The 72,089-nt window shown below is 37.7% G+C and overlaps 2 protein-coding genes across 2 annotated transcripts; both read right to left on the reverse strand.

Moving 5' to 3' along the window:
* Window positions 1-5,491: 5,491 nt before the first annotated feature.
* On the reverse strand, window positions 5,492-38,150 carry LOC142350983 (uncharacterized). Its single transcript, XM_075403015.1, has 2 exons — window positions 37,979-38,150; window positions 5,492-5,918 (listed from the first exon to the last, which is right to left on the reverse strand). The coding sequence occupies exons 1-2, from the start codon at window positions 38,132-38,134 to the stop codon at window positions 5,727-5,729; spliced, it is 348 nt and encodes a 115-aa protein (XP_075259130.1). The 5' UTR covers window positions 38,135-38,150; the 3' UTR covers window positions 5,492-5,726.
* Window positions 38,151-40,207: 2,057 nt separating this feature from the next.
* LOC142350391 (uncharacterized) lies at window positions 40,208-70,515 on the reverse strand. The gene is made up of 4 exons (XM_075402239.1): window positions 70,458-70,515; window positions 55,328-55,485; window positions 54,908-55,033; window positions 40,208-41,386 (listed from the first exon to the last, which is right to left on the reverse strand). The coding sequence occupies exons 1-4, from the start codon at window positions 70,471-70,473 to the stop codon at window positions 40,208-40,210; spliced, it is 1,479 nt and encodes a 492-aa protein (XP_075258354.1). The 5' UTR covers window positions 70,474-70,515.
* Between the last annotated feature and the right edge of the window lie 1,574 nt (window positions 70,516-72,089).

Genomic DNA, 72,089 nt, shown 5'->3' on the forward strand with positions numbered 1-72,089 from the left:
TAGAGCGGAAGTAATCAAGACGAATCATTCTGGCCTGTTTTTTATCTCTTTTTGGCTTCCTTCTTTTTCAAAAAAAGAGAAGTCATTCTTTTTCAAAAAAAGATGATTCAATCTTGAAATTTCTTAAAGTGAACCATTGTGCAGTCCCAAGTAACAACAATTTTTAGACTGCAAATCCTCATGATTGATCACTCTAACTTTACCAGAAAAAAAGCTGATACAGTTTTTGGCTTTTGTTCGCTTTCCCTCTTTTTTATTAAAAAAAACTAGATTGAAGTAGAGAAATTTGATAGGGTCAAGAAAATGTACAAAAAGAATTACAGTGCAATCCGAGACTAGCAATGAAAATAGACTCTAAATCATCACGAATCATCACTGTAGTTTTACAATAAAACTTGGTGCAACTGTTTTTGATCTCTTTTCAGATTATTTTACTGTAAAAGGTAGATGATGAAATTGGTTTAATCAAAAAATGTTTGAGATGAACACAATTTTGATTCAAAATTCCCAATAAAAATTAAAGTGCTTTTGATCAAGATTGATAGCTTCAGTTTTGTTAAAAAAAATGATACAACACATGTTTTTAATCTCTTTGTCGCTTATTTTGTTTTGACAAATAACCATAGTTGGCATTTCAAGAAAAAGTTTACTGTGAATAATATTGTAATCCCACTCAACTAAATTTTTATTAACTTCAAATATTCATGAAAGCTTTATTAGAAAAAAATTGCATATATTTTGTTTTTGATCTCTTTTTTGTTTACTTTCTTTTGAAAATAGGTGTTTTTGATCAAATCAAGAAAACGCTCCAATTAAACCATATTGTAGTCTCAAAGTACACGAATTAATTATGGTTCTATTTTTTGCAAAATGATCATTCTAGAAAAACTTATCACATCTGATCTTGATCTCTTCTCCACTTATTTTGTTTAATAAAAGAAGATTGATGGAATCAAGAATAAATTCTAAAGTGAACCATATTGTAAATCTCAGACTAACAAAACTGCTTAGACTGCGAATTCTCAAGAATCGTTTCTATAGCTCTACTAGAAAAATAGTGGTCCATTTTGTTATCTCTTTCTCTGATTTTTTTTCTAAAAACAGAAATTTGATCGGGTCTAGAAATTGTTCAAGCTGACCACTATAGTAATCTCAATAATAGTTGGATTGATTGATCACTCAGGCCGTGCCACGAAAAAGTTGCTATATCTCCTCTTCTTGATCAATTTTTATTAGTATAATTTTCAGTTCTGAAAAAGAGCATTTTCTTTGGGTCAATGAGCTGTTCAAAGTGAACCACATTGTAGGAGCACACTAAAAAAATATAGGCACTAAATCATAAAGAATTAACACTCCGGTTTCTCCCGAACAAAACATTGGTATATCTGTTTTTGATCTTTTTTGCCGGTTATTCTGGAGTCAAAGACTTTCAAAGAGTCAAATCTTAAAGTTTTTTGAGTCAAAGAAGATTTTTAAGTTCCATCATTTTGTCAGCCCAGACTGGAACAAATTTTCAAGAAAGTTATACCGTAATCACAGAGTAATAATAGCATTTAGACTTCAAATCATCAAGGTTGATCACTTTTGCATTCTGGAAAACAAATTGGTACACCTCCTGTTTTTGATCACTTTTTGCGCTTCTTTCATTTTAAAAAAATGATTTTGGTTGGGTCAAGAAAATAGTCAATGTGAGCCATATTGTAATCTTAATCTACCAATTAAATTTAAACTGTAAATAACCAAGCATGATCATCTGAGTCTTTTCAAAAGTAAAACTGGAACAGCTACTGTTTTTTCAACTACTTTCTGATTATACTATTTTGAAGAAAAGGTAAATTTCATCAGGTCAAAGAATTGCTCTAAACGAATTAAATTTTCAACCCATACTACCAGAAAAACGACGTTCAACTGCAAATCAACGAGAATGATCATTTTAGCGTTACTATAGAAAATCGGTACACCACCAGTTTTGATGTCCTTTCCACCTACTTCAAAAAAATTTTTGTCGGGTTAAGGAAGCTTTCAAAGAGAACTATATTGTAGCCTCCGACTAACAATAATATTTATACTACAAATTTGTAAGTTTTATCACTCTAGATTCAATAGAAAAAAGTACATATCCTATTTTTTATTACTTCTCAGCTTGTTTTATTTGCAGTAAAGATGAATTTGATTGCGTCAAGGAGACTCCCAAAGTGAATTTTGTGGAAATTCAGAATTCCATTAAATCCTAGACTGCGAAAAGCCAGTAATGGTAACTTTGGCGCTACTAGAAATACTTTGGTATTTCTTCTGTTTTCGATCTCATTTCCATCATCTTATTTTGGAAAAAAAAAAACAAATTTGATCGGTTCAAGAAAATATTCAGAGTGAACCGCGACTAAAAAAAATTTTACACTGCAAATCTTCAAGACAAATCACTCTTGATTCGGTGAAAAAAACGACACATATGATATCAAATTTCTCAATTTCTTCCGCGCAATTTTTTGATATAGAAAAGTTTGATTGCTTCAAGTAAATGCTCAAAGTAAATTTCTCCGGAAGTCCAAACTTCCGTTTACTTTATTTTGAAAACGGATAGTTTTGAATAGGCCACGAAAACGCTCAATATGGACTATATTGTAATGCCAGACTACCGATAAAAGTTATCAAGACATCAAGAAAGATCACTTTAGTTTTACAAGAAAGCCATTGGCACATCACCTGTTTTGATATTTTTCCGCTTATTTTATTCTGAAAAACAAAGGAATTTAATTGAGTCAAGAAAATGCTCAAGGAAAACCATAAGGAAATCCCACAGACTAACAATAATATACACTGCAAATCGTCAAAATTGACCACTCTAGCTTTACTAAAAACCAAAATTATTTTTTACTTGCACCATATTGTAATCCTAGACTACCTAAAAAAGTTAGACAGCAAACCATCAAGAATGAGCACTTAAGCTTCACAAAAAATGGTAATCTTTCTGAAAATGTAGTAAAACATAGAGCAGATTATGAATAATATAGAATGTAAATCACGACAAATGATCACGCTGGTTCTTATATCTGTTTTGATCTCTTTTCAGTTTTTTTGTTAAAACAGTAAACTTTGATTGAGTCAAAGATTTGTTTAAAGTCCATCATAGTGTAAGCTGGACTACCATTAAAATCCAAACTTTATTTCCTCATGAAGGGCCACTCTAGTTTTACTACAAAAAAACTGGTACGTCTCCTGTATTTTTCTCTCTTCGTTTTTGCTTATTGTAATTTATAATCTTATAATTCTGAGTCCTAATTTTCAGCTGGTCGAAAAATTGATGAAAGTGAACCATTTCGTAAGCTCACACTACCAATAAAAATAGACTGTATATGATGAAGAATCATAACCAAAGCTCTACTAAAACTCACGTTTTCGATCTCTGCGCTTATTATTGTTCAAAATTAAAAAAAAATTTTGCTGATTATAATTTATGATTCTGAAAAGAAAGATTTCTCATCGGGCCAGTGAGTTTTAAAAGTAAACTGCAATGTGAGCACATATGACTATAAATGTATAGACTGCAAGAAGCCAAGTGTGATTACTCTAGCCTTACTAGAGAAAAATTTGGTACATCTTTTGCATTTTTAAAAACTTCTTTCGCTTAATCTTTTTTGAAACATGGAGAGACTTGATTCAGCCAAGAACAGGCTCAAAATGAAGCGTACTCTTCTAATCCTAGAGTAAAAAAATGTTTAGAGTGCAAATCAACGAAAATTGGTAGTCTAGCTGTCTGTCTCTTACAATTATTTCATTTTGAAAAGTAGAGAATTTTGATCCAGTCAAGAAACGTTTAAAGCGAGCCAGATTGTAATCCCACTTTATCAATTATAATTAGACTTCAAAAAATCGTGAATCATCACACTTGCTTTACTGGAAAAAAAATGGCCCATCTCTATTTTTTTATCTCTTTTTCGCAGATTTTATTGTAAAAAGCAGAAAATGTTTAAGACTAACCCTATTGTAATCCCAGGCTAACAACAAAGTTTAGACTGGAATTTGTCAAGAATGATTACTCTAACTTACTGCAAAATAGTTGGTACATCTTCACTTTTTGATCGCTTTACCTCTTATTTTAGTTCGAAAAAAGTTTAAAAAGTTTTATCGAGTTTTTTGAAGTCCAGAACATTGTAACAGCAGACTACAAATAACAACTAAATTATAATTGCAAACTGCCAAGAATGATCAATCTAGCTCTACTAAAAATGGCACATAATTTGAAAAAACTTATCTGGTCAGGGAGTCGAAACACTTTTTGAAACCAGGCTACTAAAAATATGTGGACTAATAATTATTGCTCTATCTTTACTAAAAAAGTTTGTATGTCTCCTCTTTTTGATCCCTATTCCCCCTCATTTTGTTTCCAGATCAGAGTTGTTCAATGTGAACCATATGAAACAGAAGACAGCTAGTAAAATGAAGACAAAAATGAATTACTAATTAAATGTTTTTTTTTGTTTATTTTTGTCAAAAACCGTGTTCTTACCGTGTTCAAGCGTAATCCTAATATCTTCAAAAAATCTAAATTCGCCACTGCCTGTGCTAGTCCTCCCAAATAGGAGCTTCTTAATTCAACTACAGGAAATTTTCCAGTACTCTTTTAAGCAACTATGTGTATGTTTCCTGACTTTTCTTTGTTGTGGAAAGAACTCACTGTGCCGACTTTTGCTGTGCTTGAGCCCAAAATATTCAGCTACAAAAAAAAATTTTGGAGCTAATTTATGTAAATTTGCTATATTCGGAGAAATCTTACAGAGCCAGTTTTTATTGAGCTCGTTCCCACTTCATCTAAAGTCATTGTGTAATTTTTCCACTGCCAGTCGCAACCCCTGAATGAAACAGGAGGAGGTTAAGAATAATAGATTATGCGGGAAAATTCTCAATAATTGGTTCTCAAAAATGAACTAGACCTTATTTGCCTACAATAATTTAACTAGTTATACGTATCCTTGTTACATTTGATTCTTAGTATAGTGCTACTGTATCGAAAAAAAAGCAAACCAGAGAAAAGAATAGAAGATGTTTTTAGAAAAGTTAGAGTGACCATCGTTACGAACTAACAGTCTAGATATTGATGGTAGTCTGGGACTACAGTATAGTTCAACTCAAGAAATTTCTTGAATCGTCGTTTTTGAAAATAAAGAGGTATAGTTTTTCAATTGCTTTCAGTCTCGAGCGTCCAGTTATCAGTTGTGATTAGACAATGGAACGTTTGGAACATACTCTGGTCAGGTAATTTTGCGTTCGTCACTTCTTCTGATCAGCCTAAATTGTACTCAAAAGCCACCACTTAATAGCCTAGTGTGCGCTCGAATCTGCCTCCTCTGATCAAACTAGTTTGCGCTCGAATCCGGATCTAGGAAATGTAAGAAAAAAATGGGGAAAATCGAGGCAATTGCCAAGAAATTCGGGAAAGATACCGGGAATTGAAGCTGTCAGAAACTTCAATTGTTCTATTAATTTACATTAATTTACATTACAAATTAATTCAATCAATCAATCTTCGTCAACAACGTTTTAATGAGGACGAAGGTTAGTGCCTTGAGTTTGCAATCAAATATGAGTTCAATGATCTCGCAAGGAATCATACAGTCACTATGAAATTAGATTGTTTGATGTTGACTAAGTTGAAAACATCTTGAAACATTAAATACAATAAACTCCACACTTTTCCAATAAAACGCATTTATGCTGTCACTTGATCCTCATGAAACTATGCGAATGAACAATGAGCAGAGTATTTGAAATAACCCAATCGTCCATTTGTTGGCTTTTAGATAACAGACTACCTTGTTCACAGAATTGCGCGATCCGTCTTCATATGGTATCTCCATGTAGTCGGATCCTTCGTTCGGCCAATAATCTATGCTTCCATAGTCATATTGGCCGAACTCATCCTGAAACAATTGCATCTTTTATTCAGTAAACAGTTTTCAACAGGCAGTTTAAAGGGCGACATTTATTATTTCCAAACTCCAAAATCAGTTTGCAATGAAAAACAATCAGATCGCGTGATAATGAAACCTAATCCAGAAGACCGGACAAAACCGATATACCGAATATATTTCTTGTTCGCTTTCAAAATCGAACAAAAAATATTGTCCGTATGCTTGCAAAAGTTAAAATTGTCGGCACGTTCTGTGCGGAACGCCATAAACTATGTTCGGTTTTTAAGTAAGCAATGTAAGGAATGTCAGCATTGGTGAATTTCAGTCGTAGGAAGTCGTCTGTTTGCTTGATTTTTATCGGAACTTTGTTTACAATGTAGCCAAATATCATAATTTTATGTTCTCGTCGCAAGTGTTTCAAACATACCGCCTTCAAACAAACTCATTGATAGATATAAAACTTTTTGATTCACATTTCCTCGTTAGGTTGTTGTTGACCTTAAATGTACAAAAATAAATCTTCTGTTTTTTGCTTTTAAAAAGGTGACAGCCCAAATGAATTTTGATGGAGATTCAATTGAACCAATCGGATTTACCGATTTTTGATATGAATGGAAGACAACCAGTACTAAACCGTTTTGTCATTATTTCTATTTCAAAGGTGTGGATTCGAACATACCGAGTAAATATCATCAAAAACGTTTATAGAGGTTTATAAAAAAACCTTCAATCTTTCACAAGAAAGATCAAACAAATGGACACCAAGTATGCATCCTGCTTCAAAAAAGGGGTTTCAAAGAAACTTTTTTGCCTGTTCGTCCCTTTTTCAAGTAATGTGAATTTTTTTGATAACGTTTTTGGAACACAATTGAAAAAAGCTCTCTGTGTACCAAAACTAAAGAAAGTTTAAAATATTATTTTGAAAAAATCTGTTTTCGCGAAAGTGTTTTTGTTTACCAAATTTTAAAAAGAATGAGGGGGCAAAACAACAAGTTTTGGTCATTTTCTGAGAACCGTCTTCAAAGTGGTCGAAAGTTCTTGTCATTATTTTACCAATTGTAATTAGTTCAAAACTGATTTGAGAAATACAGGGAAATGTGTGCAGTATTTACTGCGTACAGTCTTCCAGCCCAGAAAAATTGATCGAAATACTGGTAGCAGACTTACCAGTGACCGAACCGTAGAACCGATTGACTTGCAATAGACAAGGTAAAGTGCCACGCTACCAGACTCGTAACTACATTTTTCTATCTAGGAAGTAGGATATCATTCATTTGGTTATAGTGATTCAAAAGTACAAGTCAAGTCAATCACTGAATCCCCATTTAAATGTAGTAATGTTTTCAGTGTGAGCCATCCAATAGTTTAAGCATTAGTAGGATGTAGAGCAAGGCCCGATAAAAGAAATATAACATATTCGGCTGCGTTGTGCAAACGATATTTATGCACCTTCTAGTAAGGTGGGGGAAAGGAAAAAGATCCCAATGTAGATACACCCTCTCTGGTTCATCGTGACCAGATAGCCTCAGCAGAAGACAAATGGAGAATATATGTGAAGATCGAAATCAATTATACGGATAAAAGAAGAATTACATGTAGAATGGTAACCTAACAGAAAAAGTTAGCCCAAATTGCGCTCCAATTTTTGTGACCTTTTCATACGTCATCAAGTTTGTTTATAAGAAAAACCGTCTTTATCAGTCACGGTTTAATTGCGGCAGCACGAATTGTTCTAAGATAACCAAACTCAATATGAAACATCTCTGTGCGAAGAAAAACTGAAGAGCTGCGCGCAACGAAATTGTGCGGAACGAAACTGAAGCGAAACAAAACTCTGCAAAAAGAAACTGAAGCGAAACGAAACTGTGTGGAACGAAACTGAAGCGAAACAAACTTTGCGAAAAGAAACTGCAGCGAAACAAAACTGAGCGAAACAAAACTGTGCGAAACGAAACTGTGAGGAGAGAAACTGAAGCGAAAAAAAAAATTCCGTGGAGCGAAACTGAAGCGAAACGAAACCGTGTGAAACAAAACTGAAGCCAAACGAAACTGTGCGGAAAAAAACTGAAGCAAAACGAAACTGTCTGTAGCGAACCTGAAGCGAAACGAAACTGTGCTAAACAAAACTGAAGCAAAACGAAACTGTGTGGAACGAAATTGAAGCGAAACGAAACTGTGTGGAAAGAAACTGAAGAAAAACGAAACTGTGTGGAGCAAAACTGAAGCAAAACGGAACTGTGGAGAAAAAACCTGAAGCGAAACGAAACTGCGTAATAAAACTGAAGCGAAACAAAACTGTGCAAAACAATACTGTGCGAAACGAAACTGTGTGATGTGAAATTGACGCGAAACGAAACTGTGCGGAAAGAAACTGAAGCAAAACGAAACTGTCTGGAGCAAACCTGAAGCGAAACGAAACTATGCGAAACAAAACTGAAGCAAAACGAAACTGTGTGGACGAAATTGAAGCGAAAAGAAACTGTGTGGAAAGAAACTGAAAAGAAACGAAACTATGTGGAACGAAACTGAAAGGAAAAGAAATTGTGCGGAAAGAAATTGAAGCGAATCGAAACTGTGTGGAGCAAAAATGAAGCGAAACGGAACTGTGGGGAAAAACCTGAAGCGAAACGAAACTGCGTAAAGAAACTGAAGCGAAACAAAACTGCACAAAACAATACTGTGTAAACGAAAATGTGTGAAGTGAAATTGGCTAGAAACAAAACTGTTAGGAACGAAAATGAATCGAATAGAATCTGTGTGGAACGAAACTGAAGCGAAACGAAACTCTGCAAAAAGAAACTGAAGCGAAACGAAACTGAAGCGAAACGAAACTGTGTGGAACGAAACTGAAGCGAAACAAACTTTGCGAAAAGAAACTGAAGCGAAACAAAACTGTGCGAAACGAAACTGTGCGAAACGAAACTGTGCGGAGAGAAACTGAAGCAAAAAAAACTCGTGTAGCTAACTGAAGCGAAGCGAAACCGTGTGGAACGAAACTGAAGCCAAACGAAACTGTGCGGAGGAAAGTGAAGCGAAACGGAACTGTCTGGAGCGAACCTGTAGCGAAACGAAACTTTGCGAAACAAAACTGAAGCAAAACGAAACTGTGTGGAAAGAAACTGAAGCGAAACAAAACTGTGTGGAGCAGCACTGAAGGGAAAGGGAACTGTGGGGAATAAACCTGAAGCAAAACGAAACTGCGTAAAGAAACTGAAAAGAAACAAAACTGTGGAAAACAATACTGTGCGAAACGAAACTGTGTGAAGTGAAATTGACGCGAAACGAAACTGTGTGGAAAGAAACTGAATCAAAACGAAACTGTCTGGAGCGAACCTGAAGCGAAACGAGACTGTGCGAAACAAAACTGAAGCAAAACGAAACTGTGTGGAAAGAAGTTGAAGCGAAACGAAACTGTGTGGAAAGGAACAGAAGCGAAACGAAACGGTGTGGAACGAAACTGAAAGGAAAAGAAACTGTGCGGAAAGAAATTGAAGCGAATCGAAACTGTGCGGAAAGACACTGAAGCGAAACCAAACTGTGTGAAGCAAAACTGAAGCGAAAAGGAACTGTGGGGAAAAACGTGAAGCGAAACAAAACTGCGTAAAGCAACTGAAGCCGAAAAAAACTGTGCGAAACAAAACTGTGCGAAACGAAACTGTGCGAAGCGAAATTGAAGCGAAACGAAACTATGGGGAACAAAAATTCAGCGAAACAAATTTTTGTGGAACGAAACTGAAGCGGATAAAAATTGTCTGGAACAGAACTGAAGCAAAACGAAACTGAAGCGAAGAGAAACTATGTGGAACGAAACTGAAGCGAAAGGTAACTTTGCGGAGAGATGCTGAAGCAAAACAGAACTGTGTGGAACGAAAATGAAGCGAAACGAAACTGTGCGGAAAGAAAATGAAGCAAAATTAAACTGTGCAGAAAAAAACTGAAGCGAATTGAAACTGTGCGGAAAGAAACTGAAGCGAACCTAAACGTTGTGGAACGAAACCGAAGCGAAAAGAAACTGCGAAACAAAATTGATGCAAAACTAAACTGTGTAGAACGAAACTGAAGCGAAACAAAACTATGTAGAACAAAACTGAAGCAAAACGAAACTTTGTGGAACGAAACTGAGGCGAAACGAAACTGTGCGGAAAGAAACTGAAGCGCAAAGAAACTGCATGGAACGAAACTGAAGCGAAACAAAACTGTGCGAAGCGAAGTTTAAGCGAAACGAAATTATAAAGAACAAACACTGTTTGGAACGAAACTGATGCGGTACGAAACCGTGCGAAACGAAACTGAAGCGAAACGATAATGCGTGAAACGAAACTGAAGCGAAACGAAACTGTGAGGAACAAAAATGAATCGAAACGAAACTGTGTGGAACGAAACTGAAGCGAAACAAAACCTTGAGAAAAAAACTGAAACGAAAAAAACTGTGCGAAACAAAACTGTGCGAAACGAAACTGTGCGAAGCGAAATTGAAGCGAAACGAAACTATGGAGAACAAAAATTCAGCGAAGCAAATTTTTGTGGAACGAAACTGAAGCGGAAAAAAATTGTGTGGAACAGAACTGAAGCAAAACGAAACTGAAGCGAAGAGAAACTATGTGGAACGAAACTGAAGCGAAAGGAAACTTTGCGGAGAGATGCTGAAGCAAAAAAAAACTGTGTGGAACGAAAATGAAGCAAAACGAAACTGTGCGGAAAGAAAATGAAGCGAAATGAAACCGTGCAGAAAAAAACTGAAGCGAATCGAAACTGTGCGGAAAGAAACTGAAGCGAACCTAAACTGTGTGGAACGAAACCGAAGCGAAAAGAAACTGTGCGAAACAAAATTGATGCGAAACTAAACTGTGTAGAACGAAACTGAAGCGAAACGAAACTATGTGGAACAAAACTGAAGCAAAACGACACTTTGTGGAACGAAACTGATGCGAAACGAAACTGTGCGGAAAGAAACTGAAGCGCAAAGGAACTGCTTGGAACGAAACTGAAGCGAAACAAAACTGTGCGAAGCGAAGTTTAAGCGAAACGAAATTATAAAGAACAAAAACTGTTTGGAGCGAAACTGAAGCGGTACGAAACCGTGCGAAACGAAACTGAAGCGAAACGATAATGCGTGAAACGAAACTGAAGCGAAACGAAACCGTGTGGAACGAAACTGAAGCCAAACAAAACTGTGCGGAAAGAAAATGAAGCAAAACGAAACTGTGTGGAACAAAACTGAAACGAAACGAAACTTTGTGGATCGAAACTGAAGCGAAAGGAAACTGTGGAACGAAACTGAAGCGAAACGATACTTTGTGGAACGAAACTGAAGCGAAACGGAACTGTGCGGAAAGAAATTGAACCGAAACGATAATGAGTTGAACGAAACTGAAGCGAAACGAAACTGTGTGGAACGCAAATTAAGCGAAACGAAACATTGCGCAAAGAAACTGAAGCGAAACGAAACTGTGCGAATGCGAAACGGAACTGTGCGAAACGAAACTTAAGCGAAATGAAATTGTGTGGAACGATACTGAATTGAAACGAAAGTGTGCGGAAAAAAACTGAAGCTAATCGAAATCATATAGAACGAAACTGAAGCGGAACGAAATTGTGTGGAAAAAAACAGAAACGAAACCAAACGGTGCGAAACGAAACTAAAGCGAAACAAAATTGTGCGAAGCGAAATTTAAGCGAAACGAATTTATGAAGAACGAAAACTGTGTGGAACAAAACTGAAGCGGAAAGAAACCGTGCGAAACGAAACTGAAGCGAAACGATGATGAGTGGAACGAAACTGAAGCGACACGAAACTGTGTGGAACGAAACTGAAGCAAAACAAAACCTTGAGAAAAAACTGAAACGAAAAAAACTGTGCGAAACAAAACTGTGCGAAACGAAACTGTGCGAAGCGAAATTGAAGCGAAACGAAATTATGGAGATCAAAAATTCAGCGACGCAAATTTTTGTGGAACGAAACTGAAGCGGAAAAAAATTGTTTGGAACAGAACTGAAGCAAAACGAAACTGAAGCGAAGAGAAACTATGTGGAACGAAACTGAAGCGAAAGGAAACTTTGCGGAGAGATGCTGAAGCAAAACAAAACTGTGTGGAACGAAAATGAAGCAAAACGAAACTGTGCTGAAAGAAAATGAAGCGAAATGAAACTGTGCAGAAAAAAACTGAAGCGAATCGAAACTGTGCGGAAAGAAACTGAAGCGAACCTAAACTGTGTGGAACGAAACCGAAGCGAAAAGAAACTGTGTTAAACAAAATTGATGCGAAACTAAACTGTGTAGAACGAAACTGAAGCGAAACGAAACTATGTGGAACAAAACTGAAGCAAAACGACACTTTGTGGAACGAAACTGAAGCGAAACGAAACTGTGCGGAAAGAAACTGAAGCGCAAAGGAACTGCTTGGAACGAAACTGAAGCGAAATAAAACTGTGCGAAGCGAAGTTTAAGCGAAACAAAATTATAAAGAACAAAAACTGTTTGGAACGAAACTGAAGCGAAACGAAACCGTGTGGAACGAAACTGAAGCCAAACAAAACTGTGCGGAAAGAAAATGAAGCAAAACGAAACTGTGTGGAACAAAACTGAAACGAAACGAAACTTTGTGGATCGAAACTGAAGCGAAAGGAAACTGTGGAACAAAACTGAAGCGAAACGATACTTTGTGGAACGAAACTGAAGCGAAACGGAACTGTGCGGAAAGAAATTGAACCGAAACGATAATGAGTTGAACGAAACTGAAGCGAAACGAAACTGTGCGAATGCGAAACGGAACTGTGCGAAACGAAACTTAAGCGAAATGAAATTGTGTGGAACGAAACTGAATTGAAACGAAAGTGTGCGGAAAAAAACTGAAGCTAATCGAAATCATATAGAACGAAACTGAAGCGGAACGAAATTGTGTGGAAAAAAAACTGAAACGAAACCAAACGGTGCGAAACGAAACTAAAGCGAAACAAAATTGTGCGAAGCGAAATTTAAGCGAAACGAAATTATGAAGAACGAAAACTGTGTGGAACAAAACTGAAGCGGAAAGAAACCGTGCGAAACGAAACTGAAGCGAAACGATGATGCGTAGAACGAAACTGAAGCGACACGAAACTGTGTGGAACGAAACTTAAGCAAAACGAAACATTGCGCAAAGAAACTGAAGCGAAACGAAACTGTGCAAAACGAAACTGTGCAAAACGAAACTGAGGGGAACGAAACTGAAATGAAACGAAAGTGTGCGGAAAAAAACTGAAGCTAATTGAAATTGTTTAGAACGAAACTGAAGCGGAACAAAATTGTGTGGAAAAAAACAAACGAAACCAAACGGTGTGGAACGAAACTAAAGCGAAACAAAACTGTGCGAAGCGAAGCTTAAGCGAAAGGAAATTATGAAGAACGAAAACTCTGTGGAACGAAATTGAAGCGAAACGAAACTGTGCAGAAACTGAAGTGGAACAAAACTGTGCAAAACGAAACTTTGGGAACGAAACTGAAGCAAAACGAAATTGTGCAGAAAGAAACTGAAGCGAAAGGAAACTGTGTGGAACGAAATTGAAGCGAATTGGAATTGTGTGAAAAAGAACTAAAACGAAACGGAACTCTGCGAAACAAAACTGAAGCGAAAAGAAACTGTGTAGAACGAAACTGAAATGAAACGAAAGTGTGCGGAAAAAAACTGAGGCTAACCGAAATGGTATGGAACGAAACTGAAGCGGAACGAAATTGTGTGGAAAAAAACTGAAACGAAACCAAACGGTGTGGAACGACACTAAAGCGAAACAAAACTGTGCGAAAAGAAACTGAAGCAAAACGAAACTGTGCGAAACGGAACTGTGCGAAACGAAACTAAAGCAAAACGAATTTGTCTAGAACGAAACTGAAGCGAAACGAAACTGTGCGAAACGAAACTAAACCAAAACGAATTTGTCTAGAACGAAACTGAAGCGAAACGAAACTGTGTGGAACGAAACTGTGCGAAACGGAACTGTGCGAAACGAAACTAAAGCAAAACGAATTTTTCTAGAACGAAACTGAAGCGAAACGAAACTGGGTGGAACGAAACTGAGGCGAAACGAAACTGTGTGGAACGAAACTGAAGCGAAACGAAACTGCGAAAGAAAACTGAAGCAAAACGAAAATGTCTAGAACGAAACTGAAGCGAAACGAAACTGTGTGGAACGAAACTGAAGCGAAACGAAACTCTTTGGAACAAAACTTAAGCAAAACGAAACTGTGCGGAAAGAAACTGAAGCGCAAAGAAACTGTGTGGATCGAAACTGAAGCGAAACAAAACTGTGCGAAGCAAAGTTTAAGCGAAACGAAACTATGAAGAATGAAAACTGTGTGGATTGAAACTGAATCAAATCAAAACTGTGCGGAAACAAATTGAAGCTTAACGAAACTGTGTGAAGCGAAACTGAAGCGAAACGAAACTGCGTGGAAAGAAATTGAAGCAAAAGGAAACTGTGCGAAACGAAACTGATGCGAAACTAAACTGTCTGGAAAGAAACTGAAACGAAACGAAACTGTGCGGAAAGAAACTGAAGCGGAAAGAAATTGTGTGGCACGAAACTGAAGCGGAACGAAACTGTGTGGAACGAAACTGAAACGAAACCAAACGGTGTGGAACGAAACTAAAGTGAAACAAAACTGTACGAAAAGAAACAGGAGGGAAACGAAACTGTGCGAAACGAAACTGTGCGAAACGAAACTAAAGTGCAACGAAACTGTGTGGAATGAAATTGAGGCAAAACCAAACTGTACGGCAAGAAAAAGAAGCGAAACAAAACGGCGTAGAACGAAACTGAAGCGAAAGGAAACTGTGCGGAAAAAACTGAAGCTAAACGAAACTGTGCGGAAAGAAACTGAATCGAAACGAAACTGCGCGGAAAGAAACTGAAGCGAAACGAAACTCTGCGGAACTAAACTGTGCGAAAAAAACTGAAGCGAAACGAAACTGTGTGGAACGAAACTGAAGCGAAACGAATCTGTCCGCAACCAAACTGTGTGAAACGAAAGTGTGAGGAAGGAAAAGGAAGCGAAACAAAAGTTTGTGCAACGAAACTGAAGCGAAACGGATCTGTCCTAACCGAAACGAAACTGTGAAACGAAACTGTGCAGACAAAAACTGAAGCCAAGCGAAACTGTGTGGAACGAAATTGAAGCGAAATGAAACTGTGCGGAAAGAAATTGAAGCGGAAAAAAACTGTGCAAAACGAAACTGAAGCGAAACAAAAGTGTGGGGAACAAAACTGAAGCAAAACGAATCTGTCCGAAACGAAACTGTGTGATACCAAAGTGTGAGGAAGGAAACTGAAGCGAAACGAAACTGTGTGGAACGAAACTGAAGCGAAACGAATCTGTCCGAAACGAAACTGTGTGAAACAAACTCTGCTGCGGAAACAACTGAAGCGAAACGAAACTGTGCGAAACAATACGGTGCGAAAAAAACTGAAGCGAAGCAAAACTGTGTGGAACGAAATTGAAGCGAAGCGGAACTGTGCGAAGCAAAGTTTAAGCGAAACGAAACTATGAAGAATGAAAACTGTGTGGATTGAAACTGAATCAAATCAAAACTGTGCGGAAACAAATTGAAGCTTAACGAAACTGTGTGAAGCGAAACTGAAGCGAAACGAAACTGCGTGGAAAGAAATTGAAGCAAAAGGAAACTGTGCGAAACGAAACTGATGCGAAACTAAACTGTCTGGAAAGAAACTGAAACGAAACGAAACTGTGCGGAAAGAAACTGAAGCGGAAAGAAATTGTGTGGCACGAAACTGAAGCGGAACGAAACTGTGTGGAACGAAACTGAAACGAAACCAAACGGTGTGGAACGAAACTAAAGTGAAACAAAACTGTACGAAAAGAAACAGGAGGGAAACGAAACTGTGCGAAACGAAACTGTGCGAAACGAAACTAAAGTGCAACGAAACTGTGTGGAATGAAATTGAGGCAAAACCAAACTGTACGGCAAGAAAAAGAAGCGAAACAAAACGGCGTAGAACGAAACTGAAGCGAAAGGAAACTGTGCGGAAAAAACTGAAGCTAAACGAAACTGTGCGGAAAGAAACTGAATCGAAACGAAACTGCGCGGAAAGAAACTGAAGCGAAACGAAACTCTGCGGAACTAAACTGTGCGAAAAAAACTGAAGCGAAACGAAACTGTGTGGAACGAAACTGAAGCGAAACGAATCTGTCCGCAACCAAACTGTGTGAAACGAAAGTGTGAGGAAGGAAAAGGAAGCGAAACAAAAGTTTGTGCAACGAAACTGAAGCGAAACGGATCTGTCCTAACCGAAACGAAACTGTGAAACGAAACTGTGCAGACAAAAACTGAAGCCAAGCGAAACTGTGTGGAACGAAATTGAAGCGAAATGAAACTGTGCGGAAAGAAATTGAAGCGGAAAAAAACTGTGCAAAACGAAACTGAAGCGAAACAAAAGTGTGGGGAACAAAACTGAAGCAAAACGAATCTGTCCGAAACGAAACTGTGTGATACCAAAGTGTGAGGAAGGAAACTGAAGCGAAACGAAACTGTGTGGAACGAAACTGAAGCGAAACGAATCTGTCCGAAACGAAACTGTGTGAAACAAACTCTGCTGCGGAAACAACTGAAGCGAAACGAAACTGTGCGAAACAATACGGTGCGAAAAAAACTGAAGCGAAGCAAAACTGTGTGGAACGAAATTGAAGCGAAGCGGAACTGTACGGAAAGAAACTGAAGCGCAACGAAACTGTGTGGAACGAAATTGAAGCGAAACGAAACTGTGCGGAAAGAAATTGAAGCGGAACAAAACTGTGCAAAACGAAACTGTGGGGAACGAAACTGAAGCGAAACGAATCTGTCCCAAACGAAAATGTGCGAAACGAAACTGTGAGGAACGAAACTGAAGTGAAACGAAACTGTGCGGAAAGAAACTGAAGCGCAACGAAACTGTGTGGAACGAAATTGAAGCGAAACGAAACGGAGTTTTCAATGAATACAGGGCGTGTACAGTAGAAATGAGCTATAGCAAATGAAAACTGCTGTTCGTCTACATTTGTACTTCATTCATAGGAACTGTTAATGCTTTGCCAATCCCCCTGAAGAACACAGCAACAAATGCAACGTGCATTTCAAAATTGGCACCAGCCACAATTTCCAGAAGTGCTATACGGGCCTTATCAACAACAATTGGAAGCTGTGTTCGCGAAGCATCGGACGGAAAAATTAATAGACCAATTAGACGATTGATCGCACTAAATGGTTTATGGAAAGTAACATCAATCATCTGCAGTTCAACTTGAGGTAAAAGTTCATTAAGATTAATTATTTATAATTTTTAACAACCAATTAACCAAGTGCGGTGGTTCACAGTCCAATACTGTTTGGCAGCATCGTTGCTATCGCAGCATCCCAGTACTGTCTATAAACACTCAATAGTTGCAATAAAAAGTTCTACGAGAAGCATTGGACCGATTGAATACGACTGAGAGCCCCCTGTCCATCATATCTTTTTTTTTCTCTGTATAAAGTTCTATTTGCTTAGTTTCACAGGTTTAATTTCTCTCTATAAATAAATTCAAGCAAAGCATTCTACAATTCCGATTACAATCGACTTCTCATTCTCTTACAATTTTGGGTTATAAAGTCATAAGAATCAATCTAACAATTGCGGTCAAATCAGCGAAGTTAATGTGAGGCATTAACATGTCGGGGGCTCACAGAACCTAAACCTAACCTGCTAAGGGATTTGGGGTAAACATGCATAAGTTTTACTGCTGTTCTATTTAATTTGCCTACAGCGGTCTTAACCTCTAATGACCTAGCTATGTTGTCGGGGCTGGTGAAAGTCCCTGTGACTCGTCCCAGCGGCCAGATTGCTCTTGGTGTAAACTCTCAAGAAGCCAAAAAACATCATCCACTTCCGAAGCTGCTTCACGAGAGGTCCAATTCAGTCGTTTCTTCAGCGAAGGAACATACTCGGTCAGCAGCCTCTTCCAAATCTGCTGAAGTCTTTGCTTCACCTGTGTCCATGCCGAATTCTTCAAGATAGGAGTCTCGTTGAAAACGGCTCCAGGAACATTGCAGAAGTGCCTTAAAAGCAAAAAGTGGTTTTGGGTAAGTGGTTTGTCGTCCTGGTGGTTGCTTCCCACGTGGGTGAGTTGACTCGAGTTGACAAGACACTCGGCTTCACTGACGATATCTGAGGTGAGTTTTGCCGAACCGTGGTTCAAGAGAAGAGCTTGTTTGACACACTGAACGAGTCTCTCCCACACCCCACCGAAGTCAGGAGCAGAAGGAGGTTTGAGCTTCCATTCGACAGACTGGTTCAGTAGCTGAACTTTGGTGCAGTCGTGGTCCAACAGCAGCGTTCTTCTTCTGATCTGCCTTCTTGCTCCAAGGAAGTTGGATCCTTTGTCTGACAGGAACACGCGCGGTGGGCAGCGTTGAGAGATGGAGCGTCGGATTGCTGTCAAACACCTGTCTGTGATGAGGTCCTCTGCAACTTCCAGGTGAATTGCTCTTGTAACCAAGCTAGTGAATAAGCACAAGTAGGTCTTCACTTCTGCATCTCGATTAACTACGGCAAACGGTCCTAGGTAGTCAACGCTGACATTGATGACTGGTGACTGCGTTTCCTGCAAACGTATGTCTGGCAGGTCGGCCATTGGTGGCTGTCGTTCCTGTGCTCCGAGGCGGCAACAGTTGAAACATTTGATGGCCAAACTTCTCTGGAAGGCTCTGATTCCAAGAATGTGGCATCTCTGTTGTATGTAGTTGCGGATGAGTTCAACTCCAAAGTGCATACAAATTTCGTGGAATTTCTGTATGTGGAGTTGAATAATGTGCTCTTTAGAGTCCAGGATGATGGGGTGCTGGGCGTCAAAGGGTAGCGAGCTTAGTTTTGTTCTGCCACCAACGCGAAGAAGTCCACCTTCAAAGAAAGGAGACAAACAGAGCAGACGATCTTTCTGTGACAAATGCCGGTGTTGTTTGACGTCTTTGATGGCGTCGTTGAAGGAATTCTCTTGCGATTTTCTGAAGAAATAATTTCTTGTTTCGTTAATGTCGTCGAATTCTAGTTTGCCTCTTTGTTTCGATCTGAGATTCTTAATGAACCTTATGGCAAACGCCATAGAGGGCATTAGTTTTGTCCACTTTGAGAAACTGCTGACGTCAATAAGACAATCATCTTTCCATTGTGACGTTCGTCTCCTCCTTATTACTCAGGGAGTTCTTCCAATGGCTTCGGGATCACTTAGGAAAGTTGTTGGTGTTAGCCAGATCACTTTGAGGTCACAAAATGGTATTTCACGGGAGACCTGGTCTGCGGGGATGAGTTCTCCGCTGCTATTCTGCCACTTAGTGATATCTGTGTTGTTGCGGATTTCTTGCACTCTATTTGCAATTGAGGTTTACAAGTTGTCTTTGCTTTTGATTCTGGCAAAGACAGCTTTACTGTCGCTCCAAAAGTATTCCGAAAGAACTGGTATGGTTAGCTGCTTGGAAACAAATTGCATTAGTCTGCATCCTAGAACTGCTGCTTTCGAATCACGTTTCGGCATGCTGATTTGTTTTAGTGGCGCAACTTTAGCTCTAGCTATAACAAACCCAGTTGTGGTGTTAGCTGACAGAGATATGATGTATATGACTGCTCCATAAGCCAACTCTAAGGCATTACAAAAGCAATGTAATTGGTTTATCGGAGATGGTTCCTTCGGAGAAACAAAACATCTTGGCATTGCAATTGCTGGCATACTTAGATATTGCTCTATCCAAGTTTTACTGCTGTTCTATTTAATTTGCCTACAGCGGTCTTAACCTCTAATGACCTAGCTATGTTGTCGGGGCTGGTGAAAGTCCCGATGACTCGTCCCAGCGGCCAGATTGCTCTTGGTGTAAACTCTCAAGAAGCCAAAAAACATCATCCTCTTCCAAAGCTGTTTCACGAGAGGTCCACGTCTGTCATTTCTTCAGCGAAGGAACATACTCGGTTAGCAGCCTCTTCCAAATCGGCTGAAGTCTTTGCTTCACCTGTGTCCATGCCGAATTCTTCAAGGTAAGAGTCTCGTTGAAAACGGCTCCAGGAAAATTGCAGAAGTGCCTTAAAAGCAAAAAGTGGTTTTGGGTAAGTGGTTTGTCGTCCTGGTGGTTGCTTCCCACGTGGGTGAGTTGACTCGAGTTGACAAGACACTCGGCTTCACTGACGATCTTGGTAAAGATATCTGAGGTGAGTTTTGCCGAACCGTGGTTCAAGAGCAGAGCTTGTTTGACACACTGAACGAGTCTCTCCCACGCCCCACCGAAGTGAAGAGCAGAAGGAGGTTTGAGCTTCCATTCGACAGACTGGTTCAGTAGCTGAACTTTGGTGCAGTCGTGGTCCAACAGCAGCGTTCTTCTTCTGATCTGCCTTCTTGCTCCAAGGAAGTTGGATCCGTTGTCTGACAAGAACACGCGCGGTGGGCAGCGTTGAGAGATGGAGCGTCGGATTGCTGTCAAACACCTGTCTGTGATGAGGTCCTCTGCAACTTCCAGGTGAATTGCTCTTGTAACCAAGCTAGTGAATAAGCACATGTAGGTCTTCACTTCTGCATCTCGATTAACTACGGCAAACTGTCCTAGGTAGTCAACGCTGACATTGATGACTGGTGACTGCGTTTCCTGCAAACGTATGTCTGGCAGGTCGGCCATTGGTGGCTGTCGTTCCTGTGCTCCGTGGCGGCAACAGTTGAAACATTTGAAGGCCAAACTTCTCTGGAAGGCTCTGATTCCAAGAATGTGGCATCTCTGTTGTATGTAGTTGCGGATGAGTTCAACTCCAAAGTGCATACAAATTTTGTGGAATTTCTGTATGTGGAGTTGAATAATGTGCTCTTTAGAGTCCAGGATGATGGGGTGCTGGGCGTCAAAGGGTAGCGAGCTTCGTTTTGTTCTGCCACCAACGCGAAGAAGTCCACCTTCAAAGAAAGGAGACAAACAGAGCAGACGATCTTTCTGTGACAAATGCCAGTGTTTTTTGATGTCTTTGATGGCGTCGTTGAAGGAATTCTCTTGCGATTTTCTGAAGAAATAATTTCTTGTTTCGTTAATGTCGTCGAGTTCTAGTTTGCCTCTTTGTTTCGATCTGAGATTCTTAATGAACCTTATGGCAAACGCCATAGAGGGCATTAGTTTTGTCCACTTTAAGAAACTGCTGACGTCAATAAGACATTCATCTTTCCATTGTGACGTTCGTCTCCTCCTTATTACTCAGGGAGTTCTTCCAATGGCTTCGGGATTACTTAGGAAAGCTGTTGGTGTTAGCCAGATCACTTTGAGGTCACAAAATGGTATTTCACGGGAGACCTGGTCTGCGGGGTTGAGTTCTCCGCTGCTATTCTGCCACTTAGTGATATCTGTGTTGTTGCGGATTTCTTGCACTCCATTTGCAATTGAGGTTTACAAGTTGTCTTTGCTTTTGATTCTGGCAAAGACAGCTTTACTGTCGCTCCAAAAGTATTCCGAAAGAGCTGGTATGGTTAGCTGCTTGGAAACAAATTGCATTAGTCTGCATCCTAGAACTGCTGCTTTCGAATCACGTTTCGGCATGCTGATTTGTTTTAGTGGCGCAACTTTAGCTCTAGCTATAACAAACCCAGTTGTGGTGTTAGCTGACAGAGATCTGATGTATATGACTGCTCCATAAGCCAACTGTAAGGCATTACAAAAGCAATGTAATTGGTTTATCGGAGATGGTTCCTTCGGAGAAACAAAACATCTTGGCATTGCAATTGCTGGCATACTTAGATATTGCTCTATCCAAGTTTTACTGCTGTTCTATTTAATTTGCCTACAGCGGTCTTAACCTCTAATGACCTAGCTATGTTGTCGGGGCTGGTGAAAGTCCCGATGACTCGTCCCAGCGGCCAGATTGCTCTTGGTGTAAACTCTCAAGAAGCCAAAAAACATCATCCACTTCCAACGATTGTACAAAGTCCTCCATGTAAAAACTGTTAAGTATTAAAACTTTGGTTGTAGCAGTGTTTTCAAAGTCTTCTGTTGTTTGTTGGAGCACTAATTTTGCTGTAGTTGGTGAACATCTGGCTCCAAAGGTGTACCGGAACTGCTGTATAGAGTTCTTTGGCGGCCAAAGAAAACGGAGACAAGGCTGATCTTCTGTTCGTGTGCAATCCGGCATAAACCTAGCCTCTATATCTGCCATTACTGCAAAAGGATCCTGGCGAAAGCGGAGTAGTAAGCTTTTTCTTTAGCGATTGCTTCTTGCAAAACAGATGCGGCGTTTGCAACACGCCTGACTTTCTCGAGTTTGTTGGGGTTGGTGACGGGGTGATGGGGAAGGTGCCAAATCTTCTAGTGTGCTGGATTTGAGACAGTTAAGGAGTTGACATAACTTTTCTCCAAATCTGTAATAAAAATTGTCTCATACATCTGTTTCAACTCAATATCTTTTTGAGTCGGCGCTGAAAGCTGTCAAGCAGTGCTTTGGCAACCGGATATTTGTTTTCTAATTTACTGTCCTGTTTCCAAAGTAAAACAATTGCATATCTGTCTCCGTTATGATGGATTGTATATTGTAATTTTTGAACTGCTCTTTTACTGTCTGTTGAAGTATCTTCAATTTCTGGAAATTTGGTTCCTCTATTCTCTATTTTCCAGAAACTGGTCACACACCCACTGAGATGGAAATGTCTTTCAGTATCAATATTTAAGTTTAGTGCATGGTCAAAGGCTCCATAACTATGGGACACGATGTGTGTTTCTTTTCGAATAGGCCCACGTTTTCGCTTAATTGGTCCTTTTATTGTCCATTCAAGAAGATTGCGTAAAGCATTGGGGCTTCATGAGGGTGTTTGCAGGAATTCGCTTTCGAAGATGTATTGGGTAGCGTCAACAAGATGAGGGTAGGACGAACACGCTTCGTTCAAATCGTTCATAGGTTCACCGTTGAAAGACCAATTACACACTGCATGAACATAGTTTAAACGGAAGAGTGGTTGATCGCAATTGTACTTTCCAATGTCCAATTGAAAAAGATTTGCGTGCATGACGGATTCGTCGAATCCGTGCGACGCACTCAGATCAAATTCTGAAGTTTTTGGAGCCCCTACCTTGTCAGGAGCAACGTTGAGGACGTATAAAATGGTGCTATCATTGTCCAGAATGGCATAACATTTATGGTTCTTGTTATCAATTCAAACAGAGTGACAGGTATCACCTGTAGCTGATTTCTCCTTCGTGATAGGAAACCAGGATGGTAAACCTGAGTTGGAATGTTACTGTTTTTGTCTGGTTGGTCCTGTGGTTCAAACATTGGCAGATCAATTTCTCTCAAGTCAGTAGATCGGGGCGTTTTTGTCTGTCTGTTGGGAGAAGGCTATGGTATATGCCATTGCAATGTCAGCAGACTTTTGACGTGAAGTTTTTGCCCGTGTGACTGGCACTTAGGCAAATGAAGCACAACGACTTCTTCTTTACTTCGCTATGGCGTCTGCTGGCATCCAGACTGAGAAATCGCGGATAGTTGCCAATATAGTTATCTTGATGATCAAGCGTACATTTTATCTTGCTCCTGCTTAACGTTGCATTTCTCAGAGTCTGCTTTGGAACAGAGAAAGAAAAGCATCCTTTTGTGTTGTCGCTACTGTTATCCATCCACTGCTGAGTTTTTGCATTACCAATGTTTCTATTTGCTGTACTATTAATTTCAGAGCGTTTATTGCAGGGGTTAGAGCTTTTACTTCCTGGGAAATTCGTACGATTTTGGTTTTTCTTCCGATTGTTGAAGGAACTTGAACCCTGTTGTTGGTTCTGATCCATCCAATCGAAAAGCTCAGCGAAACTTTGATTTGTCCAGTCGTTTTCAACAATATGTTCGGTTCATACAGCTTGAGTGGGTTTGGTAGCTTATCTTGGGCTATCCTTAGCAAGTACGTAGAATTTAGGTCGGCACTGAAGCCATGTGAGGCAAATTTCCGAACTACTCTTCTTAACAGCGAAGCGAAAGCTATCAAAGCTGCGTGGTGATTCATAGTTGGTCTTTGGAAAGCTTCTAGTTCTTTTGTTAAAGCACCGAAATCATTTGCGGGTTTCCAAAGCATCTGTTGAGCTCTTGAAGAGCAGAAGAGTTATTGTTTGGGTTGCAAAGAAAACCTGATATGCAATTTTTTGCCTGCCCAATGATTAAACTTTGCAAAAAGCTCGTTCCTTCAGTGTCAGTGATGTCTTGGTTGTTGTGGATGGTCGAAGAAAACAAGCTGCTCCATTCGTTCCACTGAGCGGTGGATGTTCCGTTGTTGATATGGGATGGCGTTCTGATTACCAAAGCTTTGGTTGCTCGGGTAAACAGGTCAACGAGGGGTAACCTTTGAGGGCTCAAAACTACCATTGGCAAAGTTTGACTAATGGTTTGGGCAATATCGCTGAAATGGGCCGGAATCGCTTGACGTTGGGAAATGATTGGCAAAAGAATCTGGAACAGATGTTCTATGATCATGTATATTTACAAAGAGGCCAGTGTTATTAATGGGCCTGGGAGGAGCGAAGGGGTTTCCAGCCGGAGGAAGTGTTCCACTAAAAACTGGCAGACAAAAATTTGAAGCTGATGGCAATTGAGGGAAAACACAAGTTGCACCAAAGAGCTCTGCGAAACAATTGTTGGATTCACAAATGGTTCTATTGGTTGAAGGGGCTGATGTTGATTTCTTGCTACGTTTTCAGAATCTGTTTTTTCCTGTGCTGATGGCTGCAAACTTTTCTGTACACCAGTACTATTGACTCTATTAGAGTTTTTTGCAAAACTCCCATGGAGGAGTGCACTTGACTGTGGATAGTAATCGGGTTGGATGTTGACTGCTGTTCTGCCAAATCATTGATTTGTTGTTGTTGTCAGTATCTCGCATACTTTGAACAACACCCGGAGACTCCCAGTGCAGAGAGAACAACACCCGGTGCAGAGGGACCAGGTTTTCGATTGCTGCGTGATGAAGCGGCGCTGCTTGGACGCGTTGAAGTGTTTCGGAAAGAAAGTTCATGCTTCTTTACAGTTTGTGCTACTCCAACTTTTATTTTTGTCAAGCCTGCTGCATCGTTGAGAGAGTCTTCAACGACCACGTTTTCCGACTGTGTAAGCTGGTCGAAAAGCTCATCTAGTTTTGATATTGTTTTCTTGAATTCATCCTGTGTTACGGACACAACTTCCGGTTCCAGACCTGAGTGTATTTGAAATTCTAGCTCCCGTTTGAGCTCATGCTTAGTTTTCGGTGAAACAATCTAAATTTTCCAACTATTGATGGCTTTAGACCTACAATTTTCTTTGTTCGCCTGACTTTCTGAACTTTAGAGGAAGTTGAAAGGTCATTTGAAGTCAATATAGGCCCCTTGAAGTTCACAACGAGTGAATTTTTGACATTTTACAGGTAACTTAGAGGTAACGTGAGATGACTTTTGACACTTTAGAGGTCACTGAGAGGTCAAGTGGTTTGACCTATTAGAGTTCAAGTGATTTTACCTATTAGAGGTCAAGTGGTTTGACCTATAAGTGGTCAAGCATTTTGACCTATTAGAGGTCAAATGGTTGGACCTATTAGCGGTCGAGTGGTTTGACATATTAGAGGTCACGTGGTTTGACCTATAAGAGGTCATGTAATTTGACCTATTAAAGGTTAAGTGAATTGACCTATTAGGTGTCAAGTGGGTTGACCCATTAGAAGTCAAGTGGTTTGACCTCTTAGGGGTCAAGTGTTGTCAACTTTGGGCCTTTTTGAGGTCATTTAGGTGTCAAGTGGGGTGACTGTTTGAACTTTAGAGTTCACTTAGAGGTCAAGTGGGTTGACTGTTTGACTTTAGAGGTCACTTAGAGGTCGAGTTGGGTGACTGTTTAGCATTTTAGGGTTCAAATGGGGTGACTATTTGACCTTTTAGGAGGTCAAGTTTGGTTACCGTTTGACCTTTTAGAGGTCACTTAGAGGTCAAGTGGGGCGACCATTTGATATTTTGGAGGTCAATTAGGGGGTCCCTGGAGGACATTTAGTGATCTTTGGAAGTCACTTTGAGGGTCCCTGGAGGTCAATTGGTGACTTTCGTAGGTCACTTAGAGGGTCACTGGAAACCAATTTGTAATTTTTGGAAGTCACCTGTGGGGTCCCTGGAGGACAGAGGGTGACTTTTGTAGGTCACTTGGGTGGTCCCTGGAGGACAGAAATTGAACTTTGTAGGTCATTTGGGGTGTCCCTGGAGGACAATTAGTGATTTTTGGAAGTCACTTAGGGGTCTCTGAGGGATAGTGGGTGTCTTTTGTAGGTCACTTGGTGGGTCCCTGTAGGACAATTAGTGATTTTTGGAAGTCACTTAGGGGTCTCTGGGGGATAGCGGGTGACTTTTGTAGGTCACTTGGGGGGTCCTTGGGGGACAATTAGTGATTTTTGGAAGTCACTTAGGGGTCTCTGGGGGATAGCGGGTGACTTTTGTAGGTCAATTGGGGGGTCAATGGGGGACAGCGGGTGATTCTGGATGACAATTAGTGATTTTTTGAAGTCACGTGTAAGTCACTTGTGGGTCCCTGGGGGACAATTAGTGATAAGCAGTAAAAGGGTCTCTGCTGCAATTTGGTTCTAATGGCAGAACACTGGAGGCTGTTGGGTGCAGCTGCTGATGACTCAGGTTGGCCTGAGTAGGCTGGCTGGCTGTTAGAGGGCAGTAGTGGGGCTCTACTGCCAGCTCGTTCTGCTGGCAGAACACTGGAGGGTGTTGGTTGTAGCTGCTGATGACTCAAGCTGCCCTGAGTGGGCTTGCTGGCTCTTCGAGGGCAGTAGTGGGGGTCTACTGCAAGCTGGTTCTGCTGGCAGAACACTGGAGGCTGTTGGGTGCAGCTGCCGATGACTCTGGTTGGCCCGAGTGGACTGGCTGGCTCCTCTTCATCTTGCTTGTCGATAAAATCTTTGTAAAATTTTTCACCGCATCGGAGATTTCGATTCAAGCTACTAATATTTTCATTATTTTTTTTAAAAAATGAATTAAATCTAGTACATTTATTTTACTGATTACAATTTTGATGCAATTAATGAAAGCGTTTTTAATGTGAAGGCTTTGATTGGTGAAGTCCACCTCGCTCGGTTTATAGAAACCTTATGACTGGTAATTCGAAAGTGGGAGGGGTTGTTAAAATGCTGGTCTCAGAGAATTCAATATGAAGAGGACTGTTTTTATAAAAGTGAAATCGCTTTTGTAGCGTCCTAAGACTTGCCACGAGATGTAGTTTTCATCAACTGAATATATCGTACACACTGGAAGTGTATCGTTAAATAGGTTACCTTACATATCTCTCGTTTGACTCTTCCATACTTGTTTGCGGTCGGTTAAAAATTTTGCAATACTTTCTTCTCTAGATCTCCATTTGCTGACATCTAATACCTTACACGTTCTCTCTTGGCTTTGAACTCTGTGTGTTGAGATCATTGTGTTGAAATGAAGCTGTCCCTTCTTGTACTGCTATATTAATTTCACCTACAATGTCAGCCGGCTCCTTGACTTCTGAGAGTTTATCGTCCAGGTTGTTGGGTACCATGATTCAACTCTGGATCGGCCTTTGAACTGGTTGGTAAGTTTTGGTTTGATAAGTTCAGCAGCTGCATCAATTTTGCAAACTTAGTAAGCTCAAAATCACAAAACAGGTAGGTAGAATGTATCAATACCTCAGATCTATCGCAATTTCTCTCTGGCAATTATACCGAACCTAAGTGAATGTGCATGCAGAGGTTTTCAAAACTAGCTACTGAGGTGCCGGGGTTCTGGTCAAGCGGTCCCTTGCAGTGCAATTTTTGATTAAGTAGGTGAAGCCCTGGAAGAAAAAATTTTACATGTGTTCTGATAGGGTAAAACATTTGCTGCTGCAAAAGGCACACTAATCTGGCTGTTCACGCAGTTGATTACTGACCGGCAAGAATTTTCTTGTCTTCGGGAATAGGTCAAAAAAGTTGCGCTGGAGAAATTCCGGGTCCGTTATCAAAAAGTTACGGGACGAGCCATTAAATTTGCCAGCACTGTTTAGTACCCAACAAGGATTTCCCATTTTTGTTGCTGTTGGTAGGTGATACTGCGATGGAAAACACTCCCCTTAACGCACTGATTCCAGCAACGGATACTTGAAGAACATAACGCTTCTGCGACAACAACCTAAGTAAGTTGGCTTTTGCAGGCTGTTTTAAGGACTTCAGTTCTACAAATGATGAAACGTGATATTTGAGTAGTTACATTTTGTCTTCAACCTAAAATGATGATAATTTTTCCTCGGTAGTAGACATGAATCGGACATGTTAATGAGGCGCCTGAGTCACAATAATGTAAAAATAACTCATCGGAGTTTCTTCACAAACACAATAAAAAACAAAAATTATACCTACAACCAACAACAACAACACTCCTCCCTAAACACAAATAGAGTAAGTGAGATGCAAAAGCAATTAGTTCTACACCGCAAGCAGGTTTTCTAACGGGGCTGGTATGGTACACATCCTTTCCAAATACTTTCACCGTTTTGAAGCTATATAAAGTCTGATCTCAAATCATTGCGTGGAGGTTTCAAGTGGCTTCAGTACTGAATATAAAGTGCTTCTCTGGTTGTTTTTAGTATTTCAGCTTGATGTGTTAAAGTTCTTTTCTTCATTTCAATGATTTAGGGTCTTTTCTCCGTTTGGCCATATGCTTTGGAGTCTTTTCCCAATCAAACCTGAGACGTTGGAGACATTTCTTCAAATCATGACAATTTACCACCTGTGCCTGCCAAATGCCGACTGCTCAGTTAATAGTTTGCTTTGTTTAAATTTTAAAAATTTGCTCTAAAGAATTGTGCTACTGTGAATTTGAAGCGAATTAAATTTGAAACGATATTTTTTTTGTTACTGAGTTACAACTATATCTCTTTCTGGCTTGGTTGTAGTATTTTGCAAATTTGATTGAGTCATGCACTGTGGTTTTCTGATTGGAACTCTAATAGTGTTGGGTTATTAAAACCCTTCTGTTTTTGTTACAGGGTTTTAGATACTTTCACATTGGACGAAAAGTTTAGCACAGCCTTTTTTAAGATATCTTGGATTTAGATGAAAGGTTTGAAACATTAAGACGCGTTAGGTCTAAATGGAAAAAATCACGACAATTTAGCAACAAAAATTTGCTTAGTGTATTTAAGTGGACAAAACTCTATATCTAGATCTGGCCAACTATCAGATCAATGCCCTGAGGCTGTCTTTACTGTGCACTGCAACTGTCAAGTTGCAACTGTCTTCAATTATATCAATTTTACATAATTCGTTTAGAACTAAAATTTGGCCTGTGGGAATTTTATAATAACACAAAAAAGATTAAGACGCACAAAAACTATCAAAATATGAACAGGTTTCACCTTCAATTTGAACATTTTTGATTGAGTTTTTTCTTGAGGGAATACTCTGCACTGGTTTGTTTATCCAACCGATCTGTCTCGTGTTCTTTTGGATCTGTGAACTGCTGCCACATTTCATCCAGTCTGCTTATTTGCCATCACATGTTTATGTTTAGGCTTACTAGAAGTGCTTGACTATAAAAAATGTTGAGTTTGATTTGACAGCAGCTTGTTAATACTCCTAGTTTCGAGCAATCTGTTTCCGACAAAGTCAAAATAATGTCTTTGAGATCGTCTTTCCAACTGGACTAACGATATCTCCAGTATGACAACAATCTCTCTGATGACCGTTTGTTCATCTTACCAACTTGGGCCTTCTCCATTAACATGATCAATCCGTCAATCGTATCCCCTCATGTGTTTACTTCTTGGCAACCATATCAACTCCAGCAATTCGATATTTTCTGTTTTAGAAAAAGTTCCGCAATGTCAAAAAGATTACTCAGATCTGCCTCGTGCTTTGATTTTACAAATAAGAGAAGTTCAATTTTGTCTTACTTGGCTATAGACATGAATCGGACAAGTTAATGAGGCGCTTGAGCCACAGTATAGTGAAACTATCACAAAAGAGCATGTTCACAAAGACAATACAAAACGAAAAACATACCTACACAGCAGAATTCTTGAGCACAAAAGGAACACAACACAAATAGAGTACGTGAGCTGCGAAAGCAATTAGTTCCACGCCGCAAGCAAGTTTTCTAACGGGGCTGGTATGGTACACATCCTGACCAAATACTCTCACTGTTTTATCGCTGCATAATATCTCATCTGAAATCATTGAGTGGAGATATTTATGTTCCAATACCACAACAGTGAAGTGACTTTAGGTACTAATCAAAGATAGTTCTCTTATTGGTGCATGTTTGCGTATGGCCAGGCCGATGTCTTTAGTATTTCAGATTGATGTGTTGAAGTTTTTTTTGCTTTATTTCAATGACTTACAGTCTTTTCTCCGTTTGGCCCGATGGTTTGGAGTCTTTTCCCATTCAAATTTGACAAGTTAGAGACCTTTTTCTAAATCATGACAATTTGCCACCTGTGCCTGCCCTGCGACGACAGCTCAGTTGTTAAGTGCTTTGTTTAAAATTAAAATTTTTGCTCTGAAGTATTCTGCTGCTGTGAATCTTAAGCAAAAATTTTTTGAAACGATTTTGTTTTTTGTTACTGAGATACATGTTTATCTATTTCTGGCTTGATTGTAGCATCTTGAAATTTTGGTTGAGGCATGCATTTTGGCCTATAAGTTGGCACTCTCCCAGAAACCCAATAAAGTTGACTTGCTCAAATCCTTTTGTATTGTGTACGTGGTCTTAGATACCTTAATATTGGACGAAAAAACTAGCTCAGCGTTTTTAAGGTGACAAAAGCTTTTGAAATCAGATTCAAAGTTGAAAGATTTGAAACACCAAGACGCGTTAGGTCTTAATGAATTAAATCATTAAAATTTTGTAACAAAAATTTTTTACAAACGGCAAACAGCTTAGAGTATTTAAGTGGAGAAAAATCAATGTCCAGGTCTGTCCAACTATTTGATCAATACCTCGAGAGGGTCGTCATACAGTGCACTACAAAAACTATGAGAACGTAGCTTACTTCTTTCCAAGTGGCAGCTGCCTTCAATTAAGTCATTTTACAATTTTCGTTTAAGACTGTGATTAAATTCTACTCTTCAATTGACCACACCGTTCATATCACTGTAGACTGTAGAGGTTGTTTTTGTCGGGCGACAGGTTCCACTCGTAAGGTATTAGTTCTGGTTTTTGCTTCAGGTGAAAAGCAAAACAAGCTCTATGTTATCTGTAGGAGTTAGATAACACTCAGTAGAATATTCAGCATCTTACAATAGTAAGTGCTGATATTTAATCTGGGAAGACTAATGGCTAGGCAGATGGGTTGCCTGATGGTTTGCGCGGCAAGTTGTGTTGTTGTGTATTTGAACTTGGAAAAATGAGGCTCATTTTAGATTCATATTTCAGCTTGCTTTATAGGTTTCGTGATGCTTCGCATCAGTCCAATAAATATCGTTGTTTAAAACAAGGGACAGTTGTGAAAAAGTTAACTGCATCGTAGTACTGTCCAATTTCAGTAATGTCGCTGTGTGTCTTTGATAGATAAGAAAACTTTTTTCTTGAGGACAGAAACTTTTTTTCTTTTCACATTTATGGGAGCTATTATAAAGCTCCACGCTTTTTTTAAACAAACTATCATTTTCTGCACCGTATTATGTGGTGGCTGTGATTTTCTCTTTGGATGTAACCGAAGACTTCATCTCATTAAATTAATTATTTCATTCAAAGATGTATAAAGTAAAAAAAAATAAATGGCTTAAAGACTATGAAGGTCAGTAAATTTCCTTAAAAAAGCTACTTTTTATTTTTACTCCCTTAACTTTTCCACAGTTTCAGTTTTCTATTGCAAGGTCAACACCAGGCGCACTAATTAAGGCGTGTTAAGTAGGTTGGCCATTGAAGAAATTAGTTATCTAAAAATTTTGGCTGTGGGATATTTATAATGATAGTCTTGATTGAGAAGCAAAAATACAACTTGCCTTCAAGTTAAACTTTTTTGATTGAGTTTTTTTCTGAGCGAATTATGCGCGCTGGTTGGTTTTCCCAGAGTTCTGTCTCATATACTTTTGGATCACTAACTGATTTCATCCATTCTGCTTATTTGCCATCAGATGGTTAAGATTAAGCTTTCCAGAAGTGCTTGACTGAGCTAAGAACATTGAGTTCGGTTTGCAGCTGCTTGTTTTTATTCCCAGTTTGGCTAAATTTGTTTTCGACAAATTCAAAATAATGCCAAATTGCAATAATTGCAAAATAATGCAAAATAAGTGATATCTTCAGTGTGACAGCAATCTCTAACGCAAACTCGTTCATCTTACAAATTTGGGCCTTCTCCGTTAACTTGATCAATCCATCAGTCGCCATTTTTTGCTTCTTGGTAACTCTGTCAACCTAAGCGTGCAGATCTTTTTTTAATTTTGAAAACTTTACCCACTGTCATAAAGAATACTCAGTTCTGCCTCGTACTTTGATTTTAAAGATGAATTATTTTCAATTGTGTCTTCCTCGTTAGTAAACAAGAATCTGACAAGTCAATAATGCACTGGATTCATAGTATAGTAATTTTGACACATCTGTCTCCCAAAAAATGCAAAAAATGGAGATAAAATCACCAAAATTTACTGTCAAAAGCTAGTATACCATGAATCAAAATGAGAACCAACCAGAACTCGGAATTCAAAATAATCTCATCACTGAAAGCAACGTTACAGATACAACTAACCGGTATACTAGCAAAATAAAACGTACATCAGTCGAAACAACAAACCACAACACCCACAACAAACTGCTACGCAACGGAAACAGAGTACATGGGCACAATTACAAGAATGGGAGATTGTAGGAAAAATTAAATTTGAAATTTGCAAAGGAGGAAGATGTAATTTCGTCACAGACTTCTCTCATTCTTTTACTAAAATTTCAACTCAAAAATTAAGTAAACCATGTTCGATAACTTCAATCACTAATGTTTTGCAATATTGAGACAATTTTGGTCCAATAAATGCAAAAGTTATTTTTTGAAAATTGCTTATTATCCTCTGTTTGTAAACAGTTTTCAAGACTCATCGACAAGCATTAATTTTTACTTTAGCTTTATTTTATTTTCTCCGAACCAATCAAAGTCTTTCAAAAATTCTCTTGGCTACGGGTTTATTTTTGATGACCTGTGTATTTTATTTTTTTTGAACAAATATTTATTTTTCCAAAGTCTGTGATCAGAAACCAGCGATGGGATGTTAGTTTGGTTTTCTTGCTCAAATCACTTTTAATGCATAAAAAGCTTTTATTTGTCTGACAGCTTAGTGTCGACCAGGCAAAATGAATGGACGTCACATCAACAGACCTCACAAAATATTTCTAATTATCGCATTATGGGCTCTGGGACAGACCTTGCAGGTGAGAAACGTGTATGCGTAATATTCTTTCTAATCCCACGTTTTTTAATTAGGAACTTCAATCTCCCCTGTCATCAAGTGATCAAAATGCAGAGGGGAGCATCCGTTGTTTCCCTTAATTATAAATGTTTTGAATTTCTCGCGAAAAAAAATGCTAGCTTCTTCCCTTTCCGGTATCATAGTAAACACTCAGAACAACGCATGCGAAATTTTTGATTTTTAAACAATTTTACTTATCATCAAATCCCCTCTTATTATACAGCAATGTCTTATAATTTTATTTGGAAACTTTGAATAGTAAAAAACCTATTTGTTTAAAAGCTCATGGAAAACATACAAGTAAATAAGTAAAATAATTAAGGCGACACAAACAAAATTTTCAAAACAGAAAACGACAATTTTATCTGCTTGCAAAATTCCTAGCATCATCGAGGTAGCTCAGAAGGCAGGCAGCTTACAAGACTCTGAAGCGTTTGTGGAAAAATGTGGATTTTTACAAAAGTATGCCTTCTTTTTGAAAAACGGTTATTTGCATCCTTCTTAGAATACTATATTTTCTCAGTGCCCATTGACTATCAGGTTAAATAAAGTACGTTCTTTGAAAAATTGAAATAGTCTAGCTTGCTAATCTGACTTTGGCCCCGTAAGGGAGCTTGCTAAAATAATTCGCTATCTACATTCTAATATTCCAAAATTGCAAAAAATTTATTTTGCCTCCAAATTTCACGGAAAGAATCAATTATCAATTATTTTTACAGACATTCTCATCTTCTCCTCTATTAATTTTATCAGGGGCGAAGACTTTGGAGGCAGAAGCTCAATTAAATAGAATAAATTGACAATTTAGGTCCACAGGAAGTTAAATTCAACATATGCAAGAAATTCATTCCTAATTGAAAAGAGATTTGATAAGAAAAAGTCTTTATTCTACATTTTTGTATCCTTCATAGAGTACTTCTCTAAGAAGAGAGCAAAGTGATCAGAGTACCACTAGAACTATGTAGTGTTTTGTTAGAGTACTGATAACACTTGTACACAGCTGATCTATCTACTCTTGAACTGCCACAAACACCAGCATACTCACTTTAGAGAGCAAAACATGCAACAGTAAGCATCTTTTTAATATGTAATAAAGTATCGAAAACCAGGTTTTCAAATTAAATATACACTATATCTCGGTGTGGTTACTCAAAACAATCATTTTTTGCATCATACCAAAAAGTCCACATGCCCATGTTGAAAGTCACTGTTAAAAATTCTCATTTAGTTAATAGAAAAAAGTTTTACATGGGAAATACTAGACCGGATGAACTACTCTGAAAAGTGACTAATCTATCAAAACTGAGATTTTTATATCCAACGTTTTTTTTGGTATATTGCAAACGTTTAGGTTTACCCTTTAAAAGTTTGGAAACATGTTGTTGTCCTGTGAAATAAAACGTAAATTTCAGAACCAAAAATTCAAGGAAAAATTACTTATAGGAAAACCTACATTTTGTCTAATGTATACAACTATGGTTGTCATAGCCAAAAATTGAATTTTTGAAGGCGCAGTTTAAAGACGGAAGTGAGTAAGGTAATGGAACAGCAATCCAAAAAGACCACAGAAAACCCTTATATCAATTTCAATAGGCTTGAAGCAATTTCCTTGAATGCTAATAGGAAACTGATTTTAGAAATACTGTCATTGCTCAGCTGATCATATGCCATCAAAAAGAATAATAGAATTTTATTGTTTACAGGCTTTTTAAAAGTTTGTTCATTGAAGATGCTAGTCATGTGGATTGAAATTTCCTTTACGCCTTATTTGTTTCCCGTGTTACGATTAAAAGGATCCGGCACTGCTGCTGTACCAACTTTTTTCTGCTTCTAAAACAAGTATTTTTGAATTACTTTTTTCATTACTCAATAATATAAAGGTTTGTTAACCCTGATCTACAATGCGACAACAACCGGGGTTACATAAAGGCATGAATACCAGCATTTTAATGCTGCTAACAGCTTTGATTTTTAAAATAAACAAGGAGGCCCGGTAATGTGCAATCGCACATAAGTTTACGACCCCGCTCGTCCGAAATTTTGGCATAAGTGTCTACCAAATGAGGAAAAGATAGATAAACACAATAATTCAAGTATTTTTCAGAAAAAAATGGTGTATGAACTAAAAAGTAGCATCCAAAGCAATTAACTCAGTGGTGTAACAAATGATGCATTAGATTGATGAGATATGCCAATATTAAGCAATCGAGTCAGGACAAACAGCAAAATAAAACAACAACAACAACAAACATTTATTACATAAAAACAAAAAACAAAAACATTACATAATTACAAAAACTAATTACAAAATAATTACAAAATGTCCGTTTTCAAAACAAAACATAATAGCAAAGTCAAAATAGCGTCAGATGAAACCAAAACTAAACAAAATAACTTGTAATATGGGACCAGTACATAATAAAAATTAGCCAAATAGGCTTTGTAACAATTAGACAATAAAGAACGAAAACAGTAAAGTTGAAAAATTCGCTCACTTTTTTAAAAAAAAAGAACAATTGATTTCAGAGTAATGACAACTATTAGAAATCAACTAAAATATCGCATAGTTTACGATTAATAATGCTACTATAGAATGGAATGAAGAACTGTCGGAATTTATTTTTTTTTATGCGGTTACAAAAAGAACAACAAATAGACAACAAACAAAAAATCAATAAAAACTCTACAGAAAACTCCTTAGAAGCCGTTAAGACATACTTTGGCCTTCAAAATATGTTCAGTTGCACCTTCTTCAAACAACGATAGTTTAGTATGTGAGTGCTCTCTAATGAAACTAGAAAACACGTAGACAAAGGAAAAAAGGCAAATTTATTTAATACTTGTTTTTTTTCTCAAAAAGAAAATTATTTCCAAAGTCATGAAAGCCATTAATTGCAAATAGGTTCGTTTAATCTCTCAAAGGAAGCCCGTGAGATTTGCAATTATCCAGAGTATGTCCTACGTCCACAAAAAGAACGTCAAATATGACAACAATGGGAAATTAGTTAACTTTTTGTGAAAAAACCGTGTCGAAGCCAGTAAAGTCATAACGAAATCTTTAAAAACATTAGATTTTGTGACACCAATCTCCTGTGACACCTTTCTTCACACAAATAATGTCATTTAGGAGCTGCTATTGCGGATGCCAGGCAACAAATAGTAATAAACCATAATTGCGAAGTTAGAAACTGTTTTTTTAAACTATTGAAAACAGCTGTTTTCAAAGTCAAGAAAGCCATCAGCTATTTCCTAATATCAGAATATTGGCTCAAATACTCCTCCATGAAGAGCTAATGAAACGGGATCGTTGTACAGGATATTTCATAAGAGTAAAAAGACAAAGTAAAAACGACAGTTTAAGACAAAATTAAATATTTAAATTAAATTCTGCGACCTTAAAATAGAAAAAATGTGAAATCTAGTGGTATCATAGCCAGAAAAGCATAAATTTAGGCAAAAAGCGCAATATAAATTCAGTTTTAAATTAGCAAAAAGTAGAAGCATTCTTTCTTTGCCGACACTAAGCTACAAATTGACAAATCTAAGAAAAAAAACTAGGCAAAGTTAAATAAGCCACTATTTATTTACAAATCAATTATTTTTAAAAGTCAAAACGACTATTAGCTTTCAATTAAAAAACTAGATGCATTAATTTAGATCTTCGTAGGAAGTCAATTGGACTTATCACTACTGAGCGTTGAGTTGAAATGTTCTGTTCTTTAATTAAAATAAAAAAGATCGACTAATTTAATTTAAAAAAAGACCGACTGATTACAATCTGAATTATTGTTGGATCTTAACAGTGATTACAACCCAAACATCGGCCCAAAACTAGCTCCGATAATTCTGTTCGTCTCTTAGAAACACGTTTTTTTGAATTTCATAGATATAGATAATTTGTTAAATAAATAGTCAAAATAACTGCTGCGTTTTTCATAATTAATAAGTAAAGTTAGCAAAAATTGGCAAAGTTTTTATTACCGAGCACTCTCAACGGAAGTTGAATTACAAATAGCCCCTTTTTGAGTCTTCAAAGATTGTGTTAGGGTGTGTACTTCCTGCAATTTCAATCGAAGTGGACTAAAGTAACTTATTTCGTGCAGTTTTTGATGAAAAATGTTGAATTTTGAAATATTTAGCAAGAATTTTTGACAAAAAATTTTTAAAAAAATAGTCGACAATATTTGGTTGTCTTTAAAAAAATCAACAAAACTTTTTAAAAAATTTTTAACAAATTTTCTAATTTGACTGAATTTCGGAAATTGTGAATAAAGTCAACGGAATTTGCGGAAACTGTGAATAAAGTCACCGCATTTCACTCTATTTTCTCAAAAATTCAAACCTCGATAACTCCCTGTAAGAAACAAAAATCAAAAAACTCTTTTTAAGTCCATATTCTAAGCTGGACGAGCTTTCTAATGATACCAGTCTCAACTCTCTACGATGAATATATCGATCGACGAAAAACGTTCTGAAGAAAAAACCATTTGAGTATATAGTTTCTCCCCTCCTCAAGAAAGGTCGAAACAATTATCTGACCTCCATTCAGATATTATCACAGAATTTAACTGATTACACTTAGATACATCAGTAGACACAATAATTCGATCTTATTCGATTTCGATATTCTGTGAAGAAAGATTTGGAAGAAGCTTACCGTTGACGAAGGATCAGAAGTTGGCTTGTAATCGCAAATCCTTTTCTCAAGATCTTCGTCTGCTCCAACTTTGTTACGGATGCAAATTACACAGTTGAGCTTCCAGAGTTCATTTGCCTCTCTACTGCAATCGTCATTTACAGAAAAGATCTGCATTTGTCAGAGTCTGATGTGCTCGTGAGGATTTCTTTCTCAGAATCAAAAAAACCGTTCAAAGTTTTGACACCTTTCTTTTCATCAAGCGTTTGCTGTCTAATACTGATGGCATCAAAAACAAACGAGACATCTTGAGCTCCAGTTCTACTCAAAAATTGCTTCGGCAAAGAAATTCGCGACGCGTTTACAAAAGAAATGTCTTTTAGTCTTTCAGCTGACTGAAGGAACAAACCAGAAAGTACATCTGACTGCTTCAAAACTACATTGAGCATTGTCACATTTTCAAGAATTCGATAATTTTTGAATGGTCCGATTTGAGAAAATTCACTGTCCACTACTAACTCTTGATTCTGTCAACTAAATTTTGTGAAAAAAAACGTGTCGAAGTCAGTAAAGTCATAACGAAATCTTTTACAACAATAGATTTTGTGACTTTGTGACACCAAACCCCTGTGATACCTTTCCTTCACACCAATAATGTCAGTTATGACCTGTAATTACAGATGCCAGGCAGCAAATAATAAAAAAAAACCATAATTGGGAAGTTGGAAACCTTTTTTTTAAACTATGGAAAACAGATGGGGCTATCGAATAATATCAGAATATTGTCTCGTCTACTCTTCCATGAAGAGCTAATGAAGCGGAATCATTGTACACGAGATTTCATAGGACTTGAAAGCAAAGTGAAAACGACATTTTAAGACAAAATTAGAAACTTAAATTAAATTCTTGGAGAAAGTAGTGTCGAAGCCGTTAAAACCAAAATTTATACCTTCAAAGATATTAATATATAGAGTTTGCTTTATGGTGAAAACCAAGAATGTGATATATCAACTGTCCATAACGTGATACTGTGACCAAACTAGAAAACGTGAAAAAAAGGGGCAAAGACCTTAAAATAGAAAAAAAATTGAAATTTAGTGGTATCTTAGCCAGAAAAAAAAACTTTAGGCTTAAAACCGCAACGTATATTCAATTTTAAATCAGTACAAAGTAGAAGCGTTCGTTCTTTGCCGACACTAAGCTATAAGTTGACATAACTAAGAAAAAAACTAGGCAAAGTTCAATAAGCCATTATTTATTTACAAATCAATTATTTTTAAAAGACAAAACGACCATTAGCTTTCAATTAAAAAACTAGATGCATTAATTTAGATCTTCGTAGGAAGCCAATTGGACCTATCACTACTGAGCGTTGAAATGAAATGTTCTGTTCTTTAATTAAAATAAAAAAGATCGACTAATTTATTTTAAAAAAAGACGATCTGATTACAATCTGAATTATTTTGGATTGTAACAGTGATTACAATCCAAACATTCGTCCAAAACTAGCTCCGACAATTCTGTTCGTCCATTAGAAACACCGTATTCAAATTTCATAGATATAGATAATTAGCTAATTAAATAATCAAAAATAACTGCTGCGTTTTTGATAATCAACGAGTAAAGTTAGCAAAAAACGGCAAAGTTTTAATTACAGAGCACTCTCAACGGAAGCTGAATTATAAATAGCCCTTTTTTGAGTCTACAAAGATTGTGTTAGTGGTGTTTGGGTGTGTACTTCCTGCAAATTCAATCGAAGTGGACTAAAAGAAACTTATTTCGTGCTGTTTTTCATGAAAAAGTTTGAATTTTGAAAGATTTTAGCAAGAGTTTTTGACGAAAATTTGAAAAAAAACTAGTCGACAATATTTGGTTGTCTTATAAAAAATCAAGAACACTTTCTTAAAAAATTTTAACAAATTTTCGAATTTGACGGAATTTCCGGAAATTGTGAATAAAGTCAACGGAATTTGCGGAAATTAAGAATAAAGTCACCTCGCAATTCACTCTATGTTCTCAAAAGTTTAAACCTCGATAACTCCCTGTTAAAAACAATAATAAAAAAACTCTTTTTAATTCCATATTCTACGCTGGACGAGCTTTCTAATGATACCAGTCTCAATTCTCTACGATTAATATATCGATCGGCCAAAATTGTCTGAAGAAAAACCATTTGAGTATATAGTTCCTCCCCTCCTCAAGAGGGGTCGGAACAATTATCTGACCTCCATTCAGATATTATCAAAGAATTTAACTGATTACACTTAGATAAATTAGTAGACACGATACTTCGATCTTATTCGATTTCGATATTCTGTGAAGAAAGATTTGGAAGAAGCTTACCGTTGACGAAGGATCAGAAGTTGGCTTGTAATCGCAAATCCTTTTCTCAAGATCTTCGTCTGCTCCAACTTTGTTACGGATGCAAATTACACAGTTGAGTTTCCAGAGCTCATTTGCCTCCCTACTGCAATCGTCATTTACACAAAAGATCTTGCATTTGTCAGAGTCTGATGTGCTCGTGAGGATTTCTTTCTCAGAATCAGACAAACTTCGACCGTTCAAATTTTTGACACCTTTCTTCTCATCAAGCGTTTGCTGTCTAATATTGTCGGCATCCAAAACAAACGAGACATCTTGAGCTCCACTACCACTCAAAAAATGTTTTGGCAAGGAAATTCGCGACGAGTTTACAAAAGAAATGGTTTTTAGTCTTTCAGCTGACTGAAGGAACTCACCAGAAAGGACATCTGACTGCTCCGAAACTACATTGAGCATTGTCACATTTTCAAGAATTCGATAATTTTTGAATGGTCCGATTTGAGAACATTCACCTTCCACTACTAACTCTTGAATCTGCCAACTAAATTTTTTCCAGGTTTCTTTTAACGCAAAGTCAGTCAGCGAGGACTCCATTAGGTTAGAAATAATTAATTTTGGCGTTCCAAAGACTTCATCTTCAAAATTTTTCACTGGTTGTCTTCGAAATTGGAGCATGTTTAAGTTAATCAAGGAACCCGTTGCTTTCAATTCTAAGTTTGCGTTGCTCTCCAGTATCAATTGTTTTATTTTTGCAGAACTCTGAAGACCTTTGATCGTTTCACTCATTGTGTCTTTAATCAGGATGTCAACTTTTTTTGCTTGCTTGTTCAGAAGCTTCGTGAAATCTATTTCTCGATAATCGATCTTAGAAACTTCTATTAACCCGTCCTTGATAGTGCAACTAATCAATTCCACTTCGTCAGATGACTTCTCTGTACATTGACAACTTCCGCACATCTTTGCAGATCGCACGTTTCGGTCATTGGTATCCGCAATTTTGACGTCTTTCGGCGACTCTGGCTGCTGAGCGCTTTCCACATTTGAATTCATTGAGTTCAAATCCAAAGGTTCTTTTTGCAATTCATCACTGGGAGGTGAAGTGGTGGTCTAAAAAAAAACATTTGAAAAAAACATTTGGTGATTTGAAAAATGATTAGCGCATACTTTCCATGAATCTTCCCAGGTTACCCACCTCAAGAATTCGGTTGAAAAACTTTTTCTAGAGTTTGCCACAAGCTGCCTGGCAATTTTATTATCTAAGACATCTTAGTAATTTTTGTAAGGCCTTAGTACGGCGCCTCATTGATCTTGATACGGCCTTAAAACGGCTACTACGAAAACTTATAACCGTCGTTGTAGCTGAAAATCTATTAAAACAGTCTACCAAAGCTTCAATTTATTCGAACGATACAAAGCAAAGCAACGTAAAATCCAACAACGTATAAGCATTAGTAAGATCAAGACAACAAGTGGTTTTAGACGGCAATTTTTTTTGATGCTCATTTGGCCGGTATTTTGTCTGATCATGGATCATTTCAATGCCGGTTATCATTTTGCGCCGATGAATAAAAAAACCGAAAACTATATAGCCGAATCATGTCTTATTTGATAGGTCTTATGATTAGATTTACTTAAATTCATTTTCCGAGCTTTGTACGTAAATTGGAAGGATTTCCATGCGTATTTAAATACTCGATTCCGATTGGCTAATAAAAATGACGCAGACAAAAGGTAGTGTTCAAAACTTTGTCAGTGGGACAACGATTACTGAGGAGGGTCTAAAGTATTCGCTTAAAACTACGTACCAGCCTCTCCCAGATGCCACCTTCGGGTGGCCCATTGGGCGGGTTCAATCTCCATTTAATGCCTCTTAGGGCAACTCTGCTGCAATGTTGATAGTGTTCCACTTTTCGATATTCTCGCGTAGTTCTTTTTCTGTGCCAACAAAATTAGTGCCAATTTCTGACCAAATAATGGCAGGTGTACCCCGACGGGAGACGAATCGCTCCACTCCCATTACACACGAACTGGCGTCCATGGACGGAACAATTTAAACATGAACGGCACGAGTAGTTAGGCATGTGAAGAGGAAACCCCACGTCTTCTCATTGGTCTTACGCAAAGTAACGTAAAAGGGGCCGAAGTAGTCGAACCCGGTGTTTTTGAAGGGATGAGACTGGTATGCAAGTCTTTCTACTGGGAGGTCAGCCATGACGGGTTGAATAGTGGCAGCGCGGAACATTATGCACGTGACGCAGTTGGATTTAATTGAACGCAGTGAGGATCGCAATTTTAGGAAGGTATAACGTTCTTGTACTTTAGCCCGGAGATAGTCAATACGTTGATGATGATTTTTAACGTGAGAGTGCTTAGACTTTACAAATACATGGCGTGCGTCGAGAACGATAGGACTTTTTCCATCAAAGTCAACTTCGACCAACTGTTTGATGCAGCCGGCCGATCGGATTAGACAAATTGGTCCAATAAAGGGAGAAAACGGAGCAGTATGGCTACTCATCTTTTCTCTCCGCATTACAAGATTTCCCTTGCACAATGTACTGGAGATGACGCTCGGCTTCGTTAAGCTGCGTGGGGTCTATGATGCGACCATCGGCAGTACGGTAACATTCGTGAGAAGGCAACAGGCGGAGTGCGTACGCTGTTATCCGCAGCAACTTTTGATAAGAACTGTACTTATCGAAGGGAATTAGTTGCGGGGGCGGTTCTTTAGTCAACCTGGTTACGGATGCAGCCTATGATAAATTGGTTTCATCAATTTCCTTAGTTATTGTACCAAGTTTGATGTGTTTAACTACTTCGGTTCTTAGACCGAACGCAAATTCCTTGGTTCATAATAAATATGAACCCCTCACCCAGCTACTTGATTGCAAAACCTCAGCGGACATACCAGTGGAGTACCGGCATCTGCCGGATTATCGCTTGTGGCAACGTGGTTCCCTTCGTCAACGCTAGTGTGTTCTAAAATCTCTCATACACGGTTTGCAATAACTATTGGCTGCTTGCTTGTGGAGTTAAACCACTGCAAGACAGTAGTGCTATCAGTCCACATAAAAATTTTGTTAACATGGACCGTAAGGGACCCACAGATGTCTTGTTTCTACAGAGCATCCAGTAGGGCAACTTACAGCTCTAGCTTTGGAACTGTCATCACCTTCATAGGTGCAAATTCTGTTTTTGGCCCGCTTGAAGTGTTTACTTGAGCTCGGAGAAATGCAACAGCGCTGAAGACCTCTTGAGAATTATCGCCAAACGAAAGTAGTTCCAGGTGTTCAAAATTTCCCGAAAAGTAGCTCCTTGGTATAGCAATTTGGGCAAGTTCGGTTAGTTCTACACACCATTCGAGGAACCTTTCAACGGTGTCTTTTGGTAATTCATCGTCCCAGTGCTGCCCGCTGACACGCCAGATGTCCTTTAGTAACAATCGGGCACCAACAGAAAATGGTGCAACTACGCCATTGGTATCAAATACCTTAGACAAAAGGCTCAATGCCAAGCGTTGTGTTAATGACTTAGTTACTGTACGGGAGGTACCCCGACTCACAACTAGAGTATGGTTGTTGTGATCCCATTTCAACCCAAGCACGTGCAGAGATTCCTCCTTAGATGAGTCGATAACTTTTGGTTCGGTGGACTGAGGTGACCCATCAATTTGATCAGCCAGAATTGGCGCATTGCGTACAAGCCTAGTAAGCTTGAACCACCTAAATGGAGAAGATGCACCAATTCCTTTGATCTATTGAGAGCCCTCTCAACCGATTCCACCGAATCCAAGTAATCATCCATGTAAAATTTCTCTAAAACGGCATTGGTTGCTTCTGGATACTGACCTATGGTTTCTCGGGCCGCTCATTGCGATGCATAGTTAGCGCATGTGGGCGAGTTTTTAGCCCCAAATATATGGCGCGTGTATTGATACACGACAAAATTTGTCGGGAGGTCCTCCCTCCACACAAATTGCATTGATGGCTAGTCACAGTCAGGGACACCAACCCGAAGGAACATACCCTCGATAGCTGCGGACACGGCGAATTGATGTTGATGGAATCTAAGTAGCACATAGATTAGGTTTTGGAGCACTTCGGGGCCATTGAGCAAAGACTTATTCAAAGAAGTACCGTGGAACTTTGCTGCACCATTTAATACCCTACGCAATTTTCCCGGTTTGTTCGAATTGGTTACGGGATGATGTGGTAGGTCCCACTCTTTATTCGACCGCTGCTCGACCTTGTGAGCATCAGGGACTCTAATCAAGTAACCTTTTCCCAAGTCTTCACGGATGGTATTAGCATACCTTTCAATGATGTATCTCTCGAGAGCCGCTTTTCGAGAGACTTGAGCTGTACCAGTGACGAAAAGTAGTTATTCGGGAGCTGGATGTTGTCATCAACCCATAACATTCCGACATCGTATCTTTGTCCGTTATGGAAAGTTGTTGTTCCAAGTATTTCCTGCGCGCGAGCATCCACTGCGGATCGTGGGTCAACTTGTAAGGGACCCACAGATATCTTGTTTCAACCGAGCGGCCAGTAAAGCAGCTTGCAGCTCTGACTTTGGAATTGTCATCACCTTCATAGGTGCTACGCGAGCTTTACCCAGGACAAATGCAAGCTCTGTTTTTGGCCCACTAGAAGTGTTTACTTGAGCTCGGAGAAATGCAACAGCGCTGAAGAACTCTTGGGAACTATCGCCAAACATGTGTAGTTCCAAGTGTCTAAAGTTTCCCGAAAAGTAACTCCTTGGTATAGTGATTTCGGCAAGCTTTGTTAGTTCTACACTCCATTCAAGGATCCTTTCTACAGTGTCTTTTGGTAATTCTTCATCCCAGTGCTGCCCGCTGACACGCCAGATGTCCTTTAGTAACAATCGGGCACCAAGAGTAATTGGTGCCACTAGGCCAATGGGATCAAACACTTTAGACACTAGACTCAATACCAAGCGTTGTGTTAAAGACTTAGTTACTTTACTGGAGGTATTCCGACTCACAACTAGAGTATCATTGTTGTGATCCCATTTCAACACAAGCACGTGCGAAGAATCCTCCTTAGATGAGGCAATTACTTTTGGTTCGGTAGACTGAGTTGACCCATCAATTCGATCAGCCAGATTTGGTACCTTGCTTACAAATTTAGTAAGCTTGAGCCCACCTAGATGGAGAAGATTCATCAGCTCCTTCGATCTTTTGAGCGCCCTCTCAGGTGACTCCGCCGAATCCAAGTAGTCGTCCATGTAGAAGTTTTCTAGGACGGCTTTGGTTGCTTCCGGGTCCTGATTAACATTGTCTCGGGCCGTGCGTTGCAGTGCATAGTTAGCGCATGTGGGCAAGTCTTTAGCCCCGAATATATGGCGCGTGTATTGATACACTACAACATTTGTTGTGGGGTCCTCCCGCCACAAAAAACGCAGTGATGGCTGGTCGCGGTCAGGGACACCCACTTGGAGGAACATACCCTCGATATCTGCGGACACGGCGAATTGATGTTGACGGAACCTAAGTAGTACGTGGATTAGGTTTTGGAGCATGTCGGGGCCAGTTAGCAAAGACTTATTCAAAGAAGTACCGTGGAACTTTGCTGCACCATTTAGTACCCTACGCAATTTCCCAGGTTTGTTCGGGTTGATTGCGGGATGATGTGGTAGGTACCACTATTTACCCGACCGCTGTTCAACCATATGGGCATCAGGGGTCAAGAACCCTTTTTTCGAGAGATTTGAGCTGTACCGGTGACGAAAAGTAGTTATTCGGGAGCTGGATGTTGTCATCAGCCCATAACATACCAACATCGTATCTTTGGCTGTTATGAAGAGTTGTTGTTTCAAGTATTTCTCGCGCGCGAGCATCCACTGCAGATCCTGTGTCAACCTGTTTGTACGCGCCGTACGATTCCATATCATACCATGACTTAACCTGACAAGCTGGTTCATAATCCTGTTCGACATTGGCTTTGAACGCGTTGAGGCTAAACTTGAACTTGATGGAAGTGGGCCTCTTAAAACTGGATCTAGGACGGCCAGAGGTGGGCAGGTTTCTTGCATAGATTCAACGTCAATGATGTCGGAACCTACATTTAATGTTTCCCTCACATAGTGACGTACAGTGAACGCTTCGAAGTCTTGATCTTCATGAGGTGTCACAGTCAATTGAACCACCTTTGTGTCGATGATTTCTTCTGTGTTTATACCCTTGACGCTCAGTTTTAAAGCGGTACCCTGCAAACCGAGCCCATCTGCGAGACTATTGGACAACCAAGAGTTACTGCAAGCGATATCGCATAAAACCAACGCCGTAGTTTTAGTACCAGATGAATTAGTCAGTTTCAATTCCATGTACTTGCAAGTCAATTCTACTACTTCCATTCAACTTCGAAGTATTGTTGTTGTTGTTTGTTGAGGGTTTAGCTGGAAAAACCTTTTCAGCTCCGTGAAGTAAGGTGTTATGGGTGCTGTTGCAACCGCCTTTTCTACATTTACGGGGACTTTTGCACTGCCTCAACATATGTTTATCTTGCAAACAAGAGAAGAGCATTGCCTCAGCCACGACCTTGGCTCTCTGCGTGGGGTTCTTTTCTGCGGTGGTTGCCTTTGCATACAATGCAATAAGGGATTGATGTTGACGGAGAACTCTGTTGCGGCTTAAAATTACTCTTGTGTTGCGTATTTGCATCCAATGCCTTCGAAGCAAGTTTTGTTCTTGTTACTGAGTTGTTGATATCCTCGGTCCTTGCTTTAGTTGCGGTATTCTTCTTTAAATTGTGCGCTTCGGCCTTCTCCTTTAACCGTTCATTAAAGTCCAGAAGAGTAGGTTTCACCCAATGCTTTTTGACGGTGAAGAGTGACTATGACGCCTTTGTATTGGGTGGAAGCTTCTGTACAGCAGTGTTGAGAAACCCAGCACTCTTTGAAACCGAATCATATGACAGCGACTTAAATACGCCGACAAGACTAGAAAGGAACCCTGAAAATTTAATGATTTTATCGCTATTGTGCATCTTCAATGGTGGAAAGCTGTTGAATTTGTCCAAATGTGCATTTATGAACGCCCTTGTACATTGCGCCACTGTAAACAAACTCAACTATTGCTGTTTTAGATTTACCAGTTATGAGGGTCCTAAAGTATTTCAATTTTTCATAATCAGTTAAGGACTGATAGTCAATTGCGCTTTTAGGTTGACCACAACTTTCGTGCCACTGTAGGGGATTACCTCTGTATTGGGACAATTTCCATTCAGGGAGCGGATCATTCTTCTTGCACGTTATGGCGTCAACTAACGCCTTAATAATGTTTGCGCTTTCGATGGCTGGCTCAGGAGGCGTGGAATGCAGTGGGCCAACCCAGCACAACGGTGCAAGTGCTGTAAGACCGTACATGGGAGGAATAATTAGCGTGACAAAGGTGGGTCGATGATAGTTGCGTACTGAATGGGTTTACTTGCTTGCTACAGGTTGCATTTTAACATTTTGTGGTGCAGTTGTCTGTGAGATGCCATGGCTGATGGCGGAGTTAGCAGTGTTTGGGAGTAGTGTCGGTTGAAAGTTATTGTAAACGGCTGCATACTGTGTCACCTGATTTATTTTTGTGACGTTATTCTGAAGGAAACGCCACAAGTTTGAGTCAGGGTTAAGGTTTTGGGGGAGTTTCGGTGTGTTGGGACTCGGACGGGAACTTGATATTTAATTAGATGATGCGGCGCAATTATGTGCGGCTGTACCACGTGTGGGTTCAGAAATGGAGAGAAGTTATGCGGTAGATGGGAGTTAAGGAATAGTGTTGCGTTTGGAATGTTACTTTGAGGCTGAGTCTGTTGTTTTGGAACATGAGGGATGGGCAGATGTTATTGACACTGGTGCCTTTTAGACACAAGAACTAATTTACTTGTAGGTTTGTTGAAAAATCAGGTACAAAAATGGAGTTTGATGGTGCCAGTACAGGATTTGGTGGCCGGGGGCTTTGCATAGGTGGCAGAAGTGGTGGAGGTTTGACACTTTGCAAGGAAGTCTGACTTTGGTTCCCTGGATTCTCAACACCACTACCTGATTGACTATTTGCGTGGCCCACCCCTTGGTCATTGCCATATTGCTGAATTTGAGCATGGAGGTATTCTCGATACAACGCCTCCTGTTGAGCAATAGAAACGGCAACTCCTGGCGCCGTGTACTGAGATAACTTTTCAAGATGGTTCAAATTACCAGGAACAGTACCTAAGTTTTTGGTCTGTACGACATCTATATTACTCTGACCGTTAACATTGACAGCTTTCAAGTCTGAAGGCATCTGCGAAGCTTGATTCATTGTCTGAACTTTGGTTTGTTGCTGTTCTATATTATTGTTATCAATGGCAGTGTCTTGAAAGGGAGGTTGGTTGGTTGCTGAACAAGGACATGACAAATTCGGTTCACTTGAGGCGGTCCTTGTTTTACCGTCAGGAAACGAAGTTACCCAATCTTCAACACATTTCTTGCTTCAAATTGATGCCCTATCTTTAAATAAGTTCAGTTCACTTGAGGGATGGCTAAATAGCGAAAAATTATCCATCAATTCCGCCTCGTTTAATTTAGCTGCGGCAACGCGCTGGCGATGAAACTCCTCTAATTCCTGAACTGCCATCTGATCTAATTGCATTTGTGTTTCAAGCTCCTTTTTACTCTTGACAATTTCTTGCTTGTGTTTAGCGAGGCGCAATTCAATTTCTTCTTTTTTTGAGCCTCTTCGCGTTTCAGTTTTGCCATGAGAAAGTCACGTTTACGCTGGCTAGACATGGTTGAGGTTGTTAAAAGCGAAGTTCTATTGGAAGGACTCTGAGGATTAAGGCCTACGCATACGATGTTTTGGTCAGGGACTGAGTAATTATAACTTCCAGCCGCTTGCAAAAAATTCATCATTGATCTTGATTACATCATCCAACCATTGCTCAAGGATTGGGTAAATTGAATCTGGGTTCTCGGTTTTGCCGGCCAAGTCGAAGAGTTCCTCGCTTTTCTGTACCATCTTACAGAAAGCATCCTTCCGCTTACAATCAAATCGCTCAACTTTAACCCTCCTGCCTTGCCGATGTCCGGCGCAAGTGATATCTTTGTGGATGTTACGTAACTCAGACTTGCCATTAGATCTTGCACTAAAAAGCTTCTTCTGATTTCTCAATTTCAAGAAACTTCCAAACAGGTAAACGGGATGAGGATTTTACCGAGCCCAATTGACAACGATTTGATAACCGAGCCGCCGACGAGCAGTAAATAAGTTGCCAAGTAGCTCAGTTCCCGGCGAAAGTGAGCAACAAGATGGAGCGTGTAAGCAACGCCAGATTGAATGGGGAAACAACCGGAGTAGGATTGCCCTGCAAACTACGCAAGACTGAACCGGAAAACAAACGGATGGAACAAAAGAGCCGGGCGAATGACGCACGAATAGGCGAGCGGGAGGGAAGCACCGGGCAAATGGAGCAAGGTGAAACGGGGAAAGAAGCGCACGGAAGGATATGTCGGGCAGATGGAGCGCGACGAAGCGGAAAGCCGGGAAAGAACGGGCGTGAGACGAGCACAAGACAATTTTGGAGGTGGGAAGAAATATACTAGCAGACTACAGCCACCAACTCAACAAATAGAATTAGCCGTAACTCTAGAGCAAACTAAAGTCACACCCTAGGAAGGAGTAGAGAAGATACTGCAAGGCAAACCAGCACAAATCATTAGGTGGCTTGATAAACCAAATACAAAGTAATTTACGGCAACGAGGTCGTATACTGAAAGGTGGAAAAGGTCAAGAAAGTTACTAGCCATAACTCCGGAATAAAATTAAGTCACACCCCAGTAACCTCCAGACCCAAACAATCAAACAGCATACTCATAATACTAAACAAATTTCTGTATGACCGTACATGGGAGGAATAATTGGCGTGACAAAAGGGTGGATCGAAGTTAGTTGCCGCACTGAATGGCTTTATTTGTTTGCTACAGGCCGCTGCGTGGTTACTATTAACATTTTGTGGTGCAGTCGTTTGTGAGATAACACGGCTGATGGCGGAGTTAGCAGTGTTTGGGGGTAGTATCGGTTGAAAGTTATTGTAAACGGCTGCATAATGTGTCACTTGATTTACTTTTGTGCGGTTATTCTGAGGGAAACAACATAAGTCAGGGGTAAAGTTAAGGGGGAGTTTCGGTGCTGTGGGACTCGGACGGGAACTTGGGAGCTAATTTGATGATGCGGCGGGATTATGGGCGGTTGTACCAGGTGTGGGCTCAAAATTGGAGAGAAGTTATAAGGGAGGTGGGTATTAGGGAGTTGTGTTGCGTTTGGAGTGTTACTTTGAAGCGGAGTCTGTTCTTGTGGAACATGAGGGATGGACAGATAAAATTGACCAGCTACACTGGAGCTTTTGGGACCCAAGAGCTGAATTACTTGTGGGTTTATTGAAAAATCAGGTACAAAAATGGAGTTTGTTGGTGCCAGTACAGGTTTTGGTGTCTGGGGGCTTTGCGTAGAAGGCAAAAGTGGTGGAGATTTGACACTTTGCACAGCGGTCTGACTTTGGTGGCCTGGATTCTCAACACCACTACCTGATTGACTATTTGCGCGACCCACGCCTTGGTCATTGCCATACTGCTGTATTTGAGCATGGAGGTATTCTCGGTACAACGCCTCCTGTTGAGCAATAGAAACGGCAACTCCTGGCACCGTGTACTGAGATAACATTTCAAATTACCAGGAACCATACCTAAGTTTTTGGTCTGTACGACATCTATATTACTCTGACCGTTAACACTGACAGCATTCAAGTCTGAAAGCGTCTGCGCAGCCTGATTCATTGTCTGAACTTTGGTTTGTTGCTTTTTTATATTAGTATTATAATTGGCAGTGTCTTGAACGGGAGGTTGAGTGGCTGCTGAACAATGAGAAAGGCACGTTTACGCTGGCTAGACATGGTTGACGTTGTTAAAAGTGAACTTCTATTGGAAGGACCCTGAGGATTAATGCCTACGCATACGATGTCTTGCTCAGGGACTGAGTAGTTTTAACTTCTAGCCGCTTGGCAAAATTCATCATTGTTCTTGGTTACATCATCCAGCCATTGCTCAAGGATTGGATAAATTGAATCTGGGTTCTCGGTTTTACCGGCCAAGTCAAAGAGTTCCTAGTTTTTCTGTGCTATCTTACAGAAAGCATCCTGCAACTTTAACCTTTCTGTTTTGCCCATCTCGGGCGTCAGTGATATCTTTGTGGATGTTACGTAACTCAGACTTGCGATTAGATCTTGCACTAAAGAGCTTCTTCAATTTCTCTTGTGATTCGGCCTTTATATTAAAATGGGTGATTTCTTAATTTAAAGAAACTTCCAAACAGATAAACGGGATGAGGGTTATACCGAACCAAAATGACAACGACCTGATAATCAAGCCGCCGAAGAGCAATAAAGAAGTTGCCAAGTACCCCGCGAAAGTGAGTAACAAAAGGGAGAGCGTCTGACGCGCGTGTAAGCAACGCGAGACTGAATGGGGAGATAACCGGAGTAGGATTGCCCTGCAAGCTACACAAGACGGAACCGGAAAAGAAACGGACTGAACAAAAGAGCCGGGCGATTGACGCACAAATAGACGAGAGGGATGGAAACACCGGGCAAATGGCGAAAGGTGAAACGGGAAAATAAGCGGACGTAAGGATATGTCGGGCAGACGGAGCGCAACGAAGCGGAAAGCCGGGAAATAACGGGCGAAAGACGGGCACAAGACAATTTTGGAGGTGGGAAGAAATATACTAGCAGACTACAGCCACCAACTCAACAAATAGAATTAGCCGTAACTCTAGAGCAAACTAAAGTCACACCCTAGGAAGGAGTAGAGAAGATACTGCAAGGCAAACCAGCACAAATTATTATGTGGCTTGATAAACCAAATACAAAGTAATTTACGGCAACGAGGTCGTATACTGAAAGGTGGAAAAGGTCAAGAAAGTTACTAGCCATAACTCCGGAATAAAATTAAGTCACACCCCAGTAACCTCCAGACCCAAACAATCAAACAGCATACTCACAATACTAAACAAATTTCTGTATGACCGTAGATGGGAGGAATAATTGGCGTGACAAAAGGGTGGATCGATGTTAGTTGCCGCACTGAATGGCTTTATTTGTTTGCTACAGGCCGCTGCGTGGTTACTATTAACATTCTGTGGTGCAGTCGTTTGTGAGATGGCACGGCTGATGGCGGAGTTAGCAGTGTTTGGGGGTAGTGTCGGTTGAAAGTTATTGTAAACGGCTGCATAATGTGTCACTTGATTTACTTTTGTGCGGTTATTCTGAGGGAACAAACTGCAGCAGAAGCTAAAAAAATTACAATAATATCTTTGTAGACTATGTCTGTTGGGAAAATCAGGAGACAATCTAACCGTAACTGCAGCAGAAGCTTAAGTCACACCCTAGACGGTAACAGGACCAAATCAACCTATAATCATACAAACAGTCAACAACATGAAGCAGCAAATAATGATATACTATAATAGGGGATCCAGTAAACGAGGAAGCTGAAAAAGTCCGGGGACCAACTAGCCGTAACTGCAGAACAAACCTAACGACACCCTAGAAAACAACAAGACCAAAACAAGCAACCAGCATACTAGCATGATCATCGTACCGCAACAAACACAACATACTTCATCATATATGACAGCATACTACATCGAAGGAAAAATTAGATGGAGAAAAACAACGCTGAACGCAACAAAAACGGAATGACCGGATACGAAATCAAAAAACGAAATTTTGGGAGAGCGACGTTGATGAAAAAAACTGGAAATCGTGAATGGTGAAGTTAAGGAACGAAAAAGAAGCGGACGGTACGTTACGAAAACGAGAAACGGAAAGAATATGATGACAGAACTTTTTTATGGGCCAGATGTTGTAAATTTTTCACACCTTTTCTCTGTATTGAGTTTCACTCAAGTAACGAACTTTCGATTGAAAACCATAATTTTGAAAAATTTGTCTAAGTTTTATGCTTTTGTCCTTTTTTTTCAAATTTTGGTCAATTTTTTTCTGCAAACTCCTAATTAGGGAACGGTAATCTAGTAAACTGGACGGATTTAAGCCCGAAAATACGGTTTATCAATATTCGGAATTGACCTTCTAAAGTTTTTAGAATTGCCTCAAAATTGAACAAAAATTTTCAAAATTGAACAATTTTAGCATAATCCTATCTCAATATTTTCTATTTCAGAAGTTATATTTTGATATACGAACCGACTTGATCAGTTTTTACAAATTTTCGACAATTCGACCAAAAACCTTCAAAATTGATGTTTTTATTCCAAAAAATTTTCTGGGGGTTAAAGGTGACCGATTGCTATATTAAACCATTAAGTTATATGCCATATATCTTGTTTGGAAATTTTGACCTGTTTAAAGGGATGGATTTTTTTGCCGTCTATTTTTATTGATATTAATTCAATGCAGAAAGAAGACTAACAGAGCGTTTCGGTTCTGTCTTACAGTCTTTTGAGAGCCCTGTCAGGCGACTCCACCGAATTGGATAACTCTACAATTGTTCCAAATTCCTCAAACATCTGCCGTAGATCGTGTTCGTGCGAGTGCCGACGTGTCATTAAAAGTAAGTTCTCATCTGACAAGTCGTCCATTTGTACACAAGCATTTCCACACCTGCAATTAGGGCATAAATTCCGTTTTCCGGAACTGTAATCTGGATCAGAATCAGATGGTCCAACTCAGACATCGAGATGATATCTCCGATAACAAGTTTTTGGTTTAAGCAGCTGTGGTTCAACTGTGTGGTACTGATTGCGTCGCTGTGGCACATTCAACGTGTACCAAATATGATTTAGGAGTCTCGTAAAGGCTTCCGATTCTAGCGAATTGACCCAATTTGTCCGGGTGATTTTGAAGTACCAAAGACCTGTATCTGGCTTTGATCTTGTCAAAACTGGCATCTGGACTGATATTGACAACACAGAAAAAGTTCAGCATCCGCTCACAATTAAACTATTTAATAAGTAAATGGTTGTTTGCAATCCCGGAGCGGTACCAAAATGTAGCTGTAAATCTATTAAAACAGTCTACCAAAGCTTCAATTTATTCGAACGATATAAAGCAAAGCAACGTACAATCCAACAACGTATAAGCATTATTAAGATCAATACAACAAGTTGTTTTAGACGGCAAGGTTTTTTTGATGCTCATTTGGCCTGTGTTTTGTCTGATCATGGATCAGTTCAATGCCGGTCACCATTTTTCTCCGATGAATAAAAAACCCGAAAATTATAGCCGAATCATGTCTTATTTGATAGGTCATATGATTAGATTTACCTAAAATTATGTTATTTTAACTTTTTCCGAGCTTTGTACGTAAATTGGAACGTTTCTATGTGTATTTAAATACTCGATTCTCATTGGCTAATACAAATGACGAATTTCTATATATTACTCGCTTTACTCAGTAACAGTCGTACTACGGACCGTAGTCAACTTTACATGATCTTAGTACGGTTTTCATTCAAGACTTATGTGGTGCGGTACAACGGCTTCAGCAAGTTTCACAAGTTCGGAATGGACTTATGGTTTTTTTGTTAGTCGGCTTGGCTTCTATTTTTAAACTTGAAGCGAAGAGTACCAGTTGAAAATTCGCAGGAGGAGCATTTATTTGAGCTGTTGACTGGAAACCCATCACGTTATCCATGGCGTCATCGGCTGTGTCCACGGGAGCCATTATATCCAATTGAGGCGTCACTGACTGTGGCTAAATCACAATTGAGTCAAATGTTACACTCATCAATGTGAAATTTTTACAACAATTAACTTTTTATATGCATTATTATGAGTTTTCCATTGCTAGCAAATGTAAGAACAAATCTTTGAGTGTTATTCAATATTTCACAGTACTTGTTGCCGCCTTGGACAAAAAGAAAAAGATCACATTTGAAGAGCTTATTGCATCAAAGAAAACTCAATAAAAGGAAATGAAAAATATCTAAATATCGAAAGTATTGCGAAGTCCTCATAACTATACCAGATTTAGGTCAAAACTCTTCACCTTTCGTCCAGGTGAGATGTCTTGGTCGGTTTCATCATACTCGTCCCTGATCAAGGAAACCGGGTTCAACTTGATTTTTTTCGATGCTCTGGTTCTCTTGAGAGATTTGGTCTTTATAGGAGTAAAACCGATCTCAGGCTGCCAATAACTTTTCGGTTCTAAAACAGCCAATGACAAAGTAGTTTTAAAAAATCATTTTTAAACTATAGCATCATCTTGATTTAAGGGATTTGTAGTTGCTCTGGAACGAAGTTCATAGCAATTATTGCCAATTTGGTGGTCTTTTTTAATGCAAACTTCTCGAGTGACTTTTCGTGCTTTCGTTCTTCATTTTTGAGTGAGCTCTATTACTCCCAGGCCGAAGTAAAACTTGTTGCTAATATAAAATTGGTTGCAGCAAAGCTAAAATAAGGGACAAATAGCGCAGTCCGTAGTGCCTGTGGTAATTAAGCAGGAGGTTAATGTTCAAATGTTTTTCAACGCAGCTGTCGTTCGAGAGCAGTTCTTCGGACATTAGTCGGTTTTTTTCTTCAAGTTGATGAGTATATCCAAACTTCCACCTTTTTAGAGATTCAATGCTATTCAAAAAACAAGATTAAACCTAACAAACAACCGATTTGCTTTTATTACTAATAATTTAAAAAACAATCAGACGTGAAACAAAACATTTTGGACGAACTAATTTTGATCTGCTAAACTCTTGAAGATTTTTATTTCATTCAGTTCATTTTTTTCCAATAATGCGTTCTGCGTTCGGCATTTCCTAGATTTATTCAAAAAATACTAATCACTTTTAGAACAGCTGAAGATCACAAATGAAACCAAATCAGACCCAGCCCTTTGATTTCAAAAATTTGAGCAAAACTATGGAAAAAAATAAACTGGACGGAATCTATGTCCATATAATTCATTTTTTTCTGCCTTTTTTCAAGATCTCTGAAGAAAGATAATAGTATAGTTACTGATTGAAAAAGAAGCGTTAGCAAAATTTAAATAAAAACTAACAAGATTCTTTTGGATCTCAACTGTAGTAAGAACGTTTTTGTCTTCAATCAGTACGGTGCGATACAACGGCTTCAGCAAGTTTCCCAAGTTCGGAATGGACTTATGGTTTTTTTGTTAGTCGGCTTGGCTTCTATTTTTAAACTTGAAACGAAGAGTACCAGTTGAAAATTCGCTGGAGGAGCATTTATTTGAGCTGTTGACTGGAAACCCATCACGTTATCCATGGCATCATCGGCTGTGTCCACGGGAGCCATTATATCCAATTGAGGCGTCACTGACTGTGGCTAAATCACAATTGAGTCAAATGTTACACTCATCAATGTGAAATTTTTACAACAATTAACTTTTTATATGCATTATTATGAGTTTTACATTGCTAGTAAATGTAAGAACAAATATTTGATTGTTATTCAATACTTCACAGAACTTGTTGCCGCCTTGGACAAAAAGAAAAAGATCACATTTGAAAACAGCCTAAAACAGCCAATGACAAAGTAGTTTTAAAAAATCATTTTTAAACTATAGCATCATCTTGATTAAGGGATTTGTAGTTGCTCTAGAACGAAGTTCATTGCAATTATTGCAAATTTTGTGGTCTTTTTTAATGCAAACTTCTCGAGTGACTTTTCGTGCTTTCGTTCTTCATTTTTGAGTGATCTCTATATCTCTCACGCCAAAGTGAAACTTGTTGCTAATATAAAATTGGTTGCTTTTATTACTAATAATTTTAAAACAATCAGACGTGAAACAAAACATTTTGGACGAACTAATTTTGATCTGCTAAACTGTTGAAGATTTTCATTTCATTCAGTTCATTTTTTTCCAATAATGCGTTCTGCATTCGACATTTCCTAGATTTATTCAAAAAATACCAATCACTTTTAGAACAGCTGAAGATCAGGAATGAAACCAAATCAGACCCAGCCCTTCGATTTCAAAAGTTTGAGCAAAACTATGAAAAAAAATAAACTGGACGGTATCTATGTCCATATAATTTTTTTTTCCTGCATTTTTTCAAGATCTCTGAAGAAAGATAATAGTATATTTACTGATTGAAAAAGATGCGTTAGCAAAATTTAAATAAAAACTAACAAGAGTCTTTTGGATCTCAACTGTCATAAGAACGTTTTTGTCTTCAATCAGTAAACTGATAACGCAATCTAATATCAACTTGTCTTCATGAATCTTGTGATAGTAAACAGTCAACCTTCTATTTCGGGCACAGCAATTTTGGTTAATCAGAAATCGACATCCCAAATCACGATCTAACGAGAAAATATTTGTAAACTCAAAGGCATGTAATCGACAGCGTTACCTATGTATTTTTTCTGAGTTACAGGCTATAACAATTTGTTGTCACTAGTGCGTGCTCTTCCCAATTGCATTTCATATTAAGATCAACAAATACAAAAAACGAATCACAGAATAGCAAACATTTGATTTAACCAAGAAGAAAGTTAAGTAGACGTCAAACCCATGTGGATAAACAGTTGTTGAGAGAAATCAAACATAAGCCCCGTTAGAGATTCATTAAGCTTGGTAAAACCAAGTTTAGTGAACTTCAATTATCACCATTATCCTCATTATTTCATTTTTAAGAGCAACTATATCATTCTCACGAAAACTAAATGGGTTTTGATGAATTTGTGACTTGTGACTCATTGAAAAAAACCATTGTTTTCAACCTAAAATAATTACATTCTTTAAAAATATTTCTAAAACTTTTGGTACTCAACATCTTGCTTAGTTCGGTTTCAGTTTGAACAAAGTTTCACTCCTTTATTTCCATTTTAGGAAGTTCGGTTCTTAAAGCATTGGGAACTTTTTGCTGCGTAAGTCTTTTTGAATTTTTAGACCGTTATTCTTTTCTCTTCGTTCATTTTTTTCTTTCCAATCGTCATTGAGCTGATTATTTGGCCACTTTTGAATATATATTAATCTTGAAAAATAACGTTAGAAACTTTTGTTGTTATATACTCATCTGTCTCAGAGGCTCAAAAAATAGGACGAGATAATTGATTTGGTTTTCCCAAAAAAGGAAAAATTTCAAACCAATTTTGCAATTGTCCAGGCAAAAATCAATGTAGTTTTTCGTTTCTCTAAAACTTAAAACTCAACTTATATCTCAAAATAGATTGTTTTCCAAATTAACCGTTTGAGAAATTGTCTTCATGAATCTTGTGATAGTAAACACACAACCTTCCATCTCGGGCACAGCAATTTTGGTAAATCAGAAATCGTCATCCCAAAACACGAACTAACGAGAAAATATTTGTAAACTCAAAGGCATGTAATCGACAGCGTTACCTATGTATTTTTTTTCTGAGTTACAGGCTATAACAATTTGATGTCACTGGTGCGTGCTTTTCCCAATTGTATTCCATATTAAGATCAACAAAATCAAAAGATGAGTCACAGAAGAGCAAACATTTGATTTAACCAAGAAGAAATTTACGTAGACTTCAAACCCATGTGGATAAACAGTGTTTAAAAAAATCAAACAAAAGCCCCGTTAGAGACTCGCTAAGCTTGGTGAAACCAAGTTCAGTGAACTTCAATTATCACCATTATCCTCATTATTTCACTTTTAAGAGCAACTTAATCATTCTCACGAAAACTAAATGCGTTTTGATGAATTTGTGACTTGTGACTCATTGAAAAAAACACATTTTTTTCAAACTAAAATAATTACATCCTTTAAAAATAGTTTTAAAAATTTTGGTACTCAACATCTTTCTTAGTTCGGTTTCTGTTTGAACATAATTTCAGTTTTTTTTTTTCATTTTAACAAATTCGGTTGTTAAAGCATTGTGAACTTTGTGCTGTGTAAGTCCTTTTGATTCTTTAGACCGTTATTCTTTTCCCTTCGTTCATAATTTGTCTTCAATTGTCATTGAGCTGATTATTTGGCCACTTTTGATTATATATGAATCTTGAGTATTAACGTTAAAGCCTTTTGTTTTTTTTTACTCATCTGTCTTTCTCAGAGGGGTCAAAAAATAGGATAAGAAAATTGATTTGGTTTTCCCAAGAAAGTAAAAATTTCAAACCATTTTGGCAATTTTCCAGGCAAAAATCAATATACATAGTTTTTTGTTTCTCTAAAACTTTCGTTCTTCATTTTTGAGTGATCTCTATTACTCTCACGCCGAAGTAAAACTTGTTGCTAATATAAAATTGGTTGCAGCAAAGCTAAAATAAGGGACAAATAGCGCAGTCCGTAGTGCCTGTGGTAATTAAGCAGGAGGTTAATGTTCAAATGTTTTTCCAGGCAGCTGTCGTTCGAGAGCAGTTCTTCGGACATTAGTCGGTTTTTTTCTTCAAGTTGATGAGTATATCCAAACTTCCACCTTTTTAGAGATTCAATGCTATTCAAAAAACAAGATTAAACCTAACAAACAACCGATTTGCTTTTATTACTAATAATTTAAAAACAATCAGACGTGAAACAAAAAATTTTGGACGAACTAATTTTGATCTGCTAAACTGTTGAAGATTTTTTTTTCATTCAGTTCATTTTTTTCCAATAATGCGTTCTGCATTCGGCATTTCCTAGATTTATTCAAAAATAACTAATCACTTTTAGAACAGCTGAAGATCACGAATGAAACCAAATCAGACCCAGCCCTTTGATTTCAAAAAGTTGAGCAAAACTATGAAAAAAAATAAACTGGACGGAATCTATGTCCATATAATTCATTTTTTTCTGCATTTTTTCAAGATCTCTGAAGAAAGATAATAGTATAGTTACTGATTGAAAAAGAAGCGTTAGCAAAATTTAAATAAAAACTAACAAGATTCTTTTGGATCTCAACTGTAATAAGAACGTTTTTGTCTTCAATCAGTACGGTGCGGTACAACGGCTTCAGCAAGTTTCCCAAGTTCGGAATGGATTTATGGTTTTTTTGTTAGTCGGCTTGGCTTCTATTTTTAAACTTGAAACGAAGAGTACCAGTTAAAAATTCGCAGGAGGAGCATTTATTTGAGCTGTTGACTGGAAACCCATCACGTTATCCATGGCATCAACGGCTGTGTCCACGAGAGCCATTATATCCAATTGAGGCGTCACTGACTGTGGCTAAATCACAATTGAGTCAAATGTTACACTCATCAATGTGAAATTTTTACAACAATTAACTTTTTATATGCATTATTATGAGTTTTCCATTGCTAGCAAATGTAAGAACAAATCTTTGAGTGTTATTCAATATTTCACAGTACTTGTTGCCGCCTTGGACAAAAAGAAAAAGATCACATTTGAAAACAGCCTAAAACAGCCAATGACAAAGTAGTTTTAAAAAATCATTTTTAAACTATAGCATCATCTTGATTAAGGGATTTGTAGTTATTCTGGAACGAAGTTCATAGCAATTATTGCCAATTTGGTGGTCTTTTTTAATGCAAACTTCTCGAGTGACTTTTCGTGCTTTCGTTCTTCATTTTTGAGTGATATCTATATCTCTCACGCCAAAGTGAAACTTGTTGCTAATATAAAATTGGTTGCTTTTATTACTAATTATTTAAAAACAATCAGACGTGAAACAAAACATTTTTGACGAACTAATTTTGATCTGCTAAACTGTTGGAGATTTTTATTTCATTCAGTTCATTTTTTTCCAATAATGCGTTCTGCATTCGGCATTTCCTAGATTTATTCAAAAAATACTAATCACTTTTAGAACAGCTGAAGATCAGGAATGAAACCAAATCAGACCCAGCCCTTTGATTTCAAAAATTTGAGCAAAACTATGAAAAAAAATAAACTGGACGGTATCTATGTCCATATAATTTATTTTTTCCTGCATTTTTTCAAGATCTCTGAAGAAAGATAATAGTATAATTACTGATTGAAAAAGAAGCGTTAGCAAAATTTAAATAAAAACTAACAAGGTTCTTTTGGATCTCAACTGTAATAAGAACGGTTTTGTCTTCAATCAGTAAACTTATAACGCAATCTAATATCAACTTGTCTTCATGAATCTTGTGATAGTAAACAGTCAACCTTCTATTTCGGGCACAGCAATTTTGGTTAATCAGAAATCGACATCCCAAATCACGATCTAACGAGAAATTATTTGTAAACTCAAAGGCATGTAATCGACAACGTTACCTATGTATTTTTTTCTGAGTTACAGGCTATAACAATTTGTTGTCACTAGTGCGAGCTTTTCCCAATTGTATTCCATATTAAGATCCACAAATTCAAAAAATGAGTCACAGAATAGCAAACATTTGATTTAACCAAGAAGAAAGTTAAGTAGACGTCAACCCCATGTGGATAAACAGCTGTTGAGAGAAATCAAACATAAGCCCCGTTAGAGACTCATTAAGCTAGGTGAAACCAAGTTTAGTGAACTTCAATTATCACCATCATCCTCATTATTTCATTTTTAAGAGCAACTATATCATTCTCACGAACACTAAATGGGTTTTGATGAATTTGTGACTTGTGACTCATTGAAAAAACCATTGTTTTCAACCTAAAAAAATTACATTCTTTAAAAATAGTTCTAAAACTTTTGGTACTCAACATCTTGCTTAGTTCGTTTTCAGTTTGAACATAGTTTCAATTCTTTTTTTCCATTTTAAAAAGTTCGGTTCTTAAAGCATTGGGAACTTTTTGCTGCGTAAGTCTTTTTGAACTTTTAGACCGTTATTCTTTTCTCTTCGTTCTTTTTTTTCTCTTCAATCGTCATTGAGCTGATTATTTGGCCACTTTTGAATATATATTAATCTTGAAAAAAAACGTTAGAAACTTTTGTTGTTTTATAGTCATCTGTCTCAGAGGCTCAAAAAATAGGACGAGATAATTGATTTGGTTTTCCCAAAAAAGGAAAAATTTCAAACCAATTTTGCAATTGTCCAGGCAAAAATCAATGTAGTTTTTTGTTTCTCTAAAACTTAAAACTCAACTTATATCTCAAAATAAATTGTTTTCCAAATTAACCGTTTGAGAAACTGTCTTCATGAATCTTGTGATAGTGAACACACAACCCTCCATCTCGGGCACAGCAATTTTGGTAAATCAGAAATCGACATCCCAAAACACGATCTAACGAGAAAATGTTTGCAAACTCAAAGGCATGAAATCGACAGCGTTACCTATGTATTTTTTTTCTGAGTTACAGGCTATAACAATTTGATGTCACTGGTGCGTGCTTTTCCCAATTGTATTCCATATTAAGATCCACAAGTTCAAAAGATGAGTAACAGAATAGCAAACAATTGATTTAACCAAGAAGAAAGTTAAGTAGACGTCAAACCCATGTGGATAAACAGTTGTTGAGAGAAATCAAACATAAGCCCCGTTAGAGACTCATTAAGCTAGGTGAAACCAAGTTTAGTGAACTTCAATTATCACCATCATCCTCATTATTTCAATTTTAAGAGCAACGAAATCATTCTCACGAAAACTAAATGCGTTTTGATGAATTTGTGACTTGTGACTCATTGAAAAAAACACATTGTTTTCAAACTAAAATAATTACATCCTTTAAAAATAGTTTTAAAAATTTTGGTACTCAACATCTTTCTTAGTTCGGTTTTTGTTTGAACATAATTTCAGTTTTTTTTTTCATTTTAACAAGTTAGGTTGTTAAAGCATTGTGAACTTTGTGCTGTGTAAGTCCTTTTGAATTTTTAGACCGTTATTCTTTTCCCTTCGTTCATTATTTGTCTTCAATTGTCATTGAGCTGATTATTTGGCCACATTTGATTATATATGAATCTTGAGTATTAACGTTAAAGCCTTTTGTTTTTTTTACTCATCTGTCTTTCTCAGAGGGTCAAAAAATAGGATAAGAAAATTGATTTGGTTTTCCCAAGAAAGTAAAAATTTCAAACCATTTTGGCAATTTTCCAGCCAAAAATCAATATACATAGTTTTTTTTGTTTCTCTAAAACTTTCGTTCTTCATTTTTGAGTGATCTCTATTACTCTCACGCCGAAGTAAATCTTGATGCTAATATAAAATTGGTTGCAGCAAAGCTAAAATACGGGACAAATAGCGCAGTCCGTAGTGCCTGTGGTAATTAAGCAAGAGGTTAATGTTCAAATGTTTTTCCACGCAGCTGTCGTTCGAGAGCAGTTCTTCGGACATTAGTCGGTTTTTTCTTCAAGTTGATGAGTATATCCAAACTTCCACCTTTTTAGAGATTCAATGCTATTCAAAAAACAAGATTAAACCTAACAAACAGCCGATTTGCTTTTATTACTAATAATTTAAAAACAATCAGACGTGGAACAAAACATTTTGGACGAACTAATTTTGATCTGCTATACTGTTGAAGATTTTTATTTCATTCAGTTAATTTTTTTTCAATAATGCGTTCTGCATTCGGCATTTCCTAGATTTATTCAAAAAATACTAATCAGTTTTAGAACAGCTGAAGATCACGAATGAAACCAAATCAGACCCAGCCCTTTGATTTCAAAAATTTGAGCAAAACTATGAAAAAAAAAACTGGACGGAATCTATGTCCATATAATTCATTTTTTTCTGCATTTTTTCAAGATCTCTGAAGAAAGATAATAGTATAGTTACTGATTGAAAAAGAAGCGTTAGCAAAATTTAAATAAAAACTAACAAGATTCTTTTGGATCTCAACTTTAATAAGAACGTTTTTGTCTTCAATCAGTACGGTGCGGTACAACGGCTTCAGCATGTTTCCCAAGTTCGGAATGGACTTATGGTTTTTTTTGTTAGTCGGCTTGGCTTCTATTTTTAAACTTGAAACGAAGAGTACCAGTTGAAAATTCGCAGGAGGAGCATTTATTTGAGCTGTTGACTGGAAACCCATCACGTTATCCATGGCATCATCGGCTGTGTCCACGGGAGCCATTATATCCAATTGAGGCGTCACTGACTGTGGCTAAATCACAATTGAGTCAAATGTTACACTCATCAATGTGAAATTTTTACAACAATAACACTTTTTATATGCATTATTATGAGTTTTCCATTGCTAGCAAGTGTTAGAACAAATCTTTGAGTGTTATTCAATATTTCACAGTACTTGTTGCTGCCTTGGACAAAAAGAAAAAGATCACATTTGAAAACAGCCTAAAACAGCCAATGACAAAGTAGTTTTAAAAAATCATTTTTAAACTATAGCATCATCTTGATTAAGGGATTTGTAGTTGCTCTGGAACGAAGTTCATAGCAATTATTGCCAATTTGGTGGTCTTTTTTAATGCAAACTTCTCGAGTGATTTTTCGTGCTTTCGTTCTGCATTTTTGAGTGATCTCTATATCTCGCACGCCAAGGTAAAACTTGTTGCTAATATAAAATTGGTTGCTTTTATTACTAATAATTTAAAAACAATCAGACGTGAAACAAAACATTTTGGACGAACTAATTTTGATCTGCTAAACTGTTGAAGATTTTTATTTCATTCAGTTCATTTTTTTCCAATAATGCGTTCTGCATTCGGCATTTCCTAGATTTATTCAAAAAATACTAATCACTTTTAAAACAGCTGAAGATCAGGAATGAAACCAAATCAGACCCAGCCCTTTGATTTCAAAAATTTTAGCAAAACAATGAAAAAAAAAAACAAACTGGACGGTATCTATGTCCATATAATTTATTTTTTTTGCATTTTTTCAAGATCTCTGAAGAAAGATAATAGTATAGTTACTGATTGAAAAAGAAGCGTTAGCAAAATTTAAATAAAAACTAACAAGATTCTTTTGGATCTCAACTGTAATAAGAACGTTTTTGTCTTCAATCAGTAAATTTATAACGCAATCTAATATCAACTTGTCTTCATGAATCTTGTGATAGTAAACAGTCAACCTTCTATTTCGGGCACAGCAATTTTGGTTAATCAGAAATCGACATCCCACATCACGATCTAACGAGAAAATATTTGTAAACTCAAAGGCATGTAATCGACAGCGTTACCTATGTATTTTTTTCTGAGTTTCAGGCTATAACAATTTGTTGTTACTAGTGCGTGCTTTTCCAAATTGTATTCCATATTAAGATCCACAAATTCAAAAAATGAGTCACAGAATAGCAAACATTTGATTTAACCAAGAAGAAATTTAAAAAGACGTCAAACCCATGTGGATAAACAGTTGTTGAGAGAAATCAAACATAAGCCCCGTTAGAGACTCATTAAGCTTGGTGAAAACAAGTTTAGTGAACTTCAATTATTACCATCATCCTCATTATTTCATTTTTAAGAGCAACTATATCATTCTCACGAAAACTAAATGGGTTTTGATGAATTTGTGAGATGTGACTCATTGAAAACAAACCATTGTTTTCAACCTAAAATAATTACATTCTTTAGAAATAGTTCTAAAACTTTTGGTACTCAACATCTTGCTTAGTTCGGTTTCAGTTTGAACATATTTTCAATTCTTTTTTTTTCCATTTTAAGAAGTTCGGTTCTTAAAGCATGGGGAACTTTGTGCTGTGTAAGTCCTTCCGAATTTTTAGACCGTTATTCTTTTCCCTTCGTTCATTATTTGTCTTCAATTGTCATTGAGCTGATTATTTGGCCACTTTTGATTATGTATGAATCTTGAGTATTAACGTTAAAGCCTTTTGTTTTTTTTACTCATCTGTCTTTCTCAGAGGGTCAAAAAATAGGATAAGAAAATTGATTTGGTTTTCCCAAGAAAGTAAAAGTTTCAAACCATTTTGGCAATTTTCCAGGCAAAAATCGATATACATAGTTTTTTGTTTCTCTAAAACTTAAAACTCAACTTATATATCAATTTAACTTGTTTTCCAAATTAACCGTTTGAGAACTTGTCTTCATGAATCTTGTGATAGTAAACAGTCAACCTTCCATTTCGGGCACAGCAATTTTGGTAAATCAGAAATCGTCATCCCAAAACACGAACTAACGAGAAAATATTTGTAAACTCAAAGGCATGTAATCGACAGCGTTACCTATGTATTTTTTTCTGAGTTACAGGCTATAACCATTTGTTGTCACTAGTGCGTGCTTTTCCCAATTGTTTTCCATATTAAGATCAACAAAATCAAAAGATGAGTCACAGAAGAGCAAACATTTGATTTAACCAAGAAGAAATTTACGTAGACTTCAAACCCATGTGGATAAACAGTGTTTGAGAAAAGTCAAGCATAAGCGCCGTTAGAGACTCACTAAGCCTGGTGAAATCAAGTTTAGTGAAATTCAATTATCACCATCATCCTCATTATTTCATTTTTAAGAGCTACTAAATCATTCTCACGAAAACTAAATGGGTTTTGATGAATTTGTGACTTGTGACTCTTTGAGAAAAAAACCTTGTTCTCAAACTAAAATAATTACACTCTTTAAAATTAGTTCTAAAATTTTGGTACTCAACATCTTTCTTAGTTCGGTTTCTGTTTGAACATAATTTCTGTTCTTTTTTTCATTTTAACAAGTTCGGTTCTTAAAGCATTGTGAACTTTGTGCTGTGTAATTCCTTTTGAATTTTTAGACCTTTATTCTTTTCCATTCGTTCATTATTTGTCTTCAGTCGTCATTGAGCTGATTATTTGGTCACTTTTGATTATATATGAATCTTGAATATTAACATTAGAGCCTTTTGTTGTTTTTATACTCATCTGTCTCAGAGGCTCGAAAAATAGGATGAGATAATTGATTTGGTTTTCCCAAAAAGTAATTTCAAACCAAAGTGGCAATTGTCCAGGCAAAAATCAAAATACAAAGTTTTTTGGTTCTCTAAAACTTAAAACTCAACTTATATCTCAAATTAACTTGTTTTCCAAATTAACCGTTCGAGAACTTCAGTTTTAATATTAAAGGTAGCAACTGTATAAATTTGAGTAAAGTTAAGGACCCTTTTTGTTTACCGATTACAAAGCTGATTAACTTGTTCTCCTCAAGAAAAGTTTGATTGTTTTTCTGAGCGAATTTTGGACGGCTCTTGTTTCACCAACTCAACTTGCATGTTCAAAGTTGAAAAATTATTACTCAATTCCATCAAATTTCACTGTAATCATTTCAATTATTTATAGCCACCATCTTTTTATGCAAGTAAGAAGTAAAAGCATTGCTTTGATGTTCAGCAGAGCTGTTTGTGAAGAAATTCCAGTGCAAATTATGTTTTAAGCTCAAAAAACTTAAACCTTTGAGTGTAAATGCCAATTCTAAAAACATAGCTGGCAGATTGCCAGAAAATAGCCGCAATAGATTCGTGGATCGGCAGTCTTAAAAAAACAGTAAAAAAGACAGACCAAAAAAATTCGTCTTTTCATTGAAGACTGATCTGTTACATTTTGATTAAAAATCTGTTTAAGTTATTGCTGCCTCTATTAGCTGATCTCAAATAACCTTCATTTAAAGTGACACACACCCATTTGACCTTATCTCTTTGAATTAAAGTAAATAAAAGTCAATTTCAAATTGAGGAAGTCATTTTTGAGAGTGAGGTAAGTCAAGTGTGACCAAAAATTTAATCACGCGCATGAACAAAAAAACTCGCTCCACTAAGAGCGAAAAATGACGTCACATATGCAATTCAGTTGAAATTGCATGAACGAATGAACAAAAAGTGGCTGTGACGTCATATGGTCGTAACAAAAATCATGACGACGAAATAAAAAAACATAGCAGGAAAAGTCCTGATATACAATCCAAGGAATTGAATAAAAAACAGACCTAAGGTACCTGACCAGCAGGTCAATTGAATAATCCCATTCAAAAAGACGAAATCTCGAAAGTTGAGAAACTAAAAGAATCAAACTAAACAAAAAAAACAATTATTCCTAAAACTCTTGAAGCTGTTAACCTGAAAGCCATTTATGATACAATGCAAAATAGTCACTAAATCACGCAAAAGACTTGAAAGAGATTAATTTGACACTAAAGTTAGATAATCTCAAAAAAATGACAAACGCTTTAAAAAGAAATGTGACAAATGCTTCAAATGAAACGGAAAAATTTAAAGATGTGTCTGGAAAAAATGTTCAAATTCATTTTTTCTCTGTGGAGTTCTGTCCTGTAACTCATCTGCGACACATTAAAAATTTGTTGGCCAATAAAGATAGTTAAACTCAGAAAATGACAAAAATATCAAAAAATTTGAAAACCATCAAAAAATTTTAAATTGCAAGCTTTATTTAAAAAATTACTTTTATTTGCAATCTAAAAAAACAGAAAACTTTTTTGTTGCCACTAGGAACTCTGCAATAACATACTAGCAAACTCAATAGCAGCAAACCCCTGGCCACTGAGGAAAAAGACTAAAATTTCAGGAAGTCAAAGAAAAAATTACAATTCGAAAATCGCTAAAATTTGTAATATTAAAATCTTGAAACACATTCCCCATTACCACAGAAACTATGCAGTAACCTATTATCAAAACCTGAAGGAAATGTTTTGGCTGTTAAAGAAACCTAAAAATTTGAAAAAATTGGCTTATGCCATGGCAAATAAAAATTTTGCAGTTGATTATTAGCAAATACTAGACGAGATTTCTTGCCCCCTGGAGCTGTAAAACTTGAATAATGACAAATAATGTCAAAAAATTGGAAAAAACTGCAATTTTTATCATAAAAAATTGTTAAAATTCGTGAAGTTGAAAACCATTCCATTACCACTAGAAACTATAAAACAACCTATTATTGTGACACCAAGAGCTGAAACAACAAAAATATTCAAAAAACTTGAAAAAATTTTGAAAATTAGAGTAAATTACCATGTTTATGTTTGGTGTAGCAATACATATAGCTCTTAAAATGGCCATAAAAGAAAATTACGTCTTGCAAAAGACCTTTACCAACTTTTACAAACCTCAATTTCAGACTGGTCCAACAAAAAATCCGGAAAAAAAAGACGAAAAAATTGCAACATTTTGGGCTCAAAAACTTCTGAAAATGACCTGTTAACCTTGAATTACGGCCTTCCCAGTAGCTTCACCACTCTAAGTACTTGAAGAACTACAAAACGCGGCTAAGGGCCTCCAATGAAACTTGATGCCCGCTGGGCTTTACCTGTTTATCCCGTTTTGAAAGCTCAAAGTCATGAAAAAAGGTGTGAAAACATCTTACAAAAATAAAAAAAAAGACAGAGCACCAATACAATCCAATTCTTGGATTGTAAAAAACCAAGAGAAGGCCAATAATAGCCCCAGCTATCGCTGTGCGGCTATTAATAAGCGTACAATGTTTATCAGTTTCTATTCATTTCGTTCACCGAAAAACTGATCAGGACTGTGAAAGCTTCATAAATTTCCTTATAATTGGACCCTCAATTCTTCCACGCTTTTTTATAAAGCTTACAGATTCTGATTAAAGCACTTCAAGTAAAGAAATTAAGAACAAAGTAGAGCAAAAAAAGTAGCATTAAATTAAAGTCTGCCCAATAAAAAAATCTGCGCTAGATTGCGTTTCCTTTAAAGCTAACAAAGCAGAATTTATATGAGCTACCCAGTGCTATGAAATCATATCTTTTGTGCTTAAAATGCATAAAAGGAATATACGAGAATTTCTTCGTTATATTATGATCAAATCAAAAAACAATGCTCCATTTCTCCATTTGGGACATAACAGCGAGACTGAAACAAACGAAGGAGAGGTACCAATTTCTGAACTCTGTTCGCATTCTCATAAATCCTGGTTCAGTGCAATTTGTCTTTATTATGTGCAACGAGAGAAATTTTGTGCTTTCGAAACGTTCTTGTTTGTATGTTTTGTTTTTAAATTTCACCTGAGTCAGTATATTTTTCAACTAAAACACAATAAAAGCTGTTGATGGGTTTTTGTGCCACTGTTTTTGAGGCTAGCAAAAAATTTTTGTTTTTGCTTAGAAATTTTTTTCTTCGCGAATTCAAACAAGGTTGTGTGCAAAGCGATCTTTTTATTGCAGACTCATTGCTCAGAATCTTTTTTTGGTTCCTTATTAGTGTTGGTTCTTGTGTTTTTTACTTGGGCTTTGTTTGCCTTTCCTCGAAGAAAATAATTCAAATTTACACGCCTCGTGCTCATTTTTTTGTTCTCCTATTTTCGTGTTTCTGCGAAAACTACATCAGTAATTTAATCACTAACCAGGAGTGTCTAAATTGTTATAATTAAAGTCTGATTGTTTTATATTGTTTTCATATATTTATTGAGTTGTCTTCAACAATTTGCGAAATTGCCTTATTTACACTAACCATTGTTTAATTTCATCGTCTGTGTCGTTATCAGCAAGGCCGATATGTCAAATTTCCATTTCGCGAGGCGAAGTCTAGATTTGTGGTTCGAGTTTAGTTGACGGATTTCGCGGCGCGGAAATTACGATTGGTTTTGCTTGCAAGTTAATTTCATATTGAGTTCGTTGAATATTGAATTTGGTAACCGATATCAAGCGTATACTATTTGATGGTAATTGACGCGCAATAACTGACAGTTGTTCATGACGTGGATTGAACTAGCTTTGCTTCGCGGATTTAGAAGAGAATGAGATTACTGAAATTCAAATTGAAAAGTGAAAAAATGAAATTAAGTTTAAATCAAATGAAATGAACTGAAATTATTTCACGGCGAAATTGAACAAAAAATATAAACAATTAAATTAGATGAACAATTATGGGCGCGACTTCTGCAGCAGACAATGACTCAATTGGCTGATAGAAACATTTAACAAAAACTATGAAAAGATTATGAAACACCAACTGCGGTAACTAAATGGAGCAACAAATGAAGAGCAAAATAACAATAAAATTTCGTGCAAACTTGGAAATATCTCAAGAGAAAATAATCATAGAAAAGGGATTGTTTGCACCTGGGTATCACAATTTCATTTCGGCTGATTGAAAAAGGTTTCAAATTTATTGAAAACTTCTATATCAGAATTTTGCTTCATATGTGCTGGTTACCTTAGCTAATGTTAGGTGCTTGTTATCATAGCTAATGGATTTAATTGTCATTAATTATTTAAAAGTTTGAAAGTTTGATAGAGATCTTAAAGAAACTATCACTTTCCGAAAAATTTTCTGCCTCGCTTACCTGCGTCTCTATTAGCTCAGAGTTGGGTGAAACGTAGGACTGGATTAGGTATGGCTGTGATGGAGAGCATATACCGATGGTCAGTATGGAAACCGGAGATTGTGGTTTTGCACCACTGATGCTTGAATGGTCTCCACTATACGTTTGGTTGCCTTTTGATTCTGTTTTATCGCCTGTCTACGTGCTTATCTAGATGGCAGTTTCGGTGACGGAGTTGATGGCGTTACTAATGGGCGGTATATTGACGGTTATACCAGGGGGGGCATGTTGATGTGGACTCATTGGACTCATCTGATTCGGTAATAGAGGGCAATGAGCGTTTCCTCTTTTGTTGTTGATTATCCGCTTATTTCCTCTGTTTTCGCTAAGGGCGAGCTGATGGCTTGGGTACTGTTTGCGGTGCTGAATCATTGGGAGATCTCTTGCGGCAGTTAATTCCGTTTTAGGGACATCCGTATTTTAAATGATCTTAATATATTTAAATGCACTGATGAAAAACAACGAGCATCGTCATTTTTCTCCTCTGTGGTTTCTACTCATTTTGAGGGTTATTTTACGGAGCGAAACCAGTATAGTTCTCTTCATTTAAGAAGAAGCGGTTCGCGCTTGTTGTAATAGAGTCCAATTTTGACACTATAAATTGCTCATCATGGGCTGAAATTTTGGCAACCACTTATTGATTTTCCCTAGAGATAATATCTAAAAGTCTCATTTTTGAACCAGGAAGATGATCGATTTTTAATTACAGTCGATCGATCCAGCGTGTTAGTCTACTATTATTGGAATTATTTCACCAA

The sequence above is a fragment of the Convolutriloba macropyga genome, chromosome 12 (genome assembly GCF_964194025.1).
Source record: "Convolutriloba macropyga chromosome 12, txConMacr16.3, whole genome shotgun sequence".
Lineage (NCBI taxonomy): Eukaryota > Metazoa > Xenacoelomorpha > Acoela > Convolutidae > Convolutriloba > Convolutriloba macropyga.

Excerpts from the sequence above, each read along its gene's own strand:
- LOC142350983 (XM_075403015.1), bottom strand. The coding sequence starts at position 38,134 with ATGCAGATCTTTTCTGTAAATGACGATTGCAGTAGAGAGGCAAATGAA. Across the intron at positions 5,919-37,978 it reads CTTCTGATCCTTCGTCAACG|GATGAGTTCGGCCAATATGA; the intron begins GTAAGCTTCTTC and ends CAATTGTTTCAG.
- LOC142350391 (XM_075402239.1), bottom strand. Across the intron at positions 55,034-55,327 it reads ACATCTCACCTGGACGAAAG|CCACAGTCAGTGACGCCTCA; the intron begins GTGAAGAGTTTT and ends ATTGTGATTTAG. Across the intron at positions 41,387-54,907 it reads CTCCTGCGAATTTTCAACTG|ACCACCACTTCACCTCCCAG; the intron begins GTACTCTTCGCT and ends GTTTTTTTTTAG.